The 72,089-nt window shown below is 31.8% G+C and overlaps 2 protein-coding genes and 1 pseudogene across 4 annotated transcripts; all 3 read right to left on the reverse strand.

Moving 5' to 3' along the window:
- Window positions 1-5,719: 5,719 nt before the first annotated feature.
- Window positions 5,720-19,500, reverse strand: LOC115875650 (2-hydroxyacylsphingosine 1-beta-galactosyltransferase-like). Its single transcript, XM_030891168.1, has 4 exons — window positions 19,083-19,500; window positions 11,025-11,825; window positions 9,043-9,262; window positions 5,720-6,064 (listed from the first exon to the last, which is right to left on the reverse strand). Exons 1-4 carry the CDS (start codon window positions 19,318-19,320, stop codon window positions 5,773-5,775), a joined length of 1,551 nt encoding a protein of 516 aa, XP_030747028.1. The 5' UTR covers window positions 19,321-19,500; the 3' UTR covers window positions 5,720-5,772.
- Window positions 19,501-30,742: 11,242 nt separating this feature from the next.
- On the reverse strand, window positions 30,743-57,906 carry LOC115875651 (UDP-glucuronosyltransferase 1-6-like). 3 transcript variants are annotated; one of them, XM_030891169.1, is made up of 4 exons: window positions 57,448-57,906; window positions 46,705-47,508; window positions 37,375-37,594; window positions 30,743-31,082 (listed from the first exon to the last, which is right to left on the reverse strand). In XM_030891169.1, exons 1-4 carry the CDS (start codon window positions 57,680-57,682, stop codon window positions 30,791-30,793), a joined length of 1,551 nt encoding a protein of 516 aa, XP_030747029.1. In that variant the 5' UTR covers window positions 57,683-57,906; the 3' UTR covers window positions 30,743-30,790. The 3 variants fall into 3 exon arrangements, with proteins under 3 accessions (XP_030747029.1, XP_030747031.1, XP_030747030.1); XM_030891171.1 differs by having other exon boundaries at window positions 30,958-31,082; window positions 37,343-37,594; XM_030891170.1 differs by lacking the exons at window positions 30,743-31,082; window positions 37,375-37,594 and adding exons at window positions 40,177-40,516; window positions 41,943-42,162.
- A 3,301-nt stretch (window positions 57,907-61,207) lies between these two features.
- The window catches only part of LOC115875615, a 22,153-nt pseudogene continuing 11,271 nt past the window's right edge, over window positions 61,208-72,089 (reverse strand).

Genomic DNA, 72,089 nt, shown 5'->3' on the forward strand with positions numbered 1-72,089 from the left:
TATGTGCCCTGCACACGGAACTTACTGCTTCCCGCTTGGCGTTAACGAGTATTTACAACAAGCGACTGGCGAAAAAACGTATTTTTAAATACGAGTGATATTTCGTTCGAGCAATCGCTCGGTTATTGCAATCGCTTGAAACTCGAGTATTCGATTATTGAAATTAATCGGTTTTTCCCATAACTAATTTCTACCTCGTGTTGTTGCCTGAGTTATATAAGTGACACAGGTAAACGTCTGGCTGATCAAGTGATAATTTTCAGTCAAATCACTGATCAAGTGATAATTGATAAATAAGTTGTCGACTAGGGTTGAAATTTATTCAATTACTAATATCGTTCTTAAAAAATAGGGGTTTATGACAGAAGGGTAAACATTTAGGGTTTAATGTATTTCGGGTATGATGTGGCATTAATATCATAAAAAAATAAATAAAAATAATGTCCAAAAAACAAAAAATAAATGGGTATTAATACCCCTAATTACTTAGGGGTATAAAAAATAGATGACAACCTATTCTCAGACCTACTGAATATACATATAAAATTTCATCAAAATTGGTTAAGCCATTTCGGAGGAGTATGGTCACTAACTCAAACACGTGGCGACTTTTTAATAACTCTCTACAGTAAGTATGATTTAAGAACTTTGCGAAATGCGGGAAAGAATGAAAGCGAATTGATATTCAAAGGCAGATGATTGTACATTTTTTTGGCATTGTACAGTATTGAGCCTTTAACTAGTTCTGAGTTTGGGGATGGCAGATAAAGATCGTGCTCCGCATTCCTAAGTGGATAGTTGTAAGATGGCCTTTCGGGAATAGCAGATATGTACTTGCGGATTAAGCAAACGGATTCAAAAATGAATAAAGAAGGAAGAATCAGTATTTTGAAATTTTTAAAGAAATTCAGGCAGTGAGTTCTACTGTTCAATCCTAATAAATATCGAACTGCTCTCTTTTGAAGTCTGAAAATATGATCAAATTTTGTTGCGCAGCAAGTATCCCAGAATGGAAAGGCATAACGAAGATGTGACTCAAAATGGGCATAATAGGCTAGTTTCTTTGATAGAGCTTCGATTTGCAAGTCCCATTTTAACGAGTTGTCTACAATAAGTCCCAAGAATTTCACAGAGTCCACGACGTCAATAGTGGTGTTATTAAATACAAAAGGTTGTATAGTACTTTTATATCACAAAACTTTAGTTTTTGATAGGTTGAGGCATCGGAGATTAGAATCGCACCAAGATTTAATGGTGCGTAAGTCACTGGATATAGTATTATATAGTGCCGTAACATCTGGGCCGCTCCAAATGAAACTAGTATGGTCCACAAAGAGCCAGATTTTCAATGGTAGATTTGCAATTTCAGGTAGATTTGCAATGTCGTTGATAAACACCAGAAACAAATTAGGGCCAAGTACTGAACTCTGAGGGACACCACATTCTATAGACTTACAAGAAGATATATAGACGTATCAATCCTCAGAAGCTGCCTTCTGTTGCCAAGATATGAATTAAACCATTCGAGCGGCGGTCCCCTGAATCCATAGTATTGCAATTTGTTAATTAAGATATTATGATTTACACAGTCGAAAGCCTTAGAGAAATCACAGAAAATTGTAGCTGTAGAGTGATGGTTATTCAGGCTAGAGTATATATTATTAAAAAGGTGGAACATAGCATTATTTGTGCAACTGTTACTTAGAAATCCAAATTGATGGGTAGTAAGTATTTTATGTTTTAGGAGAAAAGATAGAAGCCTTTTTTATCCAATCATTCAATGATCTTAGATAATTTGGGCAGGAGTACAATTGGGCGATAGTTCGAAGCTTGATCTTTAATCTTTATCTCCTCCTTTATGCAGAGAAATAATTATTGCTGTCTTAAGCCAGTTTGGAAAAACTTCTTTTTGGAATGACTCGTTAATTAAAGTAGTAAGATGGATTAATGTGCACTCCAGAAGTTCAGAGAACATTTTGAGAATAAGCCTATCAGTCCCAGATGAGGATTTGTTTTTAATACTTTTAATTGTACTACGGAGCTCATCTAATGCTACGGGCCGGGTGTGAAGAAGAAACTGTGTAAATTCTCATTTGTTTTAGGGAGATATGAAAGTGAATCACGGGAAGGAGTTATGATGTTCACTAAATTTTTAGCCACATTAACAAAGTAAGTGTTTAAATCTTCAAGTGAATTAAAGACTGGGCCAGACATTAGCGTAACTAGCAATTTATCCTGGGGGGCCTGGGGTTGAGCCCAGGGGGGGCCTAGGGCTTTTGTTTTTTAAAAATGAAAAATAATTTTAAAAACACATTTTTTGAATGAAACGTTTACATGAATTTCTCTATCAATAAATTTCAGACTTGATTTCAAAAAGGTTTCAAACCGTGTTCCCGTAGATTACTTAAATACCTACAAATTTTTTAAAAAATATAAATTAACATATTTTTTGAACACAACAAAATAATATTAACTAAACAAAACTAAAAAACGTCATTTTTACTGCATCACAAGCAAATAAAAATTAATACGTAGGCAAGAGTCATAATTCAGGATTTCTCTGGTGGGTGCCCAGCAGTATATGGGGGGAGCACGGCATCCCCGGACCCCCTGTAGTTATGTCCATGGTGCCAGACGAAGAAGTCTTATTCCTTAAGTCATTTACAATAACCCAAGTCTCCTTAGCAACATTACCGGATTTAATAAAAGTACTCTTAACGAAATTGGAACTTGTTTCTAATAAGTTGAGCATTTCTAATAACTTTTCGGAAATAATATACCTCAATTTCTATTGGAATACATATTATGTGAATTTCGAGACGCTTATGTAATTTAATGTAATCTTTAAAAATAGAGATGAAAAAAAAATAATGGCCTTACATCTGAAATTTGAGACATGTGGTATAAATTTTTCTTACGTCAAAATGAGTGCATTTTATAGGAGACATGCTGTATATCTTTTACATTAAAATTAGTGCATTTTAAAATACTAATATTGAAAATGACCTAGCTAGCAACAAATAAGTTTAATATTTTCTAATAGATTGTTGTGCGAAAAATATAGAAAATATTTACCATGTCAAACTTATATACTGGAATATATTCCGACGTCAGTAAAGCTTGCTGTGAAAGCTTGCTAAAATACTAAAATACTGAAAATAGAACGATACCAACCATAATGACCTATTAAGCCACTCCTATAAAAGGAGAAGCTATTTTAAAATTACTATTAGAATTGTTTCTAATCACAAAATGCTAAGGTTTAACTTTATATCAGTATATAAACTACTACTGTTCGTAAATCGAAATATAACAAGTCAATAAATGAAATTTAACGTGGTATATTGTTATTAAATACCAAAAATAATAAATTATTTATGTTTCTCACCATCTATCTTATCTTCATAAATATAATTAATAATGGAAAGTAGATAATCTTCCTATAGCTATGTCAGTTTTACTCTCGCTTCACAGATGGCGATAGATTGTTTTCCAGGATAAATTTTAAATATTTCTTTACATAATTATATAGACAGGGCAAATGTAACATATTTGCATTATTTGAATTTGAAACAATTGTAAAACTACTTCCCAAAAAAAACATAACTATTTTTTTTCGATATTCGATAATTTCTTAATTTAAAGAACATAAATATGGCTTAATTTACACGTCAATCATTAAAGAAAATGTAAACCAAAAATCTTTTGTTTTTTATTTTTTAAATACTTATAACCAAGAATTTAAAAACTTAAAATATAATAAAAAAGTCAAAAAAATTTAAAGAAAAAATATATAATAAATACATACATGTGAGTATAATAATAGTACTTATTATAAATATCTTCTTGCTGTTGTTCGTATTTTTCTTGACATTATGGTGACTGTCAGTTTTAAAATATATTTCAGCAATTCCTATTCGCAAAGCTTTTTGCTCGGCTTTTTGTTATTTAATTATTTTTTTTGTTTAAAATTAATTTAATATTTATTAGTTTTCAAATTGATGTAGGTATATTATTATACAGGGTGGTCCAAACTGTATTCGGAAAACTTCGGTAGCATATTTTGCAGATAAAAATAAGTAAAAAAGTTCGTATAAATGTATGTCTTAAAATGCTTAGTTTCGGAGATACAGGGTGTAGAAGTTTCATTTTTATCTCGATTTTTTCCAAATAATTTCTGAAGTAACGACAATATTTGTATAAAAATTGGTTTCTGGGAGTCGTAGAGGACGCCACCTACATATTTTTAACTGATATGAAGAGTAATAACTTTTTCTTCCGTGCCTATATAAAACAACTGAGTAAACAAATATACATTTACGACGTTTTATAAGTAAAAAAGGTCTCTTGGTAAAAATCGCTACCAGTAATGGTTCTCAAGATATTTGGAAACTAAATTATCATTACCTGTCATCATTGATATAAATTAAACATGTTGACTAAATAGTTATTAGTATACTGAAATTATAAATTTGAAATGATTTTGTGTCAAAAGTTCAACAGAAACTGTTTTTTCATCATTTTTTCGAAGAAAAATTTATGATTAATTTAGAAAAAAATATAAAGTTCCAAAATTTATCATTTCAGTCAATTAACTATCTACTCAATATGTTCTTTTTGTCAGTAATTGACTACTTTCATTCTAAATATCTTTAGAACGATTGCTCGTAGCGATTTTTCCCAAAAGACAATTTTTACGGAAAAAATCACGGAAATGATGTCAATATGACTCCTATTTGTAGGCGGCGCCCCTACATATAGGAGTAATACGGCGCCCCTACTTATAGGACATCAAAGTCAAATTACTTATATCAAAAAACTTCCATTCACAAATTTTCATCCAAATATTGACGTTACTTCAGAAATTATTTGGAAAAAATTGAAATAAAAATGAAACTTCTACACCCTGACTACTTTCATTCTAAATATCTTTAGAACGATTGCTCGTAGCGATTTTTCCCAAAAGACAATTTTTACGGAAAAAATCACGGAAATGATGTCAATATGACTCCTATTTGTAGGCGGCGCCCCTACATATAGGAGTAATACGGCGCCCCTACTTATAGGACATCAAAGTCAAATTACTTATATCAAAAAACTTCCATTCATAATTTTTCATCCAAATATTGACGTTACTTCAGAAATTATTTGGAAAAATTGAAATAAAAATGAAACTTCTACACCCTGTATCTCCGTAACTAAGCAATTTAAGACATACATTTATACATTTTACTTATTTTTATCTGCAGAATATACTGCCGAAGTTTGTGGAATACAGTTCGGACGACCCTGTATTATACTTCTATATAAAATAGTATAATATATTGTATAATAGAAGGTTACTACAAATCAGGGACATACTAGACATTGTAGAAAAGAAAATGAACGTAAAGCAGTTGGAAAAAGCATATTGAAATCTAGCAGAATAATATGATATAATAGAAAATACATGAATCGATATGTTAACAAAAATATAGAGACCAAATAACAACTGTCAAATCGATTAGTCTCAATCATTCCAAATCATTCAAACATTCAGGCATCCGTACCATAAAATTAATAAAAAAACCCTCATTTTACTATTACGCGGTATTCGGTATGAACTTAGCTATTATTATTTAATCTTTTAAATTATTTGTCTCCTATTCCAGAAACATGGACATTATTACAAATTATATTACACTTAATTGCTAAGCCAAATTGCTGTTATTAAAACAAATAATTTTGTATTAACAATTTATTATAAATAAAATAATACATAAATTAAACAGTCTATTGCCTCTTTTTCTTTGAACTCGCTTCTAGTTGCTCTTTAGCTTGATTATATTTTCTGTATTTCCACAATTTGACTAGCACATAAATTGAGAGAACGAAGCCACCACCAAACACTGCTACTACGTCCAAAAACCAATACTTGTAAAAAGGTAAACGAATACCAGCCACTCTTAAATGTGGTGCTCCTCCATATCTCACAACATATTTTATCCAATAATCTGCCAATTCTATAGGTTTTACCGGCCGATCTTGGAGAAGTTGTGATCTGAGTTTCGCATTTTTCTTATACCTATAAAAGAAAAAGATGTAGTTAAAAAAAACTGTGTACGCACTATGTGCGCATAATTTGAAATGAAACTTCTTACTAACAGCTATTAAATTGAAGGATATATATTTTTTTATGAATGCTTTTTATAAACTTCAAATAAATTAGAGTTAATATAAAACTGTATACTATTATAGCTTTATAATTTTAGGTTTTTTTAATTTTTATTAAAAAACGATAATTCTATTACTCGGCCGGATAGCCTAGCATCTGTGACCATTAAACCAAAATACTACTACATCTATATCTCTGACTACTACTAACTGCTACTAACCAACAATTTGTTTTGTGTGGTCTGTTTTTGTGTAAATGTTTTGTTCATTATTCATGTTGGAGGTTTATTTTTAATTAATATTATTCGTTAGGCAACCAGTATTTCTTTTGCATAATCAAAATTGTCACTCTAAATTTTACATAACCAAATTGTCACTCTAATTCGCTGTCTTTTTAGACAGATGTCACTTGTCTTGTCATTATCACGTCATTATTCAATTCCTTATTCGAATTCTCAGAATGTTGTAGATCATTCTCAGAATGTTGTTTGTAGATCGATTTAATCTTAATGTTTTTTATTTATTTAATAATTAACATTTTTTGTTTAAGAGTTAGGGAAAAGTCTACCTATACCCTAACTAATAATAGTACCCTCTCAATATCTGGTATACAGGGTGTCATTGAAATGGCGTCAAAAAAATCGGGGGGTGATAGTACTAATAAAAATAGTAAAAAAAGTTCCTATAAGTATAGGGCGGAAAATGCATATTAAGGGAGCTAGGGGCACTGAAAGGGTGAATTTAAAATACGGTTGTTTTGAAATTGTAGGCTTAAAAAACGAGATAAAATTTTGAAAAAAAATCCTCTGCCATAAATTTTGACCCTAAATCAAATAGTGATACTGAAAAATAATTTGGAAAAACGGAAAGGGTAGATTTTGCAAGGGTAGGGGGTTGTTTCGCGAATAACTTTTTTGAGGTTATTTTTTTTACAACGTGGATATATATGTTTTGAAAACTACATACTTTTTTCTACAAAAAAGGTACTCTTGTTGCACATCGCCTAGAGTGATGGTTTTCGAGAAAATTGAAGGCAAAGGTTTGCTCTGATGGGTTGCTAACTGGTTAATCAACATAAACTTATGAAAGTTATGGCGGTTCAAAAGTAACCAATTAGCTATCAAATAATTAATTGAAAAATCAAAATTTCGTTATTTTTAAAACATCTTATTGCTTTAAAAAACGAAATACCAAAGCTATGGTTTACTCAGTACCGATTAATACTGAAGAGCAACTACGGCAACGCATTATTGACGGTTCCAATCAAATTCGGACAACACCAAGGATATTCCACAGGGTACGCAGACTTTGGAGAAGAAAAGCAGATGTCTGCATTGAAATGAATGGTGGTCACTTTGAACATTTACTATGAATGAATTAAGGAAAGCGTTATTTTAATAAGGAATTTTGGTAATTGGTTTATTTCGTTTTTAAAGCAAAAAGATGTTTTAAAAATCATGAAATTTTGATATTCCAATTAATTATTTAATAACTACTTGGTTACTTTTGAACCGCCATAACTTTCATAAATTTATGTTGATTAACCAGTTAGCGGAAGTCTCATACCTCGGCCATATCCTTAGAGGAGACAAATATTACATTCCTAAGCTGATTCTACCAGGAAAAATAGAGAGACGGCGAGACCCAGGAAGAAAACAACATTCCTGGCTAAGAAACATACGGGATTGGTGTAGCATCAGCGACGCAGCCACCATATTTCGAAGAGCCGAAAACGGCACTCTACACATTGTATGAAGAGTACAGACAACGTGCGGCTAAGCACAAGGCACAAGAAGAAGAAGAACCAGTTAGCAACCTATCAGAGCAAACTCTTTGCCTTCAATTTTCTCGAAAACCATCACTCTGGGCGATGTGCAACAAGAGTACCTTTTTTGTAGGAAAGGGTATGTAGTTTTCAAAAAATGAACCCACGTTGCAAAAAAAATAACCTCAAAAAAGTTATTCACGAAACAACCCCTTACCCTTGCAAAAACTACCCTTTCCGCTTTTCCAAATAATTTTTCAGTGTCACCATTTGATTTAGGATCAGAATTTATGGCAGACAATTTTTTTTTTAAATTTTATCTCGTTTTCTAAGCCTAGAATTACAAAAAAAAACGTTTTTTAAATTCACCCTTTCAGGGCCCCTAACTCCCTTAATATGCATTTTGCGCCCTATACTTATAGCAACTTTTTTTATATTTTTAGGAGTACTATCACCCCCCGATTTTTTTTACACCATTTCAATGACACCCTGTAGAATTGCACCTTGTGGTATATATTTATTCAGCTCAACAAGACGTCCAGTAATACCTAGATGGATCTTTGGATCAATGGAGAGAGTATTATATTTCGCAGTTTTTATGTCAGGATATTCTTTAAAAAGTGGTATTATTTTATGCAACAGAGCGCCTATACGAGGAATACTTCTGTACGTGATCTGTCTCCAAAATCTTCAGTTGAACCATAAAAAAATGGTAATTAATATTATTCGTTTTAAAATAGTTTATGGGTAACCATTGTTAAAAAAAACATATAATATTTTTAAATTTCTAGGTAAAAAATTCTGATGACATTCTACTCTATTTTTCATTGCCCTTACTATATAAAATTTCTGGCTAAGGTGATTATTAGATTGATATTTTAAGATCAAAAGTTAATTTCATCAGGCGGATACTTAAACTATAAGAATTTTTAGTAGAAGTACAAGAGGCACAAAATCGGAACACATGGAAGAGATACAAATAACTTTACATACAAGAAAAAATAAACATTGGGGAAGGAATCCAATTATAGATTGTTTGCTGAGTATGATAAGAGTATGAATTCTGACAAACGATCACGCAGCATACTCGTAATTCCAATAAATAAAGACACATTATTTCTTACTTTGGATTTGATAGTAACTCATTCAATGTAGAGGCCAGTTCCTCCTCAGTAATACTGCTAAATTCCAGACTTTTACCAAATCCCAGCGATTGCGCCCTTCTGGCGTTTAGCTTTTGGTCTCCAAAAATGGGAAATGCCAGTACAGGTACTCCCATAGTCACTGTCTCGGTAGTACTTAGAAGACCACCGTGAGTAATAAATAACTTGCAGTTGGGATGAGCTGTATAAAATGTATTAAGAAATAAATATAGCAAATGCATAATTTCTTGCTAGTACGATATAAGTACCTTATGATCGGAAGAAAACGACGTCAGACATGGCTTGGATTAAGATCGTTATCATTTTATTTGATGAATTATATGGGAAGTGTCATTTAAAAGCCATCTGGACGTTAATTTTTTTTCGATCATACGGTTACTCAGGAGACACCCTATATATTTGATGAGAATCAGATGCACAATTTAAGTGTCTCTCAAATCGTGTTATACCATTTTTTACCTATCTCTTCAAGTTTTCGTACAAAATGCATTTTCTTATAATTTAGACCTTATTTATCAATATACCCATGGAATATTGACATTTTAGATTATTTTTGAAGATATAACAAATTTTTAAAGAGTACAGTTTCTAATATCGCCGATATAGTTCGTTTTTTTCATTAAAAAAAATGTTTATATATTTGTTAAAGGGGAAATATTAATATGATTCCAGTATTCAAACTACATTAATTGACTGTATGCGTTGATTATAATAATTGCTCCAAATACTAAAAACTTGAATTTTTTTATGTGTATTAGACAGTGTGGTAGAAAGTAACAACTTAAAAATGTTATTTCAATTTTTGACGAATTAATTAATTAAAATTCATTTTCATAACTTATTGTTATATTGATTTTTGATTCAAATCCACATTTATTTAGAATAATTTATATACAAGTAGGTAATTAATTAATATTTGGGCGTGAATAATGGTGGTATATTTATTTAATGGTATACTCTTTTATAAAGATTTAAATAATTTTCTTTTTGTATACAAATGGGCTATAATATTATCGTTTTTAGCACCTATACATTTTGTACATTTATTGCTCTAAAAACAATCTAAAATGTCAATAATCCATGGGTATATTGATAAATGAAGTCTAAAATATAAGAAAATGCATTTTCAACGAAAACTTGAGGGGATAGGTAAAAAATCGTGTAGTACAATTTAATAGAGAATTAAATTGTGTATCTGATTCTCCTAAAATATACAGGGTGTTCTATTTAAATTAAACAAGTTATTGCCGTTTAAAGCTTGACATTATTTAAAATAAATTTTTAGACACTCAGTATGAGGTAGTATTAATGTTGTTATTGCAACACAATAACTGATCAATAAATAAACTTTAGTAAATATTTAGTATTAAAAACTTTGATATCCTTGGAGACATGAAGCCTTAAAACTTTTACTGCAATTTCACAAAATTGAAAATATTTCAAAAACGGTAAGGTTAAGTGTGATAAACCTTAATCAAATTTACCTTTATTTCAATCATAGAATCTAAAAATAGAATAATATACAGGGTGTTCTATTTAAAAAAAATACAACTATTACATTTTTACTTATTTGGGACACTCAGTATCTTGTAAAAATATTTTTAAATTGTAGCTCTAATAGCCCTTTAACGAACCTAAAATTTACAATTAGTAAAAATCTAATCGTTTAGTTACAATACACAATACTCCGTGTCGTATGTGATGAACAACCCTGTATTTATAAGCAAATATTATTCATTATCATTAGTTGAGAGAATTACTTCAATAGATAATATAATATTATTACTAAAATATTGATGGTCTGAGATAAGATTAAAAAAGCCTATTATACCGCAAACATTCAAACATTGTATAAAATAAAAATCCGACAGCACCGTTTTATAAAACGTGGAATAGTTGTATTATTATACACTAATAATACCTAGTTTTCATAGAATACTTGCCTAGAATGTCTTGCTGTGGAAACCATTTTGAGATCTTTACATTAGCTGGTTTATTTTCTAATTGATCTTCATCCCATTTCCACAAAACCTTTTCTTTCCTCGATCCTAATACTTTTAATATTACATTTTTTGTTCTTGTTGGCATTAGAGATGGTACTAGGTTAGAACCCATGCTAAAATATATAACTCCTTCTTTAGCGCTATCCATAAAATCTTGTAAATCTTTCGGTAACGCTTTGGATGGTTGAACATGGTATCCGCCTATATCGATCATGTTAGGTACGTGTGGTACCGGTTGACTTATACTCTCATGAGAATTCAATAAAACCAATGACACATTTGTATGTATTTTCTCAAAGTCAGTTAGGCCAGGGAAATATTTCTCGGCAATCCGTTTTTGGCGGGGATAAACTATATAATACAAGTTTAACTGAGATGCCATAGTGAAAAACAGGTTGTAGGCACGTTCAGCAAATGTCATTTGTTCGGATGTACTTAAGAATATGTCAGGTACATAGCTAGCTGGTTCAGGATTAGCAACTAAGTTATTAACCCATCGGTTGGGGCCTATTGTGCTGAATACTATGAGGGGAGCATTATAATGATGAGCAAGTACGGTAAGGGCATCAGACATAAATTGTTCGAGTATCACAGCATCGAACTTTTCATTCGAATGCAACAACTCTTGAACTTCAGGATGTTTGAGGAAAGAATCAATCATTATGCTACTAATACCATTTAAAAAGAAAATTTGGAAAAAGGGAGAAATATCTGCCATTTCAAACATGTTTGGGGGTTGCTCTGAAATATAAAAAAATGCATAATTTATTAAAATAAAACAAACACAACATGATAATATACAGGGTGGTCCAAACTATATTCCGGAAACCTCGGCAGAATATTCTGCAGATAAAAATAAGTAAAAAACTTCGTATAAATCGTTCTAAAATGCTTAGTTTTGGAGATACAGGGAATACAAATATCATTTTTATTTCGATTTTTTCCAAATAATTTCTGAAGTAACGTCAATATTTTATAAAAATTGGTGTCTGGGAGTTTTTTGACATGAGAAATTTGATTTTGATGTATATATGACCCCTACTTGTAGAGGGCACCACCTTCATATTTTTTAACTGGTTTAATGAGTAATAACTTTTCGTCCGTACTTGTATAAAACTAATGTGTAAAAAATGTACCGGGTGTCCCACTAAGAATAGCTCTCGGCTGTATCTCGGAAAGTATTAGCTGTAGGGGCTGCGGAAAATAATATTTATAACTAAAGAGGCTATGGAAAATTGCTGGAAATTATTTTCAAGTTTGCAGAACGACCGCTAGGGAGCGCAACTGCAACAAAAAATAAGAAAATGGAGTTTTTACACAATTTTGCCTAGATAAGGTGTACTATAAGTAATAGCTTTATAATCTTCAGTAAATTTTGAATATTTTTGTTAGAGCCATTTTCCCCTATCTACCAAAATAAAGTGGTGGGGGAAGGTTAGATTAACAATAAGCAATAATAATAAGCTTTTGAACGTAGACGCTAGGGGGCGTTGTCTTACAATTTAACAAACATTGCGCGTTTTTTTCAAAAAAATTAAATGCAATAGTATATGTAATTTTAGCTGATAGTAAAGAGTAGTAAAAGCTTAAAAAGTCAGCGAAAACCGAATCTTGATATCTTCTTTCAAGCCGAAGATATCAGCAAAATTATAATAAATACCAAAAAATAAGCCCTTAATCACCTTATTATTACAACACGGTATCAGTAGCCCTCTTAATTATGCCCATTCTAACAAAGAAATAAGATAGAAACAGTTAGTTTTTCAAAATCGATGAAATACCAGAATACCATAATACCAAAGGTATTAATATCTAATAATTAAGATATTAATAACAGTGAACAAGAAACGATGATTCGGTGAAGTCATGGTAGGCTTTGGAAAAAAGTTGCTTTTGACGTAATAGTATAAACGTCAAATTGTTATTAGATAAACACTTTGATAGTCTTAGCAGCTTTTTATCTATTTGATTGTTTTTTCAAAATGCCTTTATTATTTGAACTAGTTGAAGTTGTTGGCATTTTTGAAAAAGCAATACAAAGCTAAAAAAAAGCTGCTAAGACTATCAAAATGTTTAACAATTTCTTATCTATTATATACTTAATCAAATTGTTATTAGGTAAACATTTTGATAGTCTTAGCAGCTTTTTTTATCTTTTGATTGCTTTTTCAAAATGCCAACAACTTCAACTAGTTCAAATAATAAAGGCATTTTGAAAAAGCAATCAAAAGATAAAAAACGCTGCTAAGACTAGGTATTCTGTCGATTTTAAACTCAGTATTTTTTTTTGCTAGAATGGGCATAATTAAGAGGGCTACTGATACCGTGTTGTAAAAATAAGGTAATTAAGTGCTTATTTTTTGGTATTTATTATAATTTTGCTTTGGTTTGGTTTGGTTTGGTTTGGATGCGGTTTTCGCTGACTTTTTAAGCTTTTACTACTCTTTACTATCAGCTAAAATTACACATACTATTGCATTTAATTTTTTTGAAAAAAACGCGTAATGTTTGTTAAATTGTAAGACAACGCCCCCTAGCGCCTACGTTCAAAAGCTTTTTATTATTTTTATATAGTACAATATAGAATAAGAAACGCTCTTTTAAACGAGCCCTCGCTTGTTGGATTCCGATGATCCAGTCCAGAGTTATTAATATTTAAATAAAAATAGATCTAACCTTTCCCCACCAATTTACTTTGGTAGATAGGCGAAAATGGCTCTAACAAAAAATATTCAAAATTTACTGAAAATTATGAAGCTATTACTTATAGCACACCTTATCTAGGCAAAATTGTGTAAAAACTTCATTTTCTTATTTTTGTTGCGCCCCCTAGCGGTCGTTCTACAAACTTGAAAATAATTTCCAGCAATTTCCCATAGCCTCTTTAGTTATAAATATTTTTTCCGCAGCCCCTAGGGCTAATACTTTCCGAGATACAGCCGAGAGCTATTCTTAGTGGGACACCCTGTACATTTACAACGTTTTTTACGAAAAAAGATCTCTTGGTAAAAATCGCTACGAGTAATGGTTCTCGAGATATTTGGATTCAAAATTATCAATACCTGTCATCATTGACAAATTCAACATGTTGATTAAATATTTATTAGACTGAAATCATAAATTTGAAATGTTTTTGTGTCTAAAGTTCAACAGAAACTGTTTTATGATAATTTTTTCGAAGACAAATGTAAGACTTATGGGTTATTTATTATTGAAATACCTTTTAAACAAGAGTATTTTAATATAATAATTGAACGTAACAGAATACAGAAATATTCGTATGGTACAATCAATGTCGGTCTATAGACTGGCCCTCCCTATTCATCACCGCAGACGAGCGCTGCATCGTCTGCGTTTTCTTACACAAATTTATGTTTAATTTAAAAAAATAAAGACTTCCCAAATTTATCATTTCAGGTCAAATAACTATCTACTCATCATGTTTATTTTTAGTCAATAATGACACGTATTGACTACTTCCATTCTAAATATCTTGAGAACGGTTGCTCGTAGCGATTTTTACCAAGAGACATTTTTTACGTATAAAATCACGGAAATGTATATTTTTTCAATAGTTTTATACAGGTACGGACGAAAAGTTATTACATTACTCTTCAAAGTAGTTAAAACACTTGTAGGTGGCGTCCCCTACAAATAGGAATCATATTGACAACATTGGTATGCCCATTTTTAAGGCAAGGAGAAGGATACTGTAGCTTAAAAATTTGTCGAAAAGAAAACAATAATTAGTCGAAAACAAATCACAGATCCAAGTCACTGTTTTCCCCAGTGTCTTGATTACATGGACATATCAGTGGATATTGTGCGATACACGCCAACCACACATAAAATCATAAAAATTATATAAAAGCGTTAAAATTATATAATTATATAAAATTACATAAAATCTAGTTAAATGTCGGTAAAACAGTTTGATAGAATAACAGGAATTAAAAAACTTGAAAACTCAATAACTTAAGAGTATATTACGCTGTATTGTTCGGGTTACTCTCAGGGGTTGGGTAAAGCAGGTGTGTGTCCGAAAAAAATATATTATATTATATTTCAGAAATCTGCCTAAGGCTTAGCCGATCGTGTCGTGTCAAGCCATACCAAAGAATATTTTAATACCCAAACCAAATTCGAGCCCAAATTATAGTAAATAAATAAATAAATAAAAACGCCTTTATTTTTAACTCGGCGAAATTCAGCTGAGCTGTTAGTTTAACCGAGCATTAAAAAAAATACAATTATAAGTTTACAATAAAAATAAAAAGTTTCACGATATTATCTACCTATCATAATATACTACGAAAAAAAAACAAAAAAGAAACAAAAAAAACAGCCACCTAGTTATTTATCTGTAAAAGATGCTTTTTAAATTTTGATTTAAATGTGCAAAACGATATATTGTTTGATTGACTAATAATGGGATATTGGTATGCAGTTTAACTGATGTATATGAGAAGCAGATTTGGGTTATGACTTTATTAATTTTGGGTATTTGATAGTGCGTATTAAAACGAGTTTCGCGTGGATGAATATATTCCCTACGCACTATGGTTTCTAGAAGCTAATTTATTGGCCAAAATACATATTTTAGACTCACTGTATATGGACTTTTTTGTAGCTGGAATGCAAGCAGATATACAAATGAAGAAGGCCACAGGCATATATTTTTGTTTAGTTTGAATTTGTATTCCTTAACAGCATTTATACGAGTATTTAGACGTTCTAGTGAAGTATTTGTTATTCAGTTGTTGTTTATTTTTGGAAGAGTTTTGGTGAATATTAAGTGATATATTTCAGTGGGATTTAAAAACGGATTGCTGTGATTTTTACACTTTATTATATGTATTTTTAAGAAATCACTAACAATTGCACATAAGAATCAGCGTCCATTATTTTTTAATTAATTAAAAATACTGAGTTTAAGACAGAACATAAATAAAAAGTTAAAAGTTTAGTTTGACTTATAAAAAATTCTCCATGTTTCTCCATGCTAGATGTTATTGTAAAATTTGAAACAATCCTTTTGTAAACATACCAAAGAAAAAATTGGCTGCTACTAGCTGCAACTTTTTTTTTAAAGAATTTTTTTTTCAGCTATGTATCGATTGAAAAAAAAATAGATCTTTTGAAAAAATGGCTACAAGGGGCCGATAAAGTTGAGAAAAACGGGTATGTTTCAAATTTTGTAAGACATAAATTTCAGAGTAATGAACAAGAACTATCAGGCACAATGAAAAAAAGATAAATCGCCTTTGTATAAATTTTGAAAAAGATGGCAGGCGGCTTCGCGGCTTAAAGATTTATTTTTAAAACAAAATGATGACTGGTTAATCCTTCCATCCACATCATCTGCCGGCCGCCCACGATTACCTTTTTCGGAGCAATTCGGAACATAGCAGGATTGGACTTTACTTGTGCAGGCTGCAAAATACTTTACTTGAGTAGGCTACTTTATAAATTTAGTTATCCTGCGGATGTACGTAACCTACTTCGTGTACCTGACTTTATCGAAAAGAAGTTAAATGAAGAACAATTTGAAGAGAAGCATGGAAAAGAAGAGGAGTACGAGGAGGAAGACCAAGAAGAAGAATGCAAAAAGAAGAAGAGCAAGAAGATATTTCTACAGAAGATTGTTTTTTGGACAGCAGTAATTCGATGATTGATTAACTTGTTCTTTTTTGGAACTAGATGCAGAAGATGCTTCATAGGTAAAAGTTAATCACACTTTGAATGAGAAGATTAAAAATAACTTCATTTTATTAGTCTTTTATTATTTTATTAAAAACACAAATTTACAGTCAATATTTTCTATTAAATGAAATTTGTTAATTTTGGCCAAAAAAGTAGCTTCTAGAAACCATAGTGCTACGTGTCAGTTTTTCAAACAAATATGAAGGGGGGGCTCAGATTTAATTAATTTATGCAGGAAGCAAGCAAAATGAAGTTTTTGTCGATCCGATATATTTAGCCACTTTATATCATGAAGTTTGTGGCTCACGTGATTACTACGTTTGAGGTTGTAAATAAAACGAATGCAAGAGTTCTGAATTTTTTGCAACTTGAATTTAGTAGAAACATCCATATAAAAAATTACAGTAATTCAAATGACTTAAGACAAGTGCTTCGCATAATTTTTTTTAACCCAAAGTTCAGAACATCTTTGCTTTTAAAGATGTTGCGGAGATTAATATAGGCTTTTTGGAGAACTTTTGATACTTGAATACGAAATCGAAGTGTGCTGTCGAACACTACACCCAAATTTTTGTACTCGTCAACAACATGAATTCTTACAATTTATTGACACGTTCAAACTCTGAGCTGCCCAATTTTTGGCTGGTCCAAAGTATATAATAGCTGACTAGTCGAGCCCAATATAATATTCTTTGGTCATACCCAAAATTCCAAAACACGTGCTTTGAATAAGGCTTAATTAAGGTTTGTAGAGCTTCAATATTTGCCATAAAACAACGAGCAATTTGTTACAAAACTATATAAATTATATATCACTGTAATCACAAAACTTCAATCTATTTCCGTATTGTAACGGAATTTAAAATTATATCTTCATTTTCGAGATAATTTAGCCCAAACATAAGGAATATTTTGTTGAGGTTTGACCATCAAAATCTTAAAATTATTTTTAAGATTTTGAGCTGAAGAAACTGTCTAAAAATGTGCTACAATACGCATATAGTATAATTCTTTATCTAAAATTCATTTTATTCTTTATTTATCTAAAAATACCTAGCCAGTTTTATATACCGGGTGCGTCTGATAAGTGGCTCACCCCTATAGCTTTTTTATTTTTTAGTTAAAAAAACGAGATTTGGTATATTAGTATATGGACATAAATTAGGTTTGATTGACGTATTAAATTGTTTTAGGTCACTTCCGGTTTCGCCAGAAATGACTACAACTTTTGATTTTTAAATGACACCTTTCAGAATGTCACCCTGAATAGAATGACATATCATATGTCAACTTTTGACATTTTCGCATATGGAAATTATAAATTGCGGTTCGTAACGAAAATTTGACTTGAAATACCAAGTGTGTGGTATTAAATTATTCATAAAAAAATGCTTTTTCCAAATATGCTAATGAGCCACCCTCGTTCCATTTGAAAAAAATGAGATATGATTAAAAATACGACTTGAGCATTTTCTAACTGGCCAGGACAAGACACTAAAAACATTAGACGATCAAATCTATTTTTCCAAGGCTCATTGATGACGAATTAGTGTTTTTAACATAGCCGTGGCACTCTAGATTGAATTTTAAAATACAATTTTTTATTAAGCGAGAATGAAGTTGACATAGGTAGGTATATGATATATGTCATTCTATTCAGAATGTTATTTTCTATCGAATAAAGTAAAAAAATACCGAGGGTGCAATTTAAAAATCAAAAGTTGTAGTAATTTCCGATGACCAAAACAATTGAATACACCAATCAATCCTAATTTATGTCATATACTAACATACCAAATCTCGTTTATTTATCTGAAAAAATAAAAAGTTATAGGGGTGAGCCACTTTTTAGACCCACCCGGTATAAAATGTTAAATGTCGAACGCTTCTTTTGCTAGTTTTTCGGACTAGTGAAATGGACTCTTAAGAAAATAATTTTACATTGTAGCCTTAGTAGTCTCTCAACGACCCAGTTTTCTAAAAATCTAATCATTTAGCTATAATACTTCGAATCGATTAGTTGTGAATAACCCTGTATATTTTTATCGTGTTTATCAGTGTATTTTATTTGTAGAGGTAATATAATATTCGTATATTATTCTCCAATGATTTAGAAAAATACATTAGACAGTATCTGATTCTAAAGTAATATATTTTATGCAATATGTTTAAAAACTGTTTGAATATAATGAAATTACATAATCTATATCGTTTCTGTCATTTGTCTTACACATTAGAAGATATTTTATACCGGATATTATATTGGTAATAAATAAAAATTAATGTAATACTCACCATTCCTTGCTTCAACAAGTTCCTTCAACACTATTTGCTTTAAAGTTTTAGGTGGGTTTGGTTCAGAAAACGGAGCAACAAAAGTAACTTCATGTCCCAAGTTTGCCAAACCTTTACTTAAACCATTTCCTAATATATAATGACTCCTTGCAGGTACAGGAAATACAATTAGGAGTTTTAGGCTGTACGCACTGTTTAAAATTACTGAATATATTATTAGCAATACAGCTAGTTTCATGATAACCGTTGTTGAGATTCAAACTAAACTAGAGTTATAAAAACAGTGTATACATCTAATCGCATCTATATTTGTGTTGTACTTAAAATTATCAGCGGTGCAACTAACGTAGCGCGCTTATTTTTGTAGACTGAGACATGCGACTCATTATCGAGGCCACGAACACTGTTTATAATGGGTAAGGAACAATTAGTAGACTTACTATTAATAATCTGATACCACTTTATTCGGGTGTTTGTAATATTTCACAATATTCTTTCGCCAGGGATTATTACAGTATAGTATACAGGATGTTTTAAAAAATATATGCCATTTCCAGTGAGGGGATTTCTGACTAAAAATAAGATTTATTTTTTAAAGTACGTCTACTGCGGACAAGAAACATTTAAATAAACAGCAATATATTTGTCACCGTAAAACACTCCGCCCATTCATTTTATTGGCTACTTGCAAATTTGTCGAATTTGTATTGATGGGACGCGTCGCACAGTGGTTCAGATTGCCAAAAAGTGGCGCATAGGATATTTTAAATTTTATTACAAATTCTAGACTTATTAGGTTTAATGGCGGACTTATTAACATGACAAAGATAGTCCAAGGAATAAACAAAATATATTTCAGACTATGTTTGTTTAGTACAAAAATATTAAAAAAGGGGGATTTTCTATTAATTTTATTCAAAAATTATAGTTTTTAAAAAGGTTTCAAAAATGCTTCGAACCTAGTCAAAAAAAGAATACCCATTAGGTTATCTGGTCTAAATTAAAGAAAAAAACATAAATTGCAATATGCGTTAAATGGAGTCTTCAAACTCATTTTCTTCATGACATGATTCACCACGACTTTCTTCTAGTTCTTCTTCACTATCTGATTGACAATAATATTCTGTTGCCATATGAATGTCATCTGCGGGTAAATCTTCACCTATTTTTAGTGGCGACTAGTTTCTCTGGAAATTCAAACCCTAGTTAGACTGCTTTTCCCGTCTCATTGTTATGTTCCTTCCTTAAATTAGAAACGAGATTCCGAGGTGTAAGAATCTCTAATTTCTAGAAATAAATTGATTTTTAATCTTTGCCATTAATTAAAAGCATTAATGCAATATTTGCAGCATTATGTAGATAAAAAAACATGTTTTTTTCTGTAAGACATTATAAATTAATTCCTTGGCAATATACCTTTGGTCTCTTTATTTTTTGGGACTTGGACAATTCTAAAAAAAAAATCTTCTTGAAGGGCCAGGGTCATCAAAAGATTGATTCTCTTCCATTTGAAGTAAATTTTTATTCAACCAGAGACAATTGTTGGAAATAAAACTGCTCCAAGTGTAACTACATTTCCTCCACTTTTCTGACCACAATATACAAAATTTTCGATTTGCTTATTTTTCGATATGTTAGGAATATTATTATCACACAAAAATGAAATAATTTCATCAATAATATCCGCTTCTGACCTATTATTAAAACCCATTTTCAAAAACCGCTCACATATTGATCTGCGGCTTATTGTTCCTATAATAAAACGAATAGAGTACGGGAGGAACATGTGAGTATCTGTAGTTACACTTTTACCACTCCAGAGTTACTCAAAAAATATTAGTATAATAATTTAAGAAATTATCCATGGAACAAAAATCAGACTACTGGTCAATTTAAAATTTTAATTTATATATTAACACTTATCCACTCAGGAACGCGGAGCAAGATCTTTATCTACCTACCCCACGCTCAGAGTTAGTTAAAAGTTCAATATTATACAACTCGAAAAAAATGCACAATCACCTGCTATTTGAAATCAAATCCATAACATCATTTTTTTCATTTCGCAAAGCATTGAACTCTTATTTACTAGACAAGGCTTTCTACGCTGTAAATGAATTATATTTTGAAAATCAAATTTGATCTTGTAAACACTGGTCTAATGTTTGCTATTGCTATATTTACTAATGACATCGAAATGAATTTATTTAGAGGTCATTGATATTTTACTATAAACTAGCTAAATATTTTTGAATATTATTTTTATTTTTGTTCTTTGACATTATAAACATTTATAAATGTTTATTTTAACAATAAGACTGACAATATTATTTGTATAATGTTTTGTATTATCTTTTGTTTGTTTGTTTGTGTACCTTGTTTTTTTACTTTGTTTGTTAGTTTACCTTTGTCTAAAAATTGAAAAATTTTTTGACAATAAAGGCATTTATTTATTTATTAATTTATTTATTTATTTATATCATCTACCACGGGGTCTCTTGGGGTAAGATACTTGTGGTAAATTAAACTTGGTATAATACCGTTTAAAAATTATAAAATACAGAAGCGGAGATCTGCGGAGTTCTAAAGATACGCAATTTCAAAGTTTAATTTTTTTCAAAAGAACGCTCTGCTATGTTTGTGGTAAGCTAGCTTCATAAAAAAATATTTAAGTTAATAAAATTCTCTTAAAAAGTACTTACCTTGGTCTTCAAAATCCATTATAATTTAATTTATTTCCAAGTCCCTGAACTAAGAACCAAAATATATTAGCAACACTAAACCATTATCAGCAAATAACTGATATATTTAAACTACAAAATCTAACGAAAACAATATTCCTGTACGCTTTTTTATTACGATTAAAAAGTGGATCGTGATAAATTTGAATAAATGGACCCATCATCTGTTGAAAATAATATCATTGTTGTTATTTTTTTCTTGATCCTTATGCGTCGATTTTATTGAATCTGAACCAATGTGCGTCGTTTAGTTTTTTACGAGAAACATCCAGAGAATATTGTTTCCCCGATAGTCGTACTGTATATCAACGTAGGTCCGATTTTGCTTTGTTTCGTAACTACAGTAGGTTAAAGTCTTTTTTTATTTATTATGTTCTTTCAAAACTCCTTTCAATCACCCAAATGTTTTCAGTGGTTCACCAGGGAAGTGCATATGGGTTATCACTAGATTATGTTTCTAAAATTTGCCTTAATCCAAGTCTAATAGCAACCTTTAAACAAGTTTAAGCTTCATTCAAAACCTCGCAATTATTGGAATAAAGTAACAGTAGTTTCAATTAGCGTAGAAGTTTGTTTCTTTAATTTCATTGTAAGTATTTAGAGTGTTAACATTAGTGGTAGTCATGTTCAATTAGTAGACAAAGTTAACAAACTTTTAACTACTCCACTAATTATATTTCAAAATTTGCGAGGAATCTCATTCTGGTCTTTCATCTGTCAAGAGAAATTGTGGTTAGAAATCAAAAGTTGATCGTTTTATAAGCGAAATATTAGTCGTTCTCTTTGGATACAACTGATTGCCGCAAGCATTTGTTAGGATATTCTATTAATTTTAATTGTGTTTTTTAGACATTGTGAATGATCGTAAACTAAAAAGTATAAAGTGTAATTATTGAAACCATTAATTTATTCCACTAATTGCGAGGTTCTGAATGAAGCTTTAGTGTCATTAACTGGCCATATTGTTAAATAAGTACTCATTAGTTCTTCATAAAAAATATGAGTGCGGAAAGGCATAGTTTTACAGCGCTTTCAGATAGAGCGGACCGTCCGGTCCGCGACTTCGAGCGAGTACCATGAGTTTATATGATTTTTTTCATGGATCATGGATGAATTACACATGGATCGCGTATGCTTTGTCCGGATGATTTCGTTCGACGGCTATCTTGAAAAAATACGCTGACTAACAGCGCGGACGCTCCGCTCCATCTGAAAGCGCTGTTAAGTTTCAAGATGTTAAAACTTTAAAAAATAGTTCTTTTGTAATTATCGAAAATACCATTACTTTTATATGAATTTAACCCCGTAACCGCGCTTTCAGATGGAGCGGAGCGTCCGCGGTGTTCGTTCGCGTGTTTTTTCAATATAGCCGTCGGACGAACAGCGCGGACGCTCCGCTCCATCTGAAAGCGCTGGTAAGTTTCAGGATGTTAAAACTTTAAAAAATAGTTCATTTGTAATTATCTAAAATACCATTATTTTTTTATGAATTTGATGTAAGTAGCACTGAACAGCACTATTATAAATTTTTATAAAATTTAGTAATATTAGATTAGACAAAAATAAATTATTAATTATATTTTTATTACAATTTCATTAAATGTGATTAATAAAATGAATCTTATCAAGGAAATCAAAATCGACAAAATATCAAGATACCACTTTTAATCGGCATTAATCGGTCTACAACAATTTTGTTAAGAAAATAAAAAGTCAGTGGCGCACATGTTTTTCCGAAAAATATTTTACTGATAACCCATATTCACCGTATAACCCATATAAACGCATTAAAATATATAGCACTTGTGGTAATTTTTATTTCCAAAATTTCATTTAAATCACTGAAAGCACACAGGAAGAAAATTATTGTAAATTGCTCAATAAGTTCAATAAGAGCTACCTAAATTGGTACTTACCCGGTATAGCCTAATATGCAGTTAAAATAGTTATTGTACATTAAATCAAATTAAAACTTGCAACAAAAAGTTATACAGGGTGAGACCAAATTAATATTGAACATTGATCACCTATAAAAGCAAGTTCCCTCTCTCTTTATTATTTTATAAAATCTAGGTGGCTGTAATATGTCTGACGTTACTTAAACATAGCTATCTAATTAGTCCAACTTAAAAATGAAGAAAATGGAACCTTATTAGAGAGAATTGATATGATTCTATTGGTTAATGGCAGTGTGCATGCATCAATTAATAAAATACTTAAATGCTTCTGATTTATCTAGTCAGAGCTTTTTATGGGGATATGTTAAAGACAGTGTTTACAAAACTCGACCAACTATTGTTGATAACATGAGAAAAATATTGTAGCTGCTTTTCGAAGTAGAACTCCACATATGCCTTATAAAATGAAACGATCTTTCGAAAATAGAATCATTTTATACAGTGAACAGGAAAGGAAGCATTTTGACCTTTGATTTCATCTAGCTAATTTTTGTCACATAATTATACGTTCTTATATCTAGTTTTAATTCTGTAATAATTAAAATATATTTTAAACATCTATCATTTTATTACCGTTGAGTATTTTACTCTACATCATTTAATTTTTGTTATAATATAAATAAAAATATATCGTAATAATATACTTAATATAGACTATTATTTTGGTATGGTATCAATTGGTTGATTGTTCGATAAAGATCCGTAATCGACATAAAATATATCTCAAGAGATATTCTATGCAATATTTCACAATATTAAGTACTAGTTTAAAATGATGCCATTATTCGATTACAAGCACAAAATTATATTTAATCACTGTTTGTATAGATATAAGTAGCATTATTATAAATGTGTTATTATAATGATATATGTGTGGGCTTTAAAAATGCAAAAAAATATTGTGAATCTACATATGGGGGAAATTAAAATAACTTTGGTTGCACATCGTAATACGACCACCAGCAAACTCCATAAGACGACGCATGGTGTCATTGATGACGTGAAACGAAAGTTCTTTTAATTTCCCTTGAGCTACTGAAGTAACGACTTGCTCTAGAAAGTTGCTTTTTTTACTAAAAGATAGCTAATTGCCTCTTCTAAAAACTGTCGTCGCCGGATTTTCTGTTTTTCATTTAATTTAAAAAAATAAAAATATTTTTTTTTCCTGATTAGTGTTGCACAAGACAAGAATTCTTGTCTTGAAAATCAATTTCTTGCCTTGTCTTGAAATTCAAGACAAGAAGTTTTCAAAGTTTTGCCTTGCAGATTTCTTGAATGGCAAAGTCGTGTCTTGTCTTGCAAGTTAAAAAATGTCCAAATAAAAAAATAAAAAAAAAGTTTATAATATTTCTATATTTTATTTCATAGAAAGCGTCGTATACAAATTTAATAAATGAAAAATTAAAAAACAACGATGCTAGTTTTAGCAAAAAAACGAACGGACCGCAAACGAACTACGTCAACTTGCCCGTTTGACGAAACAGGGGCCCATAAAATTAAACAATTACTTCCTGTGAAGTACTGTGTAATAGTTATTTAATCTTATATTATTAATAACTTCCTATACCTAAAATCAATATTTAATGAGAAAATTGTGTTTTTTTGAAAATATAAGACAAGATTTGACTTTCGTCCGCGACGGACCGTCCGTCGTGTTTTTTTAAGATAGCCGTCGGACGACTACTTGCTCGAAGTTGCGGCCGCTCCGCTCAATCTGAAAGCTCTGTAATCTGTAAAGCAATAAAATGTAAAAAAGGTCGGGTAAACACCTTTGTTTATTTGTTGAGCAAAATTCCTTTAGAATATCGTATACCATAATGACCAAAATATGACGCAATTTTAAGAAAAAAATGTCACTTTCTGGCTTATAATAAAGTTTCAAATGCAGCGTTTATATTCAAATTTGTTATGATCTACAACAGTTAGTAATTGAGACGAATTATAATTCAACTACCGGCTACTACGTTCTTGTTTTAATAGATCAAAATGCAACAAATATACCTAATTAGAAATTATTGTGAGAGGCTCCCTTGTGGGACGCCTATGTACAATTACGGCGGAAAAAACAATACCTGCCTGTGAAAAGACAAATTCAGGTTATTTGAGCATATTTTTCCACACACTTGACACTGTCCTACCATAATGAAAATTCGCAGATTCAAAAGTACGTTAAACAAAAATAAAAACAACTGAAAAACACTGAAGTTCACTTCGGACTTGATTCCGACTTCAAACACATCGTAAGCTAAACGTAGTACGCTATAACGGACCAAGGGCCGTCGCGAGGGGTGGTGGGACGGACGGCTCATTTCATTCTGGAAGACTAGCAGCGACGTTGCCAATAGTTCTAGACATTTCAGCCCATTAATAAACTGTCCTTTAATAGTAACACATATAATATATCCTCTGGTTAATAACCATATTATTACGCATGCTTCTTTAAAAATAAACTATTAATTTAATTAAGAAATTGAGATTTATTGATATCCGGTAAAGGTTTTAAAGTCACCTTTTCTGCAAATCAAACTAAGTAGATAGGCGCAAATTTGATATGTGGCAATGTCGCCTTCTCCATCTCAGTTGGTTTTTACAGTACGTCGTCAACCTCCGATTGTTTGATCGGGTTAAAATGCAAAATGTTATATCTGTTCTTACTAAATCTATGGAGAAAACAGTATGATTCATTGGCAAGCGATGTAAATATTTGTGATCAGGTAAAATTGTGATGTAAGAGGAGGCTTAGCTCGGAGGCGGCAGGTCAGTCAGTTGTTGATAGGCCGGCCGGCTGTGTAGTGTTGTGTTTTGTCAGAGAGCTGACAAATGGAGGTTGCGAGTCTTTTGACTAATATAGTTGCAAGTCGTTTGACTGTAAGCCAACGGGGTCGTTTGACCACGGTAAGAAAACCTCTGTGACGTCCTGCCTTCGAGTTGGTCTTGAGAGTTTGAGGTCTCTATAATGTCTTCTCGATTGACGATGCGGCGTTGGGATGGTGAGCCACCCAAATAGCTTATTCGATTGGGATGCGAATCTGTTTAGCGGCAGAATTGCGTCCGGGGGAAGCCCCTATACTATTTCAGATGACACTAGCTAGTTGTTGAAGTTTATTAACCAATAGATCCGAATAATATTTGAATTAGATGGAAGATATGGAATGTGATATATTGAATAGAATATCAGTGATGTCAGTGACTAGGGGGCGGAGTACCCCCGGGAGAGTCTTACTATTTAACTATCAATTTTATCCAGATCAGTAAATGTTTGTTTTGTTATTTTCATGTACAATGAGAGAGTGCTTGCCAATGACCAACTAAATGGATATTTGAGGTGAATTTGCATTGTGAGACCCGGTTGAGTAAGCCCCAAAAATACCGATTTTACAAATAAGACTGACATTATTTGTATAATGTTTTGTATTATCTTTTGTTTGTTTGTTTGTGTTCCTTGTTTTTTTACTTTGTTTGTTAGTTTACCTTTGTCTAAAAATTGAAAAATTTTTTGACAATAAAGGCATTTATTTATTTATTTATTTATATGATCTACCTCGGGGTCTCTTGGGGTAAGATACTTGTGGTAAATTAAACTTGGTATAATACCGTTTAAAAATTATAAAATACAGAAGCGGAGATCTGCGGAGTTCTAAAGATACGCAATTTCAAAGTTTAATTTTTTTCAAAAGAACGCTCTGCTGTGTTTGTGGTAACTACTAGCTTCAAAAAAAAATATTTAAGTTAATAAAATTCTCTTAAAAAGTACTTACCTTGGTCTTCAAAATCCATTATAATTTAATTATATTTTTAAAAAAAAAAAATAATTATTAAAAAAAAAAATAATGGTTGATAACCCATATGCACCGTATAACCCATATAAACGCATTAAAATATATAGCACTTGTGGTAATTTTTATTTCCAAAATTTCATTTAAATCACTGAAAGCACACATCACAGGAAGAAAATTATTGTAAATTGCTCAATAAGTTCAATAAGAGCTACCTAAATTGGTATTTACCCGGTATAGCCTAATATGCAGTTAAAATAGTTATTGTACATTAAATCAAATTAAAACTTGGCACAAAAAGTTATACAGGGTGAGACCAAATTAATATTGAACATTGATCACCTATAAAAGCAAGTTCCCTCTCTCTTTATTATTTTATAAAATCTAGGTGGCTGTAATATGTCTGACGTTACTTCAACATAGCTATCTAATTAGTCCAACTTAAAAATGAAGAAAATGGAAACTTATTAGAGAGAATTGATATGATTCTATTGGTTAATGCAGTGTGCATGCATCAATTAATAGAATACTTAAATGCTTCTGATTTATCTAGTCAGAGCTTTTTATGGGGATATGTTAAAGACAGTGTTTACAAAACTCGACCAACTATTGTTGATAACATGAGAAAAATATTGTAGCTGCTTTTCGAAGTAGAACTCCACATATGCCTTATAAAATGAAACGATCTTTCGAAAATAGAATCATTTTATACAGTGAACAGGAAAGGAAGCATTTTGACCTTTGATTTCATCTAGCTAATTTTTGTCACATAATTATACGTTTTTATATCTAGTTTTAATTCTGTAATAATTAAAATATATTTTAAACGTGTATTATTTTATTAGATACCGTTGAGTATTTTACTCTACATCATTTAATTTTTGTTATAATATAAATAAAAATATATCGTAATAATATACTTAATATAGGCTATTATTTTGGTATTGTATCAATTAGTTGATTGTTCGATAGATATCCGTAATCGACATAAAATATATCTCAAGAGACATTCTATGCAACATTTCACAATATTATGTACCTACTGGTTTAAAATGATGCCATTATTCGACTACAAAAACAAAATTATATTTAATCATTGTTTGTATAGATATAAGTAGCATTATTATAAATGTGTTATTATAATGATATTTGTGTGGGCTTTAAAAATGCAAAAAAATATTGTGAATCTACATATGGGGGAAATTAAAATAACTTTGGTTGCACATCATAATATGACCACCAACAAACTCCATAAGACGACGCATGTTGTAATTGATGACGTGCAGCGAAAGTTCTTTTAATTTCCCTTGAGCTACTGAAGTAACGACTTGCTCTAGAAAGTTGCTTTTTTACTAAAAGATAGCTAATTGCCTCTTCTAAAAACTGTCGTCGCCGGATTTTCTGTTTTTTATTTAATTTAAAAAAATAAAAATATGTTTTTTCCTGATTAGTGTTGCACAAGACAAGAATTCTTGTCTTGAAAATCAATTTCTTGCCTTGTCTTGAAATTTAAGACAAGAACTTTTCAAAGTTTTGCCTGGCAGATTTCTTGAATGGCAAAGTCTTGTCTTGTCTTGCAAGACTCTTGAAATTTTTGTCTTGAAAAATTTTACATTCTAGCAAAAAGTTTATAATATTTCTATATTTTATTTCATAGAAAGCGTCGTATACAAAATTTAATACGGAAAAATTAAAAACAACGATGCTAGTTTTAGCAAAAAAAATCTTAACGGACCGCAAACGAACTACGTCAACTTGCCCGTTTGACGAAACAGGGGCCATTACCAAATAAAAGCTGAATAAGAATAAGTAAGTTTAAGTTCGATTTATGGGTTTTGGGGTATTATTTCGTACCTAACCTTGTGCGTTAAGTTATTTAAGTATTACTCACTACCAAAAAAGTTTTAATATGAAATATGAGCAGTATATAATATAAGTGTCGATAGTGAAACCGAGTCCGAACCCTTCCAAGAGAATGGGAGTGAATTCGCGGTTAGTAATAGTGAGCAAACAAACACTGACAATGAATGTGAGGATTTAAGTTTGGACACAGGGTGTACGGAAAGGTCATGCTAGAGTGTACTATTTAGGCTATTTGATACTACTTTTCGTTCGCGGAGCAATTTCGTGCATGAAAAGTAGTACCATATAGCGCAAATAGCGTGCTCCACGTTCCACGAACCCACAATTAGTTTCAAATAGTTAGTTTTTTTATAATACCATTATACCAATATAATTTTGTGTATAATACCAATTACCAATATACGGTTTATTGCCTCGACTTTATTTTATTTCATTCTCAACTCTAAAACACTGGCTATGATAGAAAAAAAAATGAACACTGGTCAATATTAATGCCGGATTTATACAACATTTGCATAAGTCGTAATCATAATTACAGACTGAATCATCGTCATAATCACAACGCAATTTTAATGTGCGTTTATAGAAGATTTTCATAATCATAACTTTTATATCAGAGAAGTTGGGTAACATTATTAAGGCTAAGGCTTCAACAGGTTTATAAGAAGTGGATAGTTTAACTTTTATGATTATGACTATGATTATGATTACGACTATGTAAATGTTGTATAAACCGGACATAACTTGCGCAAAGACCTAATTATCACTTAAAAAAATGTATCATTTCTAACTTTCAAGAAATCTTGCAAGAGTCTTGAAATTTCTTGCATATTAAAGTCTAAAAAAAATAAATAAATAAAAAATTAAGATTTCCGATCTAGTTCCAGAGATGATTCGATCCCCAGAAAATTGGAATAGTGTTCACACTTTTATGGAGACACTAATAGATGCAAAAGAGAAAGAAGCTAGACGAAGTAACTAAAACATTGCAGTAAAACCGCCTCCTCGAGAAGTAATGCCGAAAGGCAGTTCCTCGGGGAGATATTCAAAGCGGTTTGTGGAGGTTTTTTAGTCGGTAAGGTACCTCAACCACCCCGACAGTACCACATACGGTCTCTGGTTTGCATATTTTTCTCCACAAAAAAAAAGAGGTTTAGATACAAATTTAGTCAAAAAATTAATCATAATTTTTTAATTGTTTTGACGCTAGTGATAACAGCCTTTTTTTTATTTCTTAAATTTAGTGCCAACCAAACAAGAATAACTATTTCAATCATCTATATTTTGTTTTCAGGCAAAATCACTGTTATTAAAACAGGTCATTTTGTATTAATAATTTATTATAAAAATATTATACATAAATTAACAGTCTATTGCCTCTTTTTCTTTGAACTCTCTTTCAGTTGTTTTTTAGCTCGGTTACATTTTCTGTATTTGCACAATTTGCCTAGCACATAAATTGAGAGAACGAAGCCACCACCAAACACTGCGACCACGTCCAAGAACCAATACTTGTAAAAAGGTAAACGAATGCCCGCCACTCTTAAATGTGGCGCTCCTCCATATTTCACGACATATTTTATCCAATAATCTGCCAATTCTATAGGTTTTACCGGCCGATCTTTGAGAAGTTGTGATCTGAGTTTCGCATTTTTCTTATACCTATAAAAGAAGAATGAATAATAATATACATTTTTTTTGAATTTATAATTTAATTTGGAGAAAACCTATTTCATTAATAAGCCAGTCAAATAAGATCTATTATAGAGTTCACTTGGAAAAATGTGTTGGAAAGCTAATTATGATTTTGATTTGTTCAGTTGACATGAAAGATAATTATCCTATTTTTGCACGGTTGTTCGACCGCCGCGTCGTTCGACTCAGAAGGACCAAAAGATGGTAAAATCCTTGGACTTTTTTTCAGATTTTTGCCTATAGTTTCGAAACGTTGCGTTCTAGTCCATTAATAATTAAAGACCATTAAATTCTGCATATAATGAGTATTAATTCGTTCAATTCGGTCCAGTAGTATGACAGAAATTTAATGAACAATGTTGATATTTACCAATTTTGCTGATAAACGCATTAAAGTGACATTCGTCACACGGAAATTACCATTCTAAATAATAAATCATACAATGAAAGTTGCAGAGCATCAAATTAGCATTTTACATCAAATAATACATGCTGAGGAAATGAAAATGTTTGTGCCCAACTCTCCATGAAATTACTTAAGAAGTGGTATTCTGAATTAAACTAATACACATGTACCACATTTAATTAACATTAAAATGACCAAAAAACTAAATTTTGCTAATATTACATAATATATCCGAGGTATTCTTCTAAAGCCACAGTCACGATAATGTATATATCTTGTCAGTAAGTTTTAACATTGAAAATGTTTCTGTTATCCTATATAAGGGAGCCCAAATCGAATTAAAATGCTACATTTGCCACACCATGACGTCATATATACAAGGGTATAGGAAATCTCGGCGCAGCGGCGGCAGTCGGCCAGCGCGCGCAAAAACCATTACATCGCTAATTATTTATTGATATATCTTTATTAGTTTAAAAGCAAAAAATATGGGGTTTGCTTTGATACCTTGTCAAGGCATAAGCGAAACTTTTAAATTGTTTCTTTTTTTCATTTAGGCCTTCGTTTTTCGTTAAATGAAAGTTATATTAAAAAAAGTCTATTTTTAAACCAAATTTTCGCATGATTGAAATGAGTTATTCATGTTTAAATTTTTTTTTGGTCATAAGCGCCAATGGAAATGTTTTTTTTGTAAATAATTATAAAAAATTAGTCCCTACGAATACTTTATTGTGTACTGGATCAACAAAAAGTATTTGTTTTCTCTATACGGTGGTATTAATATATCGATTTTTGATAATAGTGCCCTTTTACCCAGTCTAATTTTGTACTACTTTCGGAATAAGGGTCCCCATATCATGTACTGTACTTCCATCCCTGAAAAATTCAGCTTGTGACACCGAAGTGAGACGTAAAGTCAAAATAAGCTTTAATCTACCTACATCATAGGTAGGTGTAGGTACTCTAGGTATATTCTACCTAGACAGTAGCTGACAGTAGTAATTAATTTGTTATCCGATAAGTAGTTGTCATTATATAAGTTTAATCATCTTATACCTCCTATAACGGTAGGTTTTGGATTTTTCCTGATTGGTTTGTTAAACAAAAATATACTGGGCATATAAATGTCTGTTACAGGTTAATTCGTTAAAGAAATATGTTACACACATATTATTTTAATAATAATAGTATAATAGTAATGGCTATATTATGTTATAACACATACATATGTATTGAATGTACTTATTTTAACCAATGCATTGTTTTGTTTTTTTAATCTCACAAATAAGAAATGTTTTATAGTTTTTATTATAAAAAACAGTGATTATACAATTTATTTACACCCCTTACACTGTTTTCTGTAAGGGGTGTAACCAGGAGTATATTTCGTAACCTCTTACGATATAAGAGGGCACAAAGTGTTTTATTACTTAATGCTTAAAATTTAATAATATATTTGTACATAAAATAAAATAGACTAGAAAGTCAATTAATTAATATTGACGTAATTACTAAATAAGTACAAGATTTTTTTTCTAATTATTTTAGTGTATTTTTAGTCACCTAATTATAAAGGAGAGATATCCAACCATTGCATTATTTTACTCACAAATAAATGTTTTATGGTTTTTATTATAAAACAACGATTAATTTATTATACACCCCTTAACCCAAACACTCCAAGGAGGATATTTCGTGACCCCTTATTTAAAGTGGACAAGCTTTATTAGTCAATGTTTTAATTACCCAGCGTCTTTAATAAAAATCTAATGTAATTTTTCATAGAAATGATCTGACATAAAAAGCAAATTTTATCAAAAAACTTTTTGATTATCTACAAGGAGTAAACCGCTGACAAATGTCTGTATACTAATGCCAAAGTAATGCCAAAAATACAAATTAAATACCAAAATTTCTCATATAATGCCCCACTAATGCCAAGCTGATTCCAATATAATACCACTAATACCACGAATAATATGTAACACATTTGTTTCACGAATTAACCTGTAACAATACTGGTAGGTACGTGCACAGATTTTTTCCTAGGTAACTTAAAAGTCGTTAAAAAGTCTAATTATATTTAAAGAAGATATAATTCCAACAAATTACATTATAAGGCCAATAATGCACAAGTAATACCATTAAAATTTTAGCGTTTTTAACTTGTGTAACATATTTCTTTAACGAATTAACCTGTAACAATAGTGGTAGGTACGCGCACAGATTTTTTCGCTAGGTAACTTATTAAGTCGTTAAACAGGCCTATAAAAGCTATAACAACATAGGTAACTAATATTTATAATTTAATTCGAGTTTTAATCTCAAATAATAAATGTTTTTACTGGTGTATTTCTGAAGTGTTCATTATTAAAAGTAGATATTCTTCAAGTTATGCGAAGTAATAAGTAATGTTTCCGGTGAGACCGCGTATATGTCACCGGATTCTGGTTAGTATAAAGACTTTTTTCTATAGAAAGAGTTTTTTCTATATTTTTCTTTCAAAATAAGACTAATTTCTTCTTATTCTTTTAAATATTACAGTGTTTCTTTTTCCTAAAATGTTATACTTAATTTTCGCTTAAAATTAAAAAATCACCAAATGGAGGAAAATATACTTTATTGAATAAAGTTTATAAAAATCATTTTACCATAACAAAAAAGTAAAAACATGTCATGGCGGAAGATACTCAGGTGGCATTTCACATATTTATCTATTAAAATCGAGATTAAGATAATAAACTTGCGTAATATGTTATAAATGAGATAAAAAGTTTCAGAATCGATTAATACGCAATACGCTACGCAGTCAACTTGCTCCTCTGCGCGGATGAGCGTCTTCAGACTCCTCCATCAGCCAGGGTCACGACGCGACGCCGCACGCCTCCGAAGAGGAATCGGCCTACGTTTGGCTAAACAGGCTGGACACTGTGGACTACGATATTGGCGAGTCTGAATATTTATAAAAATTTGCAAAGTAAAATATGTTGGAAAAATAATTAATCCATACATATATAAAACCTCAAAGGTTTTTTTTGTTGCATCCATCCCGCCGAAACCGCTTCACCAATCTTGATGATTCTTTTTTTGAATGAAATGTATATATGTGTAGATTTGTTATGAAGTATTTTTATAGTGCTTAATGGCTATTTCTTTGTGTAAAACGACTAAATACTAAAACATACCTGAAAACACCTACACACAATACCTCCAGAAATAAATTATTTGTCATTGTCAGTGGTGTGTCAGTTAGATTATATTTTAAGTTTTTAGATATTTTAGGAGTGAGTTCATACCGCCAGGTTTAGATACATAAATATTAGCACAAAGGTTCGTTTAAACGCCATTAGTGAATTAGCTACACAAAGCGATTTTAGGAAATTCATCCTCTTAGAGAGTAAAATTATGTCGGAACAGTTTGCTGTATGAAAATTCCTTACTATTTGGTCTAGAAAAATGAAATCCTACAAAAATAATTAGAAGAAATTTTTGAAATTCATCAACCAAATGGGTAAAGTTAGTAAAAATTTATATAAAACTTGGTGACCTCTGGATTATACACATAAAAATTGGCACAAAGATAAAGCAAATTTATGAAATTTATACACTTAGGGAGTAGAAAAGGGAATGGAAGTTTGCTGTACGAAAATGCAATACTATAACATTACAAACCAGACAGTATAAAATTTTATACAAGGGTTTATTTAGTGACATCATAACGAAATATATCTTCCTCAATTATCCTTCAAAGAATAAAAAATAACCTATAAAGAGAGTATTAGTGCTCTTAAATAAAAAAAATATGAGAAATAAAAAACATCTATGCTCATTAGCTCTCTATAAAGAAGTAAAAAATCATTTAAATCAATGCATGAACGATTCGAGGTGTAAAGCGAACGTAGTCGCGGGAAAAAGCTAGTAATTTATTAAATTATTTTATTTAACTGATTAATATTCATTGAAAAGGAATTTTTGTAATTCGCCACTATATTAGTTAAAAACTAAGAAACTCATATCAAATTTAAGTTTTGCGATTTTGACTTATACTTTTTAGAAAATCTGAACACATTTTAAAAGAAAAAAAGCTTTTGATAATATTTGTGTAGATTGACTAAAAGTTGTATAACATAAATTTCTACGACCGGTCTACCTAGTGGTCTGCAGCATCGCCTTGTGGTGCAAACGTGGGCCTGTTAATCTGGCACAACAGCCAAGAAAAACAGAAGCGTGGCTAAGAATTTAGTAATTTAAAAAAAATGTCTTTTAGATACAGTAGGAGGTATTAAAAAGTTTTGTATTTAAATGGGGTTTGTCTTTAATAGTTAAAAAATTATATCGTAAAGTGTAACTTTCCGTAAGAATTCTTTATCTGTCATCGATCATGATCTGTCATCATGTTAACCTGATGTTTTGTATGTTATTTTGTTTTTTTGCTTGTTTGTTTTACGGATAGGTGGCGATCGCATAATTATTATTGATAATGTTTTTTTAATGTTAACATTACTACATTTTCAGTGAATCTTTAAATCTGTTGTTTTTTGTTAAGTTCGTTATTTAAACATATGTATCTAATACACTCATATTAACACTAATCATATTTTTACGTTTTTATTCATCATTTTCAATGCCCCCCCGGTTGCATCTTTGTGAAGGACTGTGAATTTTTACATTTAAAACAAATTTGCCGACTCGGTTGTATGTCCCGAAGGCGCGTTGACGAGCTACAGCTTCACTGAGGGGAAGGGTTGCTATCTTCATGTTTGTCTTGGCTACTACTTTGTCGAAGATATCGTATCTTATTTCGTCTGAGGTATGTTTTCGAGGGTCAACATAAATGGCTACAAGGAATTTTATCCCAGCAGTATTTATCTCATCAGCACAAGCAGAATGGTTTCTGAAGGTAAGCGCAGCATCTTGTAAGTCTATGTTCTTGTCCAAAGTTGTGACTAACTTCATTTTCCCTGCTGATAAAGAATGATGACGTGGTATCACATCCACTGAAAGAATGCAGGAACAGAATGTTTGATTATAAACTCTCCGAGTATTTGAAGCATCTGGAAGAGTACAAATTATTTTCTTTTGCACCCTTCCCCGGCTTCATTAGTGCAATCTTTGAGGTGGTAGTTGCTATATAATGCTGTGAGCAGGACCAACAGATCTGTATCCTCTCCATTAATAATTATTACTCTCTCTATTACTTTTACTTTAAAATCTTTTATCATCTAGCTTTTTATGGAGCGTGGTTATTATACGTGTCTTATTACGGTCGCTGGATAAGAAGTGTTCTTTTGAAGTGGGAAAACTGGTAAAAATAAATATTTTTAAGCATCAATTTTAGCTATACTACTGAACCGAATTGAACGAATTGATACTCATTCTACGTAGAATTGTTAAACGACGGAACACTAAAAAATCTTGTTTTCTCGATATGTGTTACTTGATATAAAATGCTAATTTGATGCTCTGTAACTTTTATTGTATAGTTTATTATTTAGAATGGTCTTATCCGTGTGACGAACGTTTGAATGTCACTTTAATGCGTTTATCAGCAAAATAGGTAAATATCACCATTCTTCATCTTTGGATTTCTGTCATACTACTCGACCGAATTGAATGAACTGGTACTCGCTATACGCAAAGTTTCGGAACTATAGTCAAAAATGTAAAAAAAGTCCAAGAATTTTACCATCTTTTGGTCCTCCTGAGTCGAGCGGCGGAGCAACCGTGCAAAACTAGGATATTCATCTTTCATGTCAACTAAACAAATCAAGACCATAATTAGCTTTCAAACACTTTTTTCTAATTGAACCCTCTAATTTACCTATTAGCTGATAAATGCACCTAATTTCTTACTTCGGGTTTGATAACAACTCATTCAATGTAGAGGCCAATTCCTCCTCGGTAATACTGCTAAATTCGAGACTTTTACCAAATCCCAACGATTCTGCCCTTTTGGCATTCAGCTTTTGGTCGCCAAAAATGGGAAAAGCAAGTATAGGTACTCCCATAGTGACTGTCTCGGTAGTACTTAGAAGTCCACCGTGAGTAATAAATAATTTGCAATTAGGATGAGCTGAATAAAATAAATAAACAAATATAGCAAATATATTTGATTTTTGTTTGATATACCGAGTGCGTTTCAAAAATGGCTCCCTCCTATTTTTTTTAATTTTTCAAATAAAAAAAAACGAGATTTGGTATGTTGGTATATGCCATAAATTAGGATTGATTGACGTATTCAATTATTTTTGGTCGCTTCCTGTTTCACCGAAAATGACTACAACTTTTGGTTTTTAAATGGCATCCTCGATATATTATTACTTTTTTCGATAGAAAATGACACTCTGAATCGAAGGACATATCATATGTCAACTTTTGACATATTCGCATATTGTTTATTTGAAATTTTAACTTTAATTATAAATTTGACTTTTGAAATATTTATAAATTTGACTCGAAATTCCAATTGTGTGGTATCAAATTATTCGTAAAAAAATATGCTAATGAGCCACACCCATTCAATTTGAAAAAATTGAGATATGATTCAAAATACGATTTGAGCATTTTCTAACAGGCCAGGGCAAGACACTAAAAACATTAGACGATCCAATCTATTTTTCCAAGGCTCCTTGATTACAAATTAGTGTTTTTAGCATACCCATATAACACACAATATCCGCAGGATATTCATAGAATGTCGGAATGTCCCATTATAAGATCATCTTATAAAGACATCTATAGGATATCCTCCAGACATCCTGAAATCCTGTAGAGAGAAAGACATCTATAGGATATCCTCCAGACATCCTGAAATCCTGTAGATGTCTCAGAATAGAATATCTTATGGATATCTCTGTCGTATATCTAATGTACATCCAGCTGAGATATCCCAACATGCTCATGATAATAAAATATCCTAACAATATCTACTAGATATTTAGGAAAAATAAATAATGTACTACTTTTTATGTTACATAAAATGCAATAAACCGTACAGATAGATATATATATATATATATATTACGTCAAGGCAACAAAATATCCTGTTGGTATCTTCTGGATAATTATACGATCAAACGAACTTACCTGAAGTGAAGTTCGATCGTAATTATATGAGGCGTCCAGTCCGAATGTATTATCTTGATTTTTCTATACGTAGTACCGTCCCTGCGTGCACAATTTTAAAGCTATAAGCTAAATTCCCTCCCGCTACCAGTCTGGGTGGCCGCGCCGGCCTGGCGCGGCGGTCGGTATTCATTTTCAAAGATTTATTCATTAATTCAAGCGACCATGGGGCCAAAACGGGAGGGGTGGGAAGATAATACATTCGGACTGGACGCCTCATATAATTACGATCGAACTTCACTTCAGGTAAGTCGTTTGATCGTATAATTATATTCGCGTCCAGTCCGAATGTATTATCTTGATTTTTCTATACGTAGATGTTTAAAGAACTGATGGTTGCAAATTAATGAATGCGGTGCAGAAAGCATTTTTTTTGAGACAAAAATAGCTGAAATTATAAATATGTTTATTGAATGCAACCAAAATGAAACCAATTTAACGGCCATCAATACATGGATTTATTAAATTGTGACAATTTAACATATACATATATGCATACTAAGCAGAGACAGAAACCCATAAGATGACACTTCCATAAAGGATTCTGCCAAAATTGTTCAATTATACTTTATAAACCAGTTAACTCATCGTGTCGATAGAAATCCCTGTCTCAATGTAGAACTGCGTGGATAACTCGACTATAGTGAGGTTTAACCGATATATATTTTTTTAAGGTGTTTCTAACCCATTGCTTAATATTTAAAAGGCCTTACTTTTTAAGCCATTTAGTGAGAAATTAAGATTCTCAATAATTTATTTTCCAAAATGCTTTAATTACGTCGATGAATTAAACCAGAGTCATCATATATATTAGGTTTCGATCCATACATTGGTATATGGATATTGTGGACATTGATATAAAGTAGACACAGATATTGATCTGTATCAATTTTATACCAGAAGTTTGATTATGATTACGACTATGTAAATGTTGTATAAACCGGACATAACTTGCGCAAAGACCTAATTATCACTTAAAAAAATGTATCATTTCTAACTTTCAAGAAATCTTGCAAGAGTCTTGAAATTTCTTGCATATTAAAGTCTAAAAAAAAAAAATAAATAAAAAATTAAGATTTCCGATCTAGTTCCAGAGATGATTCGATCACCAGAAAATTGGAATAGTGTTCACACCTTTATGGAGACACTAATAGATGCAAAAGAGAAAGAAGCTAGACGAAGTAACTAAAACATCGCAGTAAAACCGCCTCCTCGAAAAGTAATGCCGAAAGGCTGTTCCTCGGGAAGATATTCAAAGCGGTTTGAGGAGGTTTTTTAGTCGGTAAGGTACCTCAACCACCCCGACAGTACCACATACGGTCTCTGGTTTGCAGATTTTTCTCCACAAAAAAAAAGAGGTTTAGATACAAATTTCGTCAAAAAATTAATCATAATTTTTTAATTGTTTTGACGCTAGTGATAACAGCCTTTTTTTTAATTTCTTAAATTTAGAGCCAACCAAACAAGAATAACTATTTCAATCATCTATATTTTGTTTTCAGGCAAAATCACTGTTATTAAAACAAGTCATTTTGTATTAATAATTTATTATAAAAATATTATACATAAATTAACAGTCTATTGCCTCTTTTTCTTTGAACTCTCTTTGAGTTGTTTTTTAGCTCGCTTACATTTTCTGTATTTGCACAATTTGCCTAGCACATAAATTGAGAGAACGAAGCCACCACCAAACACTGCGACCACGTCCAAGAACCAATACTTGTAAAAAGGTAAACGAATACCCGCCACTCTTAAATGTGGTGCTCCTCCATATCTCACGACATATTTTATCCAATAATCTGCCAATTCTATAGGTTTTACCGGCCGATCTTTAAGAAGTTGTGATCTGAGTTTCGCATTTTTCTTATACCTATAAAAGAAAAATAAATAATAATAATATGCATTTTTTTTGAATTTATAATTTAATTTGGAGAAAACCTATTTCATTAAAAAGCCAGTCAAATAAGATCTATTATAGAGTTCACTTGGAAAAATGTGTTGGAAAGCTAATTATGATTTTGATTTGTTCAGTTGACATGAAGGATAATTATCCTATTTTTGCACGGTTGTTCGACCGCCGCGCCGTTCGACTCAGAAGGACCAAAAGATGGTAAAATCCTTGAACTTTTTTTCAGATTTTTGCCTATAGTTTCGAAACGTTGCGTTCTAGTCCATTAATAATTAAAGACCATTAAATTCTGCATATAATGAGTATTAATTCGTTCAATTCGGTCCAGTAGTATGACAGAAATTTAATGAACAATGTTGATATTTACCAATTTTGCTGATAAACGCATTAAAGTGACATTCGTCACACGGAAATGACCATTCTGAATAATAAATCATACAATGAAAGTTGCAGAGCATCAAATTAGCATTTTACATCAAATAATACATGCTGAGGAAATGAAAATGTTTGACACATCCACTGAAAGAATGCAGGAACAGAATGTTTGATTATAAACTCTCCGAGTATTTGAAGCATCTGGAGGAGTGCAAATTATTTTCTTTTGCACCCTTCCCCGGCTTCATTAGTGCAATCTTTGAGGTGGTAGATGTTATATAATGCTGTGAGCAGGATCAACAGATCTGTGTCCTCTCCATTAATAATTACTACTCTCTCTATTACTTTTACTTTAAAATCTTTTATCATCTAGCTTTTTATGAAGCGTGGTTATTATACGTGTCTTCTTACGGTCGTTGGATAAGAAGTGTTCTTTTGAAGTGGCAAAACTGGCAAAAATAACTATTTTTAAGCATCAATTTTAGCTATACTACTGAACCGAATTGAACGAATTGATACTCATTCTACGCAGAATTGTTGGACGACGGAACATTAAAAAATTTTGTTTTCTCGATATGTATTACTTGATATAAAATGCTAATTTGATGCTCTGTAACTTTTATTGTATGGTTTATTATTTAGAATGCTCTTATCCGTGTGACGAACGTTTGAGTGTCACTTTAATGCGTTTATCAGCAAAATAGGTAAATATCACCATTCTTCATCTTTCGATTTCTGTCATACTACTCGACCGAATTGAATGAATTGGTACTCGTTATACGCAAAGTTTCGGAACTATAGCCAAAAATGTAAAAAAAGTCCAAGAATTTAACCATCTTTTGGTCCTCCTGAATCGAGCGGCGGAGCAACCGTGCAAAACTAGGATATTCATCTTTCATGTCAACTGAACAAATCAAGACCATAATTAGCTTTTCAACACTTTTTTCTAATTGAACCCTCTAATTTGATTAGTCTATAACCTATTAGCTGATAAATGCACCTAATTTCTTACTTTGGGTTTGATAACAACTCCTTCAAAGTAGAGGCCAATTCCTCCTCGGTAATACTGCTAAATTCGAGACTTTTACCAAATCCCAACGATTCTGCCCTTTTGGCGTTGAGCTTTTGGTCGCCAAAAATGGGAAAAGCTAGTATAGGTACTCCCATAGTGACTGTCTCGGTAGTACTTAGAAGTCCACCATGAGTAATAAATAACTTGCAGTTAGGATGAGCTGAATAAAATAAATAAACAAATATAGCAAATATGTTTGATTTCTTTCTAGTATGATATACCGAGTGCGTCTTAAAAGTGGTTCACTCCTATAACTTTTTTATTTTTTCAGATAAAAAAACAGATTTGGTATGTTGGTATATGCCATAAATTAGGATTGATTGACGTATTCAATTATTTTTGGTCACTTCCTGTTTTTCCGGAAATGACTACAACTTTTGATTTTTAAATGGCATCCTCGATTATATTATTACTTTATTCGATAGAAAATGACACTCTGAATCGAATGACATATCATATGTCAACTTTTGACATTTTCGCATATAAAATTTGACTCGAAATTCCAAGTGTGTGGTATCAAATTATTCGTCAAAAATATGCTAATGAGCCACACTCGTTCCATTTGAAAAAAATGAGATATGATTAAAAATACGATTTGAGCATTTTCTAACAGGCCAGGACACTAAAACCATTAGACGATCCTATCTATTTTTCCAAGGCTCCTTAATTACAAAGTTTCTAGCATAGCCATGGCACTCTAGATTGAAATTGAAAACACAATATTTCATTAAGCGAGAATGTCAAAAGTTGACATATATGATATGTCATTCTATTCAGAATGTCATTTTCTATCGAATAAAGTAAAAAAAATACCGAGGGTGCCATTTAAAAATCAAAAGTTGTAGTAATTTCCGGAGAAACAGAAAGTGACCAATAACAATTGAATACGGCAATCAATTCTGATTTGTGTCATATACTAACGTACCAAGATGCGTTATTTTACCTAAAAAAAATAAAAAAAAATTATATGGGTGTGATACTTTTGAGACGCACCCAGTATATATCTAGTATATTTTAGCATTACGATTCTGAAGATGGCACACATTTGGATTTCCACAGAAACTTAATCCCATTTTTTATTGAATGCCATCTAAATAATCGAGTTCATTGTGGAGAATATAGCGAATAGTACAAACATTATCACACATTATACAACATCAGTTTTTTCTAGCATTATTCTACATATTTAAGGCGGATTCAACAAAGCCAAGTATAAATTCAGAATAAGCATTATCCGAACATTTTATACTTATTGAACGGAAATCTTAATAGATAATTCTAGAATTGGTTACACCTGCTTTGTAGAATCGATCCTTCTTACCATATAAAAACTCTATTATACTATTTGAAATTCTTCGACTACCAAAAGACTTGAAAAGTACAAAAAAATCATTCCCATTTATACAATTTTTTTTATTCTAATATTTTGTTTCTATAATATTATTCCTTGTTAAATCAAATAATTATGATAGTCGTCTATGTATTGTTGAGTTTTGTCTATCTGTACTTATTAATTTTTTAGTTTAATTTTTAGATATGCATAATACGTTGGTATTTTGAAATTTGAACGCGAGGCACAATTTTAGAGAGACTATAATTATTATGATGTCTTTTTAGTCATAAAAGTGTAGAAGTATTAATAGAATAAGAAATATGAGATTCATATTAGGCACTGAGATTAGGTCATCTTTAATATTTCCAGTTAACTGGAAAATTTATGCTTTGATGATATGCACTAATAGTTTTTATATAAAACCGAGCTTATATAATTTAATATAGCTTGTATAAATATTAAATTATAATTATTTCTACCTCCTTTAAGCGACAATGTATTTGTAACCAAATGTTATTTATTATCATTTGTCGAGAGAATTACTTCATTAGATAATATATTATCTAATCCCTAAAAATACATTAAACCATTAATGAATTGAGATAAGATAAAAAGTCAATTTGATCGGAAACATTGTAGAAAATAGACATAAGACAAAATCGTAGTATAAGACGTGGTATATTTTTTATTATTATAAACACCTATGTATACAATGTGTCAATTTTAAAACTTCCCACCCTTAATAACTTTCTTGCAGTTAAGATACTGAAAAATTGGAAAGACACGTCAATTTTATTTGTAAGGTTTCCCCCTTAAAATGAAAATTTTTAGCTTTTTTTTTCAACCACCTAAGAGGGGTAGATGTCACCTTTACAATCTTAAATGGGAATGGGGGTCAAGTGGCACATAATTTTAAAGGGCGTTTAATTCTCTTTTCAGTGGTATCCTACTTTATTGCTTTTAATCCAGAGGTTTCCGAATAATCGCGTTTCAAAGGTGCAGAAACAATTAAACGTGCCAGATTTTGGTTTTCAGGTTAGTGTTTACACAAAAGTTATTGCAATGGATCTCCTTGTAGTACAAATTATTAGAAGATTAGGTTACACCACTTACGCCTATCTTATAAGTTGTTCAAAATGTTGTCCATTTTCCCGTAAACAGTAATAAAGTCTGTTTTCAAACACCTCCCTAACATTTCGGAAAATTTCACCGGGAATTGACTGGCATTCTGCTGTAATTCGCCTTTTAAGATCATCAATATCAGTAGATTGTGTTTTATACACAATGGATTTAAGATATCCAAAAAAATCCTTATGGGTTTTTCGCCAAAAATAATAATAATAATAATGGATTTAAGATGTCCCACCCCCCAAAAAAAGCCTTAAGTGATCTAGAAAGCCATTCAATTGGTCCCCTTCTGCCAATCCATGTACCTGCAGATCTCTCGTTTAACCACTGTCGGACCGGAAAAAAATAATGAGCTGGAGCACCTTCCTGCTGGAATATTAACAATTCGTCCTGTGAAACTGATTAGAGGTTGCCACTCATTCGAATTTGAGAAAGGAAAAAATATTATTATGTTTATGATGTTTTCTGTTTATTAGTATTTCGAATTTCGACCCCCTAGAAAAATGTAATGGCTACGTCCATGTTGCCACCTAATCTTCTAATCATTTGTACTACAAGGAGATTCACTGCAATGATTTTTGTGTAAACACTAGCCTGAAAACCAAAATCTCAATGCAGGTTTAATTGTTTCTGCATCTTTGAAACGCGATTATTAGGAAATCTCCGAACAAAAAGCAACAAAGTAGGATACCGCTGAAAAGAGAATTAAATGTCTTTAAAACGATGTGTCACTTGACCCCCATTCCCATTTAAGATTGTAAAGGTAACATCTATCCCTCCAAAGGGGTTGTAAAGAAAAAGGCCAAAAATATTTATTTAAAGTGTCCCCCTTACTAGTAAAATTGACGTGTCTTTCCGATTTTTCATATTTTTAACTGCACTGATAAAAAAGATAGATTTGAACTAAAGTCGTCACCGTTCTTGAAAAAAAAATTAGTGGTAAGAGAATTTATTTTACCGTAAAAGAAAATATTTTGCCTGAATAAAAACTCTCTGAACTCAAGAAAACTGTTTCTCTTGAAAAATTAGAAAATTTCTCTTGAATCTATTTTCATTCAACCAAGTGCAAGTTACTTTGTTTTAAGATAATAACAAAAATACGCTAGGAAGTACTTCATTCAAGAAACATGGCCATTTTTCCAATAGCTAAATACACTTTTGATGAAAAATAATAACGACACGCAAAAACGATGACGAAGGACGGTATATACAATCAGTCGGCTGTCCGATCAGTCGTACGTCGCATTTCATAGGTCGCACATCATAGTACGCACGTGTTTTGTTGCTTGGAATTTTCCACTTGGAATTTTGCATAATTTGCTTTTTAAACGCATATCGTATAACAAATTAGTGATCGTTATTAACTTGCATTTGTCATTTTTTATGGACAAATTTTAGGACATATGGATTCTTTAAAGGAGTTTCTGAAAAAATAGAAATTAGAGCATTTATTTGCTATATTTGACGGTAAGAGACATTTACCTAATGCACCTATTTAGATAATGCATGCGTGACTATAGATAGAATAAGAATATAGGTATATCGATTTTTTTATGCAAATAATTTCAAAAATTTTAGAATTTCAAGTCATCGAAAAACAAAGCTTATAATGTTAATAATTTGTTTGCTTTACTTTGATTAATCGTGATGTAACATTTTTTTGTAATTTGTAGAGTGATGAACCACCCCAAAAAATACCAAGGAGTGAAGAAGCAGAAATAACTACTATCGAGGAAAATAATATAACTTTATTTACTACAGACCAGGAAAACATAAATTTATCAGAAAATAATATACCTCGTAATATGCCTGTATATGATGTATAGACTTCTCTTAGATCAAAATAAATTTTAGTTGAGTCAAAGGTATTCGCTATTGGTTTAAGAAAAGTATTTTTTTAATCAAGAAATGTCCCTTTTCAATCAAGAATTTTTGCATGAATCAAAGAGACTATTGTTCTTGTAGCAAGAACTTCTTTGCATATTAATTTTGGGTCAAGAGTGAAATACTTTGGACAGATAGATTCTTCTATTCTCTAAAGTAATTTTTTAAAGCTTATGAAAAGATAGTTAATGCTTTAGACCAAGAAACGTCGTTCTTGGCCCTATTGAAAAGCGCCAATCTTTTGGGTCAAAGTCATATTCATTTCGACTGAGAGATCCTTTTTTTCAGTGTGCAAGAAAGTTATTAAGGGTGGGAAGTTTTAAAATTGGCACACTGTAAGAATGCAAGAATACTTGCCTAGAATGTCTTGTTGTGGAAACCATTTTGATATCTTTACATTAGCTGGTTTATTTTCTAATTGATCTTCATCCCATTTCCATAAAACCTTTTCCTTTCTCGATCCTAATACTTTCAGTATTACATTTTTTGTTCTTATTGGCATTTGAGATGGTACTAGGTTTGAACCCATGCTAAAATAGATAATTCCTTCTTTAGCGCTATCCATAAAATCTTGCAAATCTTTGGGTAACGCCTTGGGTGGTTGAACATGGTATCCGCCTATATCGATCATGTTAGGTACGTGCGGTACTGGCTGACCTATACTCTCATGAGAGTTTAATAACACCAATGATACATTTGAGTGTATTTTTTCAAAGTCGGGTATGCCCGGAAAATATTTCTCAGCAATTTTCTTTTGTTTAGGATAAACGAGATAATACAAATTTAACTGAGCTACCATACCGAAAATCAGGTTGTAGGCGCGTTCAGTAAAGGCCATTTCTTCGGATGATGTACTTAAGAAAAGATCAGGTACGTAGCTAGCTGGTTCAGGATTAGCAACTAAGTTATTAACCCATCGATTAGCTCCTAGGGTGCTGAATACTATTAAGGGAGCATTAAAATGATGGCCAAGTGCGGTAAGAGCATCCGACATAAATTGTTCCATTATCACTGCATCAAACTTTTCATTCGAATGCAACAGCTTTTGAGTATCAGGATGTTCGAGTACACGTTCAGTCATCATAGCACCAATGCCATTTAAAAAAAAGATTTGGAAAAATGGAGAAATATCTGCCATTTCAAACATGTTTCTGGGTTGTTCTGAAAAAGAAATATTAAGATTATTAAAATATACCAAACATGATAATAGATGCCATTCTAGGACACAACGCAGACATATAATGTATACCTTTAAAAACTTAATCAGAAAGAGAGAGAGCATCCTAGAGAATGTTCTCTCATAGAAGATGATCTCTCACACTCCCCTATTTCTATTTCTGTTCGGGCATGCGCAGTGGAAGATCTCATGCCTGACTGCAACTATATAAATGAGACTTTAATAATACCGTTGATTGAATAAATAAGATGCGCAACTTTATAGCCCAGGAGGCAGTTAAATTTTTTTGTTTTTATTTTCCCAACGGGTGAATATATTGATAGGGGGATTGAATAGCGAATCTCGAGAGATTTTTAACAAAATCAAATATTTATCGAAAGAGTTTCAGCCTCGAACGCAAATTATTCAAAATGAATTTGGAAACACTACAACGGAGCCTCTGGAGATTTTTGAAGTCTGGAAGAAATACTGCTTAGGGCTGTTTGGCGAAACCGCCAGCAATTCCGACAATAGGGTTGACCTTGGAGATGTAATCAAATAACCTGCCATACTAAGAACAGAAGTCCAAAGAGCTATAACTAGACTTAAGAACAACAAGGCACCGAGAGTTGACGGTATTACCGCTGAGGTACTTAAGGCAATGGGAGAAGCAGGAATAGACCTAATACATTTGCTATGCAAACAAATTTGGGATACCGGCAAGTGGCCCGATGAATGATGCAATTCCATCTTCATACCGATCTTTAAGAAAGGATCATCACTAGACTGTATATAGCAATTACAGAACAATGGCCCTGATTCCCCATGCCAGTAAAATATTCTTAACCATCATCAACGAGCGTCTTGAAAAAAAACCAAACCAAACCTCCCGCAGATATCAGATGAACAAAGAGGCTTTATCCCTAGAAAAGGCACTAGAGAACAGATCTTAAATCTTCGACAGATTATAGAAAAAGCCAGAGAATACAACATCGAGATGTACCTGTGCTTCGTGGACTACTCCAAGGCGTTTGATAAGGCAAAATGGAATAAACTTTGGACTATCTTTCTAGAAATGGGCACTCCACCTCACCTGATTGATTTGGTCAAACAGCTCTATGAGAACAACAGTGCTAAGATCAGAGCTAATAACACGTTATCGAGTGGTTTAAAGAGTAACGCAGGTGTGAGACAGGGATGTGTACTCTCGCCAATCCTGTTTAATATCTACAGTGTCATGCGTCGAGTAATAGAAGAGTGGAACGGTGGAATATCCGTGGGGGGCAGGAGGATAAATAACCTGAGATACGCGGATGATTATAGCCGTGATTATAGCCGCCAGCAAAGAAGAGTTGCAGAAAGTCATGACTGCACTGTGCTCTATTAGTGCAAAATATGGCTTGGAACTAAACAAACGGAAAACCAAGACGATGATTGTTGACCGCCTCCGCAATAACCAACCTGATGTCCGAACCGTGGCTGGATACGAGGTTGTAAGCCAGTTCAACTATTTAGGTTCCATGATAGCAAACTCTGGAGGATGCGAGGCTGAAATCAGGCGCAGAGTGGCAATAGCGAGGAATGCGACAACAAAGCTCACTAAGATATGGAAGACTTCAGCAATCACACGAAGAACTAAACTGCCCATTGCGAACTCCCTCATATTCCCCATAGCTATGTATGGCTCCGAAACATGGACACTAATGGAGAGTGATAAGCAAAGAATAAATGCCTTGGAGATGTGGGTGTATCGACGGCTGCTCTGCGAATACCATGGACGACTCATCGAACAAACATTTCCATTATAGAGGAACTAAAAATTGAGACACGTCTGGTTACCAGATTAAATCAGTCAATCCTCCGATATTTTGGCCATATTGCCAGGAGTGGCACCTCAATTGAGAGAGTGATGGTGGAGGGGAAGGTAGAGGGAAGACGATCACGTGGAAGGTCACCTAAGAGGTGGGTAGACCAAGTCAAAACCCTAGTGGGCCACAACCTCCCTGAAGCTTCACATATGGCGCAGTGTCAAACAACTTAGTCCGAGGAAGTAAGGGGAATCAACACATGATGTCACCATACTCTCACGTAGAATGAAGACCGAAGAGAGAATATATTGATTTGGTCATCGAAACTCCGCGGTCTGGATTTTAACGTGTAAGATAGTGATGTAGACAGCTTAATGGAAAATCAAATGCATTAAAACGAGATAAAAATTGGGTTGATACATTTCTTCTATGCGGTATTGCCGGATTTTGCATCAAAATTTCAAACCGTACAAGTAGAAGTTTACGAAAAATGTTGCATCTAGGATTGGAACTTTATTTTTCACTATTACTTACTCATTTTACTACAGCTGTCATAGATTATATTTATTTGAGATTTTTTTTCTTCATTTCAGTAGTATACTCGTACATGAAAATTTTTAAAATTACGTAGATTTTTCTACATACATTTTCCTACAAACGTAAAAAACCGGCAACACTCTATGCCGCTTGTAATTTTGTCTCTCTATCTGTCAACCGGTCATTTATATTATTCTCTATCATACGCATTAAAATCCAGACAACATAGTTTGGGTTAGTTTGTTTACAACAGTGTATAATAGTTAGTTCAGATGGTGACATTAAATGACAATTTGTGAGTCTGGCTAAAATTTTCGGATATGCTTACTAAATGAAATAAAAAAAGTCCACTTATTTTTCCAGTCATGAATATTGGAAATGTATTAATGTGAATCATTTTTGTTACATTAATTATTATTCTACGCCTTTTACGGACGATATTATATTGTTTACTTTTATAAAATTGTGCGGCGAGTATAAATTCGCTGATACGGGCGTTACGCCATGCAGGCAGCTGGCCGCTGCGCTGATGTGCTGACGAAGAGTATTTTTGTTAGGATTATTCTTAAGTTAAAATTTGTAAGCAGTCTCTCGACTAACGTACAGAAATAAACAGTTTGTTAAATAATTCTGATTTTATTTAAATATAATATAATAATTCAGAAGTGGGATTCATAAGAAACCTAAAAGTTATTTAATAATAGTTTTCCTATTATACAGAGTCTCCTAAAAATATTTTTTTTATTATTATTATTTTTTTACTCTTAAAATTGGAGACAGTGACAGTGAAAATAGTAGTGCCGAATACAAACGAGCGTGGGCAGAAATTGGACTTAAAAAAAAGAAAAAACTTTGGCAAATCGAATCATCGGAACCTAACACGGACAGTAACTCGAAAAGTGAAATGCAACAAACATCAAACTAAAAAAACGTGTGCATCATAAAAAGTTGGATGACATTGTTAATCAAAAAGTCAGTGAAATTTTGAATATACTTCATGTGCTACAGGGTGGCCCAAGTACTTACGAAAATATGAACTGCTATCAAAAACGACAAAGTGCCTACTTTTGACCCGGATAAAGGAACTATAAAAGTCCGGAACAACTATTTCAAGAATTTTTGAGTAAATTAAAATCCAAAAATATTACCAAAAAAAAACATGCACCCAAAATTATCACGGAAGTTTGTCATATCTGTGAAAAAAGGACACATGGCTGAGATGCTGGTTTCGCCGCTCAACGGATGATCAACCTCCACCTTATCAGTCAGCGCCCAACGACCAGTTTCCAACCTCCTGTCAATCAGCACCACTACACAAAAAATGCAGCAACTGTGGAAAACAGGGACATCTTCGAGACGACTGCTGGTTTTTAAAATCGGCCACGGTGAAGACCTTAAAAAGGCAAGTACAAAATGATATTTATACTATTTTTTCTAAAAATAAATAATGTTTTGTGCAAAGGGTATTTGGACACAGGTAGCCAAATAAACGTTGCGCACGCAAGCATAATAGACAAGTTAAAATTAATAAATCAACCACTTACGTAACTGGATTTGGTAATAATATTATTTATCCATTGAGCCAAGCATTAGTATCATTATGTTTTGAAATTTTTTCTATTGAAAGTATTGTTCATTTTGTAGATAGAGACATGGGCTTAATAGATATAATAACTGGTCAACCAGTTACAAATAGCGATAATCTTGAAAATAATAGGAAACAAAGTACAACTGACAAAAATCGATAACATAAATACTATGAAAAATTTTAATTTTAATGAGAAAAGTAAAAAAGTTTGATATTAGAATAATAGATATGTACAGATTTCACCTAATAAAAATATATAAGATATTAGAATAATAGGAAATTTACAGATTTCACCTAATAGCACAATAAATGTAAGAGTAAATAGTAACTGTGACAATAACTTAATAATTCCCGCCAAAATGTGTCATAACTATACAATTCCAACTGTTCTAGCTAATAAATCTGTATTTATGATGTATGTCACTAATATAGGCACCGAAACGTTGAAACTGAAAAATAACCAAGTACTGACAAGGGGATATAAATTTTTAAAAGACCTCCAAAATTATGATAAACCAGCAAAGGAAATTTCTAGGATAGAAATATCTGAAATAAATGTCGGGAATATTTTTATATTTTTGTTGCAAAAAAAAAACAACTCTATGTTTTATACGATATATGTTTTATACGATTTATTAAATAAATTTAGGACTTGTTTTGCAAAGTCAACTAGTGAGTTAGGTGTGACGGATTTTATAGAGTTTGAAATAAATTTATCTTCCTGTGAACTCATCTTTTACAAACCTTACCGGGTGTCACAAAAAAAGGAAAAAGAAATAATACGCGAAAAATTTAATTACCGACTTATTGTCTAATAATATTATCAGGGAATCAAATTCTTAATATTCTTGTTCTATTTTAATTAAAAAGAAAACTGTGGATTACAGGCTGGCAATTGACTATAGAAAACTTAACAAAATAACTGTCAAGGACAGAATGCCACTGCCAAATATTGAAGATCACATTTCGCGTTTCAAGGGATTTAAATATTTTTGTGTACTGGACATGACGCAGGGTTATTATCAGATACCGATGTCATCTAATTCAATTCAGAAAACCGCTTTCGTTACGACCCATGGTCAGTACGAATTTTTAAGGATGCCATTTGGTGTCTGTAATATTCTGGTGTAATTTGGTGTCTATATGCCCCTGCGGTATTTCAAAGACTTCTAAATAGGGTACTTGGAAATTTAAGACATGATAGGGTAGTGAACTACCTAGATGACGTTTTATTATTATCGCACTGAAGAAGGTCTGGAAATACTTGAAACGGTGTTAAAAGTTTTTAAAAAAAATGCAAACCTTAAACTAAACTTAAAAAATGTACATTTTTTGAGACAACTATCGATTATTTAGGTTATGAAATTAATAAATTTGGTATAAAACCGGGCGAACAAATTAAAAAGGCTATTAACTTCAGTGGTGGCAAGCAATAAAAGATCAAATATATATATTCTCTTTTAGTAAACAAAATATGGCCATTAACTACTGGTCTACTAATAAAAAAAAGTATAGTAGATTTTAAAATGGGTTCTTACATTAGTTCTTATGAACAAAATTGATGCCTGTTGAAAAGTAAATAAATATACAGCTCACTTTAGTATACCAGTGTAGGTTTCAGTTAACGAAAATTAATATATTGAAACGTTTACGACGGTAGCTCGTAATTCATCATTTAAACTTCTTTTAAAAAATTAAAGAGCATAATTTGCTATTGTATTAGAAAACTGTAAAAACAATTTTCTTAAATTGATTTTCAAAAAGGAAATTTTATATTCGACTTACTGAAGGAGTCATGGCTTAACAAAAATGAGGTCTATAAAATTAAATAAATCTCTATACTGTTTAAAACTGCAAAAATAAACACTACACAAACTGTCGCCAAGATATTGGTTTAAGTGTTTTTTGATGAAGTGTTAAAACAACATGACTTCTAGAGCCTTAAGAGAGACCGCTCTAAATAAATTTCTTAGATAAGGATTTATCAGTAAAAATATCTGTTATAGCTAGTTTAAAAAACTCAGTAAATTATGATATTTATGATCATAGAAAATTCTGATGATCTCTTGATTATTACGCAAGATAAATAATTAAGTCATGAGAAATATTTGATGAATCAATTTAAGTGCATAAAAAAATATAGGCATAATAAGAATAAAACTATTTATAGATGTTAAAATTTGAGTAAGATAAAACTCAAATTATCTTAGATCAAAGTTTATATAAAAAAGTAAAGTAATGAGTTATTTTTTATTCGATTATAGAATCGTTACTGTTACTCATCTGCCTAATAAATTAGATTTCACTGTTTTAAATTAATCTGAAACTATTTGGTGAAAAGCCGAGTTTTTGTTAAAATTTAAAAGATCTACTTACTACTCGCTCTTCGTTAACCATATATGATAGTAATTTAGAAACTGAGCTGCATACTGACTCAAGTAGTAAGGGTCTAGCAGAAATTTTGATGCAAAAATATACAAACTGGCTAAAACCAGTAATGTATTAGATGTAGGGCTTTATCTAGAGATGGTGGTTGTAAATACAAGATTTTGATTTCGAAATTGAACCCAGACCCGGGAGTAAAATGTCTCATGTTTAGTAGGAATGGGAAAAATTTTGACATTCTTAAAATAAATATCGAAGATTGGATAATATGTAGTATTCAAATCGCAAGATGATGAATAAATGTCAATAAAAAAATACTTAACAAGAAAATCCCGATAAAGAACTATAAAATATTACAAAAATGACCGACTTTTCCGGAAAACTTTAGATGGAAAACTTAAACAACTTGTTATTCCTAAATGTGCTAGGTTTTGTTTAATGCTGAGGTTCTATGATAAAATAAGGCACAACGGCCTTAACAAATGCGACCAATTAAAGACATTTTGGTTTGAGGGAATGACAAAATTTGTCAAAAGTAGGTACGTTAATTCAAGTTTAGATTGTGCATTCAAAAAGACAAAATATGGTAAAAAAAAACAAGGTTATTTATTTCCTATAGAAAAACCTACCGAACCCTTGCATACATGGAATATTGATTATTTAAGGCCATTTTGCAAGAGCTCTGGGTTTTCTTATATATTTGTTATTGTGGATTCTTTTACAAAATACCTTCTCGCCCGACCCATTAAACTACAAATTCGAAAAAAAGTTATTTACAATTTAAAAGACTTGTTCAGCATATTTGGTGTACCGAATGAAATTATTTCAGATCAAGGAAAAGCATTTTAAATGTAAAAAAATTCCATCATTTTTGTCTTGATTATAAAACTAAAAATATTATAAACACGGTATCGTCACCCAGGTCAAAAAAAACAGGTAGAACGGACAAAATCGCACATTGTTAAGTGCTATTAAAACTAGTTGACAATGAATGCGACTGGTGGAAAAAACTACCACAAGTAGTTTTGGGCATTAATACTATAAAAGTAGTAGTATAGTAATAAAAGTAGTAGTACAGTAGTAAAAGTAGTAGTATAGTAGTAGTAGTATAGTAGATATAGTAATAGTACTAAACTAAGCCCACATTAATGTTTGGAATTGACAAGAATTTAATTGGTGACTGGTGATGATACTGTGAAAAAGATAAATAAAAAGCGTACAAAAATATTGCTACAAGTTCCATGAATAATCAAAGTGAAAGAAATGAAAGGGTATTTTTGATAAAAAAGAAAAGAATCAAATGAGAGATTTGGTTTTGTGGTCTAGGGCAAGCACTGAGACTAAAGGCCTGTTAGAAGGCAATAAGGACCTGTTAGAAGGTAGTAGGCCTGTTAGAAGGCAATAAGGACCTGTTAGAAGGTAATAAAGGCCTGTTAGAAGGCAATAAGGACCTGTTAGAAGGTAATAAAGGCCTTTAGGGAGGCAATAAGGACCTGTTAGAAGGTAAAAAAACCTTGTTAGAAGGTAATTAAGGCCTGTTAGAAGGCAAAAGAAAAATTAGTTGAAAATTATAAAAATGAATAAAATGGCCTGTTAGAAGGTAAATGAGGTTAATTTGTGATAATTGATTATAGTTGTTATAAATTAACTTCTTTGTTATAATTAATTGTTCAACTCATAAAAAATAATAAAAAATGGCCTGCTAGAAGGTAAAATAAAAAGCAAGTAAAATATTTTGTTGACTCGTTAGAGAGCAATAAAAAATATATAAAAAAATGCTTTGTTTATACCAAATATTTCTTCTCGTTTTGTTTTATTTTTCAGGAGGGGTGCCAGAGAAGATATCAGCCAAAAAAAAAGCAGCCAAACAAGCCCGGATATCGAGTGAGGACACTCTCTAAGCAGGATGGCCGAGTGTTACATTAATTATTATTCTACGCCTTTTACGGACGATATTATATTGTTTACTTTTATAAAATTGTGCGGCGAGTATAAATTCGCTGATACGGGCGTTACGCCATGCAGGCAGCTGGCCGCTGCGCTGATGTGCTGACGAAGAGTATTTTTGTTAGGATTATTCTTAAGTTAAAATTTGTAAGCAGTCTCTCGACTAACGTACAGAAATAAACAGTTTGTTAAATAATTCTGATTTTATTTAAATATAATATAATAATTTATTAATGGACATAATTGTATGGCACATCCCAAGTGGAGGAAAGTCAGTCTGGCTGAAAATTTGCGAATGAAAAATATTTACAGATTTTTGACAACCTCAACCCTTATTTTCCCATGCTTGAAATTTAACGTATCATTTGAGACTATCATAAACTATAATCAAAAGCAAGTGTGGCTGATTTACGAAACTGGCAAATGAATTTGGCGGTATCTTGAATATGGCAAAAATTGCAAAATTTTTGCTCTTATTTACCCGGATTTGAAAAATTGCCACATGATAAATAATACTATAATTTTATAGAAAATACACGTCTGGCTGTCATTTACAATCACGAAAGCCCTGCCAGACTTACAAGTCAGGGTGTACATTTCGTATCGGTCGTTTTTATAGATACGAACATTTATGACACTCTGTAAGTTCGTGATATTCAATATAGCAAAATCGAGAAACATTACTCTTATTTCAAAAATTGCTGTAGATCCAAACACAGTCATATGATGGGAAGTTTAGAACCAGTCACTTTGACGAGATTTTTTATTACTATAAATTAAAAACTAAGGGAGATACAAAATAAACTCGATAGACCGATTTTGTGGGGAATTAAATTTCCTACAAAAAATATTTGACATTTATTAATAATAATTTTTTAATTTTTATAATTTAATATTAATTTTTATAATATTTTATTATGTCACTGATAATTACAAAGTTATTGGCGAAAAAAGTTCTTTAATAACAACCGGACGGACTTAAACCTTATTTTTTGGATTCCTGGGACCAAAACGTTGAAAAAAGTGTTTTTGGTCATAGTCAAATTTCGCCCTAAACCAATAGTTTTCTTACCATAGATTATAAAAAGTAAAAACAACGAGCCTGGCAAGGCTTTCGGGATGTTCCACATGAGCCAGATATTACAGCAGATTTGCAGCTGTAATTATAATATAAACTATCATCTGACAAATTTTTAGGATTGGGAAAAGAAGGACAAAGGTTTCAATAGTTTTTATCTAATTTTACACCTGCCAGACATATTAACCATTCTCACAAATTAGCCAGGCTATTTTTTTTCTTAACTGAACAACATCTCTCACTAATAGAACAATTTTTATCGCTGGAAAAAAAGTGCAGTATATTTGTACTTTATAAATGTAACTGAATTGAAAATTGTAACTGTTTTAGATGATATTATAAACTTTATAGTAATATGATATAGTTCAGTGGCCGTATGTTTGTTCTCCAATGATTTAGAAAAACACCACTAAGTATAGACAACATCTAAAATAATATATATGTATATTTTTTGCGACATTTTTAAAAATACTGCTTGAATATAGTGAAATGCCATCAAATTACTAACAAAAGTATTTGTCATAATTTGTCTTACGCATCACAAAATGTTTTATTAGTCTCGACATTAATTGTCAATAAATAAAATTAATTTAATACTTACCATCTCTTACTTCACCAAGTTCCTTCAGCACTATTTGTTTTAGAGTTTTAGGTGGGTTTGGTTCAGAAAATGCAGCAATAAAAGTAACGTCATGTCCCAAGTTTGCCAAACCTTTACTTAAACTATTTCCTAATATATAATGACTCCTTGCGGGTACGGGAAATACTATTAGTAGTTTTAAACCGTAGACACTGTTTAAAATTACTGAATATAATAACAGTGCAGCTAGTTTCATGATTAACGTTAAGTAGGTTCAGACTAAACCAAAATAATAAACATGTGTATACGTCTAGTCGCCTATATATTTGTGTTGATCTTCAAAAATTATCAGCGATGCAGCGTAGCGCGATTCTTTTTGTAAACTGAAACAGGCGACTCATCACCGAGGTCACGAACACTGTTTATAACGGGTAAGGAACAATTAACAAACCTACTATTAATAATCTGATGTCAGCTACTATCCGGTGTTTCTAATATTTCACAATATTTTTTGGCATGGATTTATACAGTAGAATATACAGGGCTCAAGTTTCGTTTAGCCGAAATCAGTTACATAGAATATCGGTTTATCGGATGATTCTATACGAGAAAACTAGCACTACATAATTTGATTTTTGCCGCGAAAATTCTTTGTTTGTGAGAAAACTCCAATTTTTAATTTTTCTATTATTAACTAATATTTAAAATTTTACGGTGTTTTTTTTTCATTATAGAATGACGTAAAACATTTAATATAACGATGTGAACTAATTTTTATTCGAAAATATATGTTTTGTGTATGTATCTCAATAATTTTTTATTGATTTTTCCTGGTTTAAAAGTGCCAAAATGTGATAGGAAGAAAAAACTACATATTTTTGTGATTTTGCTATAATTTTTCTATATGAATTTTTCCGCGGAAATTTATCATACGGCCGGTGTAATGAAAAATCTTCAATATTTTGAAGTTTTCCATAGTATTCTCAACTTTTTTAAATACTTTCGGTTTGGTTTTAGTTTATTTGGTTTGGTTGTTTTTTAGGGTTTGGTTTGGTTTTGTTGTCGTGTTTATGCTTTATTGAAAATTTTTTTTAAATTTTCGAATTTATTGACCGTAGCGATCTTAAGTTGATAAGAATAGATATTAATTATTGATCTGTCAAAGGTCGGGAAGAAGATCACTGCATAGTGGTGAAACAATGTATTTCCGCGGATTTTCATTTTTGTATTGGTGCTTAAAAATAAGTCTACAATATAAAATATCTAATATTAATTTTTTATATATCTCATTTAGTTATTTCTAAACCGTATTCAATATATGGCAACAGCGCATTTCCGCGGAATTTAACTTTCGTATTAGTAGTAACAAAGACGTCTAAAATATGAAATAACATTAATTTTTCATGTATATCATTTCGTTACTTTTAAATCGCATTAAAAAATGGAGACACATTTCCGCGGCAAATTTTTTTCATTAATATTACTCCCTGAGGTACCTAAATGACAAAAATTTTCTTTTTTTCTTTTTTAACAGATTTCGGCTAAATGAAACTTGACCCATATACAGGGTGATTCACGGCCCTGGTACGTTACACGTTTATGGGGAACCGGTAATAGTTTTTTAATTTGTATTTTTGCATAAAGACACCAGGGTGCTCAAAAAATCACTATAATGATGACCATGATGACCAGGTGACCATGTGGACCAAGAGCGTCAGACAAAAATTGTCCCATTATCACATCATCGAACTTTTCATTCGAATGCAACAGATTTTGAGCTTCAGGATGTTTGAGGAAATAATCAATTATTATGCTACTAACAGCATTTAAAAAAAATGGAAAAATGGGAAAATATCTACCATTTCAAACATGCTTGTGGGTCGCTCTGAACAACAAAAGATTTGGAATAATTTATTAAAATATACCATTTAATATCATTTTGTTTTCAAACTCATTTTGTTTTCAAACTAACATGATAATATACTGGGTGATCTCAAAATTGGCTCGCCCCTATAACTTTTTTTTTATTTTAAATTGCATGCGGTGACTTTCTGTTTCACGGGAAATAACTATATCTTTTGATTTTTAAATGGCGCCCTCCGTATTTTTTTACTTTTTTTGATAGAAAATGACACTCAAATGAATAGAATGACATATCATATAATATGTCAACTTTTGACATATTCGATTAGAAAAATTGCATTTCAAATTCCAATCTAGTGTGCCATGACTGTGTTAAAAACACTAATTTTTAATCAAGAAGCTTTGGAGAAATATATTTTATCCTCTAATGTTTTTCGTGTCTTGTCCTGACCGGTTAAAAGATACCCAAATCGTATTTTTAATCATTTATTATCTTTTTTTTCAAATGGAACGAGGGCTGCTCGCGGCTTATTAGCATGTTATATTATGGAAAAAGATTTTTTTACCAATAATTTGGTACCACCTATTTGGTATTTCGAGTCAAATTGTCGTTACATTTACAGGTATGGAACTCTAAATTAAATTCTAAAATGCCAATATTTGTTTAATTGTAAATATCAAAAGTTCATATATGCTATGGCATTCTATTCAGAATGTAACTTTCTATCAAAGGAAGTAAAAAAATACCAAGGGTGTCATTTAAAAATCAAAAGTTATAGTCATTTCCGGTGAAACAGAAAACGTAATTTTATTAATTTGCTTTGATCCAAGTCTAATGGTAACTTTTAAGAAATATTAATATTATTAACTTGCGAAAGTTTCAAATAAGTACTCATTGATTCCTCATCAAAAATATGATAAAGAAGTTCCTATAAACATGGTTATGAAAATAAGTGGTTTTAAAATTACAGGATGTTAAAACTTTTTAAAATTAGGTCTTTTGTAACTTTCTTAAATTCCATTATTTTTATTTGCATTTTCTGTAGGCTGGACTAACAGTAATAATAATTCATAATAATAATATTTAATAATAAATGAGATAAAATAAATAAACTATTAATTTTATTTTTATTTTTATTTTATTAGTCGTAATTTATAAAATTGCATTTATCTCATCAAAGAGATTGAAATCAACAAAATAACAACATACAACAAGATACAACTTTTATTTGGCAATTAAACGGCCTATAGTTTTTTCATATCAAAATAAAAAAGTTAGTGGCGCACATGTATTTTTGTTCAAAAAATATTCCAATGATAACCCATACGCACGTCCCAGATGAATCTATCGACACTTTTTTAGCATGAAAATATATAGTACAAGAACGTTTACCCTCTCAATTTCATTCGAATCGCTAAAAGCACTTATAATAATATAAAATATAACAAATCGGATAAGAGTCTCCCCACGAGAGATGGCACATGTTTTTTTGAAACACCCCGTAAATTATTTTGACATGGTATCAATTACTGATTGTTACTTAGTTCCATAGAAATCTGTAATCGACAAAAAATATATCTCAAGAGATATCTAAGCAATATTTCACAACATTAAGTAGTTTAGCAACAGAAGATATTTGTGTGGTTTTAAAAATGCAAAAAATTATTTGCGAAATATTTGTTTAGTTACAAATTTAGTCATAAAATTAATCATATGATTTAATTTTTGATTTATTTTGGCGCTAGTGATAACATCCGCTATTTATTACTCAAATTTTTTAAATTTATTGCCATTTTATTGCCAACCAACGAGCAAAATCAGAATAACTATTTCAATCATTATTAATCGTTTCGTATTTTTCTTTCACGCAAAATTACTGTTATTAAAACGTCATTTTGAATTAATATAAGTAATTTATTATAAATAATCTAATACATAAATTAACAGTCTATTGTCTCTTTTTCTTTGAACTCTCTTTCAGTTGTTTTTTAGCTTGCTTACATTTTCTGTATTTGCACAATTTGACTAGCACATAAATTGAGAGAGCGAAGCCACCACCAAATACTGCCACTACATCGAAGAACCAATACTTGTAAAAAGGTAAACGAATACCCGCCACTCTTAAATGCGGTGCTCCTGTATATCTCACGACATATTTTATCCAATAATCCGCCAATTCTATAGGTTTTACCGGTCGATCTTTAAGAAGTTGTGACCTGAGTTTCGCATTTTTCTTATATCTATAAAAGAAAAATAAATAATAATATGTAGGTTACTTTATTAATGATAAACTTCTTAGAAATTTGTATTATCTTGTATTGCACATTTGTGTCACATTTATGCTACGATATCCCGAAAGCTGTTACATTAGAAGAAATATTCCGTCAACTGGACTGGACCAACAAAGGATTAAAAATATATGGAGAATAAATAAATAAATGCCTTTATTGTCAAAAAATTTTTCAATTTGTAGACAAAGGTAAACTAACAAACAAAGTAAAAAAACAAGGTATACAAACAAACAAACAAAAGATAATACAAAACATTATACAAATAATATTGTCAGTCTTATTGTTAAAATAAACATTTATACATGTTTACAATGTCAAAGAACAAAAAAATAAAAATAATATTCCAAAATGTTTAGCTAGTTTATAGCAAAATATCAATGACAATAGCAAACATTAGACCAGTGTTTACAAGATCAAATTCGATTTTCAAAATATAATTCATTTACGGCGTAGAAAGCCTTGTCTAGTAAATAAGAGTTCAATGCTTTGCGAAATGAAAAAAATTATGTTATGGATTTGATTTCAAATGGCAGGTGATTGTGCATTTCTTTCGAGTTGTATAATATTGATCTTTTAACTAACTCTGAGCGTGGGGTAGGTAGATAAAGATCTTGCTCCGCGTTCCTGAGTGTATAAGTGTGAGATGGCCTTTCTTGAGAAGCTGATACATGTTTACGTATTAGGCAAACGGATTCAAATATAAATAAGGAAGGAAGAGTCAATATTTTTAATTGTTTAAAAAAGTCCCAGCAATGAGTTCTGCTGTTTAGTCCCAGTGAATATCGAACAGCTCTCTTCTGGAGCCTGAAAATGCGGTCAAATTGAGTCGCACAACACGTACCCCAGAATGGAAGGGCGTACCTGAGGTGCGACTCAAAAAGTGCATAATAAACAGTTCTAGCCACTGACAAGTTAAGCTCCTTAGAAACAGACCTTAATGCAAAACAGGCAGAGCTCAATTTTTTCGACAAAGCTTCGATATGAATGTCCCATTTCAGAGAATTGTCCACAACAAGCCCTAAGAATTTTACAGATTTTACGACGTCAATGGTGTTGTTAAGTACAAAAGGCTGCAACAAGTTTTTATACGACAAAGCTTTAGTTTTAGAAATGTTGAGACTCAGGAGGTTCGAATCGCACCAAGATTTAATGGTGATTAAGTCATTTGATATAATCTTATGAAGTGCCGTGATATCCTTGTTGCTCCAAGTGAAGCTAGTGTCGTCCGCAAAAAGACATATTTTGCCACTGATATTTATGTTAGCAATGTCGTTAATAAAAAGAAGAAACAAAATAGGGCCTAGTACTGAGCCTTGTGGTACTCCACATTCTATTGGCTTGCTAGAAGACAACGTGGTATCCACCCTCACAAGTTGACTTCTGTTGCTCAGATACGACTTAAACCATTCGAGAGATGATCCCCTGAACCCATAGTGCTGCAGTTTATTAATTAGGATCTTATGATTTACACAATCGAACGCCTTAGAAAAATCACAGAAAATTGTTGCTGTAGAATGATGGTTGTTTCGGCTGGAGTAAACTTTATTAAGGAGGGAAAACATAGCGTTATTTGTGGACTTGTTGCTTAGAAATCCAAATTGATATTCAGTAAGTATTTTGTACTTAAACAGAAAAGATACCAGCCTTCTTTTAACCAACCTTTCTATGATCTTAGATAGCGTTGGAGTGCAATGGGGCGATAGTTAGAAGCTTCATCTTTGTCTCCTCCTTTATGCAGAGGAATGATTATTGCCATCTTAAGACATTTTGGAAAAATACCATTTTGGAACGACACGTTTATTAAAGTTGTTAGGTGATTCAGAGTGCTTTCTGGCAGATTCGAAAACATTTTTAAAGTTAGCCCGTCGGTCCCAGAAGAGGATTTATTTTTGATGGTATTAATTGTACTGCGAAGCTCTTCTAAAACTACGGACGAAAAAAAGAAACTGTGTAAGTTTACATTTTCATTAGAGAGATAAGAAAGTGGATCATGAGGAGGATATATGGTATTAGTTAAGTTTTTCGCTACATTTACAAAGTAATCGTTAAGGTTCTCATGTGAGGTAGAGATATTGCTAGACGAAGAAGCTTTGTTTCTCAATTGATTCACAATAGACCATGTTTCTTTAGCAACATTACACGAATTGACTATTCTCCTATTATAATAAAGGTCCTTAGCGGCTCTTATAGTCTTATGATAAATTTTTCTGTATAGTTTTACGTAATTGTGGAAGAAGAGACTGTCTGAGAATTTTTTTAAGTGAGATAATGAACGCATGTTTTTAGAAGATATGCGTAGACCTTTAGTGGTCCAAGGTTTATTATGCTAATTTTTTATAGGCCTAAGAGGAAAGGATTTGAACGCTAGACTGGTTAATGTTTTTACGAAAATAGAAAATATCTTAACCATCTAAGATTCGCTGATGACGTAGTCCTAATTGCCAATAGTCCTGAAGAACGACAAGAACGAATTAATTAAGTAAATACAGCCAGCAATAAAATTGGTCTCAAAATAAATTAAGCAAAAAATAAAGTAATGTGCAATGTACTAGTGGAGAGAAGGGAAATTCTAGTGAATAACACAACACTGGAAATAGTAGAAGAATATATACAGGGTGTCCCAGAAATAAGTGCAAGTATTTTAACTGGTAGTATAGTTCAGCCCCAGAAACACGTCTATGAGGTTTTTTTCGCGAAAAAAAAATTTTGAAAATTCGAAATTTTTTGAAATTTTTTTTTGTCTTTAGTTAAAAAACATAATTTCTTGATAATATAGCAACAGAGATATTAGATTAAATTTGCAAGAAAGAAAATCCAAAAAAGATCCAGTCGTTCTCAAAATTTTAACAAAAGATCATTTTTTTTGGAGAAATCCGTTATTTTGGACTTATTTGAAAAACGATAAAGAGAAAATATGTTTCTTTTATCGAGATCTAGCGCCCCTTAAAATACCTGCACTTATTTCTGGGACACCCTGTATATATATTTGGGACAACAAATACACAGTTCGGGATCTCTACTACCAGAAATCAACAGAAGAATAAAGTTAGCGTGGAGTACTTATGGAAAAAATTATATTATCATATTCAACTCTAGAATGCCACTCTATATAAAGTAGGAAACATTCAACCAATGTATACTACTAGTCATGACCTTTGCATGCGAAACCTGGACACTTAAAATGGACATCATAAGGAAACTGCAGGTCGCACAATGCTCAATGGAACGAAATATGCTGGGAATAAACAAAAGAAACCATAAAAGAATAGAGTGGATACGACAAAAGGCCCAGGTAATAAATGTCATCCTGAGAGGCTAATCCCTCAAATGGCAATGGGCAGGACACCTGGCAAGAAGAACAGACAACAGATGGACCACAACAATTACAGCCATTAGGAATTAAGAGACCTAGAGAAAGACCGAACCTGAGATGGGACCATGATATTAGGAAATTAGCAGAGATAACTAACTTGGGCCCGCATAGACAACAATAGACAATGATGGGCACAACTACAAAGAGGGTATGTGAGGAACGCTACACCATAATTGGAAACCGTTGAATAAGCTGAAAATGAAGATGATGATTATGACAATCATGTTTCTAGCCAGCAAAAACTTCCGCTACCTTAAAACTTCTTCAATTGTAATGTTTTATAACTTTGACTAGCGTGTACCAGCGACTTCGTTCGCATCGAATTAATCATTTGTAATGGTGATGATAAAGCAAAGCAAGGATTTCCTTTAACATACAAACTGGATAAAATTTTCTCACATTTATGTGAGCATGAGAAAAAACAATATGGCGATATTATTATATAGCTTGGTAATATTTGAGGGGTAGTTCCATCTCGTTGGAATTTGACTTTCGAAAAATCCGTTTGCCAAAAATAAGCTTTTTACGTCAAGCAGTTTAAGTAGAATCGTGGTTAAGAAATTACCCAAGTTTTTGGAACACCATGTATGAGTTTTTAAAAAATTTCAAAATATGTAAAAAAACCAAATAAATTATGCTTGTCCAAGCGTTTTCCCGAAAGGCTAACCGTTTTTTAAATAACAAATATTGTAATATTTGAGGGGCGTTTTCACCCTTTTGGAATTTGAGATTTAAAAAAACCCTCCTTATCGAACCTCTACACCCCACAGTCAATCCGTTTGACAAAAATCAGCTTTAAACGACAAGCAGTTTAAGCAGAATCGTGATTATACTCTATGGTCATATTTTATGAAACACCCTGTATAAATTTATAAAAAATCTTAAAATATGTAAAACAACAAAATAAAATATACGTGTTTAAGAATTTTTCCGAAGAACTCACCGGTTTTTAAATAAAAAAATATTTAAATATTTGAGGGATAGTTTCGCCCCCTTAGAATTCGAGTTTCGAAACATCCCTTCTTATCTACACCCTAAAGTCAATCTGTTTTCCAAAAATCAGCTTTTTACGTCAAGCGCTTTAAGCAAGATCGTGATTAATCAATGACCAGATTTTTCGAAACACCCTGTATACATTTTTAAAAAATCTTAAAATATGTAAAAAACAAAATAAAATATACGTGTTAAAGCGTTTTTTGGGAAACTTAACCGTTTTTTAAATAAAAAATATTGTAATATTTGAGGGGTGGTTTCACCCTCTTGGAACTGGAATTTCGAAAAATCCCTTCTTATCGAACCTCTACACCCTAGAATCAACCTGTATGCCAAAATTGAGCTTCTTACGTTGAGTGGCTTGAGCAGGATCGTGATTAATCAGTATGTCAGTCACTTAAGGATTTTATATATTAGTATAGATTATTCAGCCTTTTTTTTATTATTACATTTTCTACCGGATTATACCTACCAGATATTTATTGGTTAACATAAGTTTTTATTTTTATTTTAATAAACAATATTTTATTTAGGCGGTATTGCACAGGCCTATTTCCACATCGACAGTCGATATCACAATTTCCAAAAAAAAAAATAGCTAGTTCGTAAACTTTTTTTGTAATTCTAGATGTATTACAAACAATTTGTTTTTTAAATTATAACATTAATCCATTCTTGCAGAGGTACAAACTGAAAATATTTAAACAAGACGCTGATTTGAAATTATTTATTATTAACAAATAAAACCAAGAAATTCATGCGTGTATTTCCACCATTTTTAGTAATAATACTGCATATAAATAATCTTTCTTGCGGAATAAGATAGTATTCTACTGTCAGTAGGTACTATCCGTATAGCCTGTTTATGGTGCGACGATGAATGGATCTTGAAGTTCATTCAAAAGTGCCAGATACGATTAAGATTCGGGCTAATAGTCTAAGAGCTGGCTACATAAAAAAACCTTATCATCGTTACATCATGGCCAATTTTTTGTGTGAAGTATCCTTTTGTGTAGCCATTATGAAATCGAAATCGAAAGGGTGAAATTTGGACACTAAAAATATTATAAGGTACACGAGTTATAATTGAGAAAATAGCTTTTATTTATTATTAAGAAACGTGGAAAATTGTTGGTAGACATTTTTTTGGTCGCTAAAATGCCGACCGACAACGCGAAAGAGGCATGAAATTTTAAAAATTATCCCGAAAATTATTAAAAAATGAAATTTGAAGAATGAAAAAAATATGACATACATTTACTATTCTGTCTCACTATTTGTATCTGACTCATCGCACTGCAAATCCTCGCTCTCACAAACGAGTCTCCCTCTGATCTGAGTCGATATCTGAACCGTAAAATTTTTGTAGACTTACAGGTATTATGTTTCAATTGACAACGCGGCCCAAGGACTGTTTATATTCTAAGTGTGCGAACACAGTGCAAGCAGGTTTGCCGCTTTCTGGTAGCCAGCGCCAATCTGGGTACCTATTCTTGACATCGTTCGCAACTTTGCGTATACGCATCACGTGTATTGTTATAAACAGGGTATCCCAGAAATAAGTGCAAGTATTTTAAAGGGTGGTAGATCTAGATAAAAGAAACATATTTTCCCTTTATCTTTTTCAAATAAGTCCAAAATAACGGAGTTATTTTACTTTGAAAATTTCCAAAAAAAATGATTTTTTGCTAAAATTTTGAGAACCTTCTTCATGTGCCTTCTCCTCATCGGAGGTTGGCGGCCATCAATCGGAATTCCTCCCTGTCTTGAGCCAAACGGATAATTGCACTTGCCTCTCCTATATTAAACCACTGGCGCAAATTCCGCAAGCAGGAAAACCGTTTACGCCCGATGCCTCGTCGTCCTTCAATCTTTCCCTCAACGATCAGCTGTAGGAAACTATATTTGTTATTTCGAAAAATATGTTGCTTTCCGTCGTTTTATTGTAGTCAATAGTTCTTGGTCCTTACATATTCTTTCCAATACTTCCAGATTTGTTTGAGAACCACTGGATCTTTTCTGGATTTTCTTTCTTATAAATTTAATCTACTATCCATGTTGCCATATTATCAAGAAATTATTTTTTAAATTTTTAAAAACTAAAAAAATTGCAAAAAATTCCAAAAAATATTTTCAAAAATTCCGAATTTTCCAAAAAAATATTTAGAAAAAAAACCTCATAGGCGTGTTTCTGGGGTTGAACTATACTACCAGTTAAGTTAAAATACTTGCACGTATTTCTGGGACACCCTGTATATGGTTACATAGTAGCGCCGCGCCGCTCCGCCTCGCGCTTATAACCTTGAAAAAATAAAGCGTGTTATCAAATCGGCTAGTTCACAGTGAAAGCAGGTAGGAGCCGTCAACCAGCGTTCATCGGCGTTCTCGCTTTTTTTTACCGGAACGAAAATTTATTTATTTCTGCTTTTGCAGGCGCCGACGGCGCACAGAGGGTATTAAGAACTAAAAAGTTGGCCAAAATTATGTTTTATGATTTTTTTGCTTTTTGCTAGTAATATTAATTATTAGAGGAGAGGTGCTAATATGGAACCTCATTTTGTTTTTCCTACACAATATTTTTTTCCTCTATTCTGAAACCCTTTCCACCGATCAAATAGGGCCATTCTGTGCAAAACCAAGCAATTGGATGAGGATGCTAGAACAAGAGAAAGTAATTTGTATATTATAGACGATATTTGAGCGAGGATGGGTGTTATAGGGTAAAGACTATTTCCTTTAAGAATCTATTTAAATCAATGTTTTTTTTGACAGTGGCAAATATTGGCAAGATTTTTGTACATATTCCAAAGCTGGAGACTTTAAGCATTGAACGGATACTAATTTCCATGCGGAATATTGCCGAATAGTCTTACACCTTATAAAAATGCCTCTGATTTTTTAAATATAAAACATTATAAAGAAATAGAATAGAAGGAAACGTTTCCAAATAAAAATATGGCATAAAACAGGACTTGACAGCTGGCTCTGTATCCATCATGACAGTTATTATAAACAATTTGCAAAAAAGCACTATAAACAATTCCACTATTTTATAATCTTAGAAATATTCAGAATACACTCAGGATAATTCATACTTATAATTGAAATATATTATTTATTTGATAGTCAACTTACGACTTAAAAAAAGCTAATAAACGTGCTTACATTTAGTATTTATAGGCTTGTATTCAGTTAAGATAAAAAATGAAAATAAAAATATTTCACTTTTGGCCAGGTTTATAGACCAAATACCCCCATGTGCGGCGCCGGCGCGGCGGGAGCGGCGTTTGGATGTGGTTAGGTTAGGTTAGGTTAGTTAATCAGGTAAATTTCCTCTTAATTAACTACTTCCGAACCCTGCTCGCATCTCCGAAAAAGCCATATAACAATACACGGCATATACGCAAAGTTACGCATCACGTGTATTGTTATATTGCTTTTTCGGAGATGCGAGATGTGAGCGATATGTGGTCAAGAATAGGTCCCCAGAGACGGCGCTGGTTGCCGGAAAGCAGAAACCTGCCTCCACTATGTTCGTACCCTAAAGGACTGTTCGATCGCGTCAAATCGCCGCTGTCGTAGTCGCCGTGGAATGCTACGTCACGCGCTGACCAGCGCTCCACAGTGCGGCGGATGGTTATTCTAGCGGGACAAAATCTCAAGAGCAATATTTGGGACTTAAAATCTAAGAACGTAGCGATTGGTCTAATATATAGCAACTATATGGTTAAATTTATTTATTTATTAACAACTTAATTAATTAATAAATAAATACAAGAGAATAAAACTATGATATTATTCGTACATGACACACAAAAACCGTATTGTAAACTATTATCTGACAAAAGAATCTAAAACAGCGGAAAGAATTCGGGCAAAAAAAGTCGATGTTGTCACGTTTAATTATAGAAAAGCAAAGTTGCTCGATATTACCTATAAATTGAATATATTTTAATTCATTTCAGCATACATAATTAGATATAGTATGCCTATATGTTCACGTAGTTCATATATAGTTAATGTATATTTATCTAATTAACTGATTTCGTTCATTCTGCCTATTATAAAAGGTAAAGTATTTCCTGAAGATAACGTCCGCTTAGGGTAAGCTGGCAACGCTGACAAAATTCATCATGGCATCCCGGATTCAACCAGTCAGATTGGTCGAGATTCTCGCACGTCTTGCCTCCATTACCCCCAACTTTATGCCGCTCTCTAGGAATAGTAGAAACAGTCACTACTATTGAAAAATCCAGTGGCGGTGTTATTGTATTGTGTTTTATATCTTTAACTTGATTTGTGTTTATTGTAATTAGTACGCCCGTTTTAACAAATATTACTATATTTGGCAAATGACTAAACAAAATGTAGGTACACTTAAAGTAAAATAATATTATAAACTTTACTGGAATATATTATAACAATTCCTGATATATTTTTATGAAACACCGCACGCTCGTTTTTTAGAAAATTGCGATCCCCTTACCGTTGCCCCGTTGTTTCAGATCCGTTTGTCAGACTGTATTGCCAAATACATAAAATTATGATATCAAAAAACTCTTTAGCAGTTTTTTTAATTAATTTGTAATCTTGTGACACCCTCTATAATTTATTTTAAAAAAATATATTTTATTTTGAAAATAATAAATAAGATAGATATTTTAATTTTAATTTTAACACTCGGTAATTGTAAATTCATATATAGTAAGTATCTAAGACAATTTTTTAAACTCATGGGCATTCATCTGTTAAGCTTGAACTCCCTGTGACTGTGACTACCTGTGTTGGTAACTATTGGTAACTCAAAAGATCTACATCATTCAATATATCGATATTTGAAAAAAAAAGTGAAAGTTTGATATCTGCAGAACAGAGGCACGAAGGATTTTAACAAATAATATACGTAGAGTAGAAAAGTACATACCTTTGGCAATCTTCAACATAATTTGGCTTTCTAATAAAATGTATAAGCACTTGTAAATATTTTGTTTTCGTATGATCTCTGCTTTGCTGAGCAGAAAACGACCAAATTTGGTTGATAAAAATGTATCGAAATACAAAGAATATTCATGCATTTTTGTATCAATTGGAATGTCTACTATTTATTCTTATCAGTACACATTTTTTGGCTTATTTCTAACCAAACGCTTTTGTCCCGCTAAATTTATCTTCCAACGCACTGTGCGCTCGTCCGTGCAAAATGCAAAAATAACTGTCACTGTCTAAAATCTTTAGCGCCACTTCAACTCGGTCAGTAGATGACGTAAAAAAAGTGACAGTGCAGGAAGATAGGAATCGAACTATCCTTATCTCTATAGTATCCTTGAACGCGGCCAGCGTTTCCTGAAAACGATTATACAGGGTGAGTCTTAAATAAGTGAAAATACTTTTAAGGGTGATATATTTCGACCCCAGGAACACGTCTATGAGTTTTTTTTCGCAAAAAAGATGTAGAAAATCGTGCATTATTTTTAAATTTTCCTGTATATTTTAGAAAACTCTTTAGAACTCCCTGTTCACCGCAAATTTTCCAACGGTATAATTATTTCTTAACCTATCATGCTTACGGCTTTACGCTATGGCTACGACACTAAAATAATGGATGCAAGTACAGAAAAAAAAACAGGTGTCTTACAAAATTATTTAAAAATAAATCAATTTCTTTTTAAATTTTGAAACTTGAATAACTCGGTTATTTTGGACTTATTTGGAAAACGGTAAAAAGAAAATGTGTTTCTTTTATCGAGATCTACGAGCCCTGAAAATATTTGCACTTATTCAAGATTCACCCTGTAGAGTAATATCGCGTTCTGATTGAGCCACGATTTTTTTTGTTTGTCCTTTTGCATACGGCTTTTTAAATAAATAAATATGACATTCCACCAATCGACATGCATGTATGCGATAATTTTTTTTTGTCAAATTCCATGCCTCTTTCGGGTTGTCTGCCGGCATTTTAGTCACAAGAAAAATGTCTGTCAACAGTTTTACACGTTTCTTAATAATAAATAAAAGCTATTTTCGCAATTATAACACGTGTACGTTATAATATTTTTAGTGTCAAAATTTCACCCTTTCGATTGGCCGCCTCCGCTTTAAGCCCCGGGATCGCGCAGGTAGACATGACTACTTCATAATGACT

This window comes from Sitophilus oryzae, unplaced genomic scaffold, assembly GCF_002938485.1.
Source record: "Sitophilus oryzae breed Bouriz unplaced genomic scaffold, Soryzae_2.0 scaffold_1393_pilon_pilon, whole genome shotgun sequence".
In the NCBI taxonomy this organism is placed as follows: Eukaryota; Metazoa; Arthropoda; class Insecta; order Coleoptera; family Curculionidae; genus Sitophilus; species Sitophilus oryzae.

Excerpts from the sequence above, each read along its gene's own strand:
- LOC115875650 (XM_030891168.1), bottom strand. The coding sequence starts at position 19,320 with ATGAAACTAGCTGTATTGCTAATAATATATTCAGTAATTTTAAACAGT. Across the intron at positions 11,826-19,082 it reads ACTTGTTGAAGCAAGGAATG|AGCAACCCCCAAACATGTTT; the intron begins GTGAGTATTACA and ends TTTATATTTCAG. Across the intron at positions 6,065-9,042 it reads GAGTTACTATCAAATCCAAA|GTATAAGAAAAATGCGAAAC; the intron begins GTAAGAAATAAT and ends TTTCTTTTATAG.
- LOC115875651 (XM_030891169.1), bottom strand. The coding sequence starts at position 57,682 with ATGAAACTAGCTGCACTGTTATTATATTCAGTAATTTTAAACAGTGTC. Across the intron at positions 47,509-57,447 it reads ACTTGGTGAAGTAAGAGATG|AACAACCCAGAAACATGTTT; the intron begins GTAAGTATTAAA and ends TTTCTTTTTCAG. Across the intron at positions 37,595-46,704 it reads TCCACAACAAGACATTCTAG|CTCATCCTAATTGCAAATTA; the intron begins GCAAGTATTCTT and ends TATTTTATTCAG.